The 72,089-nt window shown below is 39.9% G+C and overlaps 1 protein-coding gene across 1 annotated transcript; it reads left to right on the top strand.

Moving 5' to 3' along the window:
* The first annotated feature begins 38,682 nt into the window (after window positions 1–38,682).
* LOC148012821 (putative copper-transporting ATPase HMA5) lies at window positions 38,683–64,576 on the top strand. The gene is made up of 6 exons (XM_087669241.1): window positions 38,683–38,844; window positions 47,343–48,740; window positions 48,845–49,099; window positions 49,278–49,400; window positions 49,548–50,030; window positions 63,855–64,576. Exons 1-6 carry the CDS (start codon window positions 38,755–38,757, stop codon window positions 64,257–64,259), a joined length of 2,754 nt encoding a protein of 917 aa, XP_087525367.1. The 5' UTR covers window positions 38,683–38,754; the 3' UTR covers window positions 64,260–64,576.
* Window positions 64,577–72,089: the final 7,513 nt, after the last annotated feature.

Raw genomic sequence — 72,089 nt, 5'->3', positions numbered from 1 at the left:
TTTACATGGCTGGTTGATGTTGATACAGTGGCTAAAATTTTTGCAACAATTAATGTTGAAAATAGGGTAGAAAAAGATTATTTATGTTGACACTTTAGAGATGTATGAAGTTATTCAAGAGTTTGCTAAGCTTGAATGTTATGGGCTGCAATATGGGTTGCAAAATAGGGCTGAAGCAAGGGTGGATACAAAGTACAAAACAATTTCAAAGAAGGTTAAGCTTGTGGCTTTGCCTTTACCACATGAAAGTGATGGATTCGCTGAAAAGGTGACTCAATAGCCTAGTTTGTGGGATCCACATGAAGTAGGACATAAATTTACAGTTGAAACTTTACAAAAGTTAAAAATTGGTGATATAAGCTTTCTTTTGCCTACAAATTGAGCTTGTTTCTTGGATATGTTGGCAAGGATGGGAAAGCCTTTGCATTTCAGCCAGATGGATATGTTGATTTGACCATAGTTGCACCTATGGTGATCTTTACAATACCTCATGTGCCATGGAATTTAAAGCCTATTCTAGTACCTCAAGTATATTTACCTAAGGTGCTAGAGCTTTTGAACGAGAAGATTAGGATGTGGATTGTGGAGCCCTCTTCAGCTCCATATTCGAATCAGTGGTTTACTGTTCCAAAGAAGAATGGTTCTTTGAGGTTTACTCTATGAGAGACTTATATTTATGATATGATTAGTTCCATCTTGCATTAGAAAGTCGGGATATCACTACCATGAAGACACCACTTGGATTGGTTAGGATGTGTATGCTTCCACAAGGAGCAACCAATTCAGTGGCACATATGATGAATGTTATGCATAAAGTTTTGAGGAAGTATATTCCTTATTTGACCTTACCCTTTCTTGATGATGCGCCAATCAAAGGATGTGATATCTATGAGAAGAATGAAGAGTTGAATGAGCATGGATGTAGAAGATTTGTGGCTGATCGTATTCTTGATTGTGACAGGATTTTGAGCTGTCTTGAAGAAGTGCATTTAACTATGTCAGGAGAAAAGTCAATTTTTGGAGTGGAGGAAGTATTAGTTATTGGGCATATGTGTGGACCATATGGGAGAAAGCCCTCATTAGTAAAGATTGATTCCATAAGCAAGATGCGGGAGACATGTTTGAATGTATTCGAGGTGAGAAGATTTTTGGGTGCATGTGTCTTTTACTTGATATGGATTCTGCATTTTGCTCATGTGGCTGAAAGTTTATATCAACTCTTGAGAAAAGGGAAAAAGTTTTGGTGGGGTAAATAGCATATGAAGGTAGTTCAAAAGTTAAAGAGCTTATTGATTTTAGCCCCAACAATAAAGAGAGAAATTTATGAGAATGGGTAGCCTATTATTCTCACTGTGAATACAAGCCCAATTGGCATTGATTGGGCAGTGGGTCAAGATGATGTTGATGGGAATAGGTATGCCATTTGGTTGGGAGCAAAGGTCCTTAATGAGCGGCAATGTTGGTATTCTCAAGTCAAAAGAGAGCTTTGAGGTGTAGTGACATCCCTTAAGTGTACTAGGGAGTACTTTATGGGAGCTCATGTAGTGGTAGAGATTGATTGTCTACCTCTATTGGACATGACAGTAAATTGTTCAACTCCTGATATTTCCATGTTATGGTGGATTGCATATATAAAGTCACTTAATCATCCTAATTTTTAGCATATTACAGGTAAGAAAACCCCATGACTGATATCTTTCACGAGCAAGGTTTGAAGATGAAGAGGAGATTATGGAAGATGAAGAGAATGATGTGATAGGTGCTGAAAACGACTATATGACAGCAGTGAATGAGTATGTAGTTGTTGTTACGGTATAACTATTGTAATAGGAATTTCAACAATAAGAAAATAACTTACAGCCATGGAGAAGAGATGGAGAATAGAGAGAAATCATCATCAATGTTATGCTTCAGTGAGAACACAATTTTTGGAAGAGTTGTATGAGGATAATTGAAAATAGGCCATGAGGATGCTCCCCTATCCTCCAGTCCATTTACACCTAGCTATCCTTATCCTCTCCAGTATAAGGAGAGTTCCCATGCTTATTTCTCAACACCCCCCCTCAATGCCAGGTGGCATTGGATAAAGCATGATAGGATGCCCCCCCTTAATCCACAATGAGATGCCTTTATAAATCAGGCTACAAAAGAAGGTTATAGGTAGAGAGTGTTACAAGACTCAAAAGAGTCGATCATCCGTGGATTGGGAGGCAAAGTTGGCCTCCAATTCCTTAGGTACTTCTGGAACACTAAGACACTTATTATCGGTGATATGCTCGATCTTTTTGCATTTATTGCACTTCATTTTGTCAGGATATTTCTTCCAACAATTGCTTACAATATGCCCTTTTTTGTGACAGAAGGAGCACTTAGTAGAAGATGTATGGACTAACACTTGCTCACGGAAAGTAAATGCGGAAATCCCTTCAATATGGTTTCTTTTCTCTTCATCCAAGCATGACTAAATGGTACTTGCCAATGTTGGGTTTCGGGATATTAGTTAGGGTAGTCATAAGGGTTGGAAAAACTTTCTTCATAAACTTCAGAAGGATGGCAATGGCATCTTCATCATGAATTGGTGCTTGAACAGAGGACAACTACTCCATACGCCCCTTCATATGTGAAATAAACTTGCTTAGATCTTTTCCATGTTTATACTCCAAGCTAAAAAACTCAATCTTTAGAAAGATCTTGGAGTTCTTCCCTGTAGTGTTGTAGAGCCTTTCAAGTTCATCCCACTTCTCCTTGGCAGTGGAGAGTTGGTTAATATGATGAATTAAAGATTCATCCAAATGAAGCATGATGATGGTCTGAGCCCTTTCATCATCTTCCACATCAAGAGGATTGGATGGGTCAATAACTTTGGTCCCTTTTATGAAGGGCTAGTAGCCTCCTTCCATCATTTTATATTTTACCAAGACTTGCCAAGGATGGAAATATTTTCCATTGAACTTGCAAATTTGAGGCCTTACATCTACATAGGCCAGCAGTGTCTAGTCCTTTACAGATGGCCAAGTACCAACTAAATAGCAAAACTGATAACCTTACAAATGATAACCAACTTTAAAGCTGTAGAGATAAAAAAGGTTGGAAATCATACATATGTAATATCTCAACATAGGATTTTGGATGTCTTGTTCTTCGAAAAACCCTTGATTTAAGCTTTACTGTTTTCATAGGTTTCAATGAGGTGAGTTTTGACTGGACTTCAGGCTCCTCTTGATAATGTGGTCTATTATAGGAGTTTTTGGTGGAGCACAGCTTATCAATCACTGGGGGGGCTTTGAAATCCCTATGGTGGCCACCTCAATCATGCCCTCTACTAGTCGTGGTCTAGTTGTGGTCTAGGCCGCCTGCAAATCTGCATCGATTTCTACGTTTTTAGGAATGTCGTCTTACTGCGTGGCCAATGTGGGGGTTTGTGGTGATGAGTTGTGCCTTGAGCTAGGGAAGAGTTCCTTAGAAGAACCCTTGAGCTGAAACCTCCTCCTTTTTTCTCCCCAAGTCCTCCATTAGAGGTGGGTCTGGCTGTGGATATGGTGGTCAAGAGGTAAGAGGTAGGAAATGAAGGCTTATGTGCACTTAATGATGTAGGGAAGCTGAAGGATTAGAGATGGCTCTGATACCATGTTGCAAATTAGAGTTGGAAGCATTAGAGAGTGTGCACAAGAGGGAGAGAGAAAGCTCAAGTACAAGAATAAGGACTTGCTTAGTCAGTTGTTCAAGGTACAACTAGTACACTCTCCTCAACTGCGAGTGTGTACTTTAGGCTATTTATTTAGCCTCTCGAGGAGTTAGGGTTAGGGTTTCCCCTTGCTGATAGGGCTTCTCAACAACAGGTGATGTAGGAGTTTCATGAAAGCTTATGGAATGGACATAGAGGAGTTTGAGGCACATTTTCCAAGATCAAAGAGAATTATTGGTGGCAAAAATGTGTATAAAGATGTGGAGCATTATGTGGAATCATGCAAAGTCTGTCAAATGTATTCCATGGTAAAGCATAGAGATAGGTTGCAACTGACCTATCCATTGTCTATGCATTACAAATGGGTAGTTGATTTGGTTACCACACCTACAAGTTTATGGAATATGAGATATCTTGTGCTTGCACGAGAAGACTTGACAAATCAAGTGAAAGGTCGAGCTCTTAGTACAAAGACTACTCAAGGAGTTTGCAGGTTCTTATTGGAAGAAGTCTTTTGCAGGTATGGTTGTGTTGGTAAAGTGGTTGCAAATAGAGGAGAATTGGATGCAGATGAAGCTCATGACTTCTTTTCATGATTGGATATCAAGCTGGCTTTAACTTCATCCTATAATCCTGACCCAAATGGCAAAAGTGAAAGAGATCATCAGCCTATCATTAGGGCATTAGCAAAGTCATGTAAGGGCAGGATGAAAGAGTGGCCTAGAATGTTGCCCTTTGCTTTATGGGCTGATAGGACCACCCATAGTGTAGTTATAGGGTATATGCCTGCTAAATTAATGTATGAACAATAGCCAATCACGCCTATTGAGGAGACTATTGCTACTTGGAGTGTTCTACCATGGGAAGAGGGTTTGAATAGAGAAGAGTTGTTGGTCCTACGCATTAGACAGTTAGAAAAAAGGCCTTAAGACATTGAGAAAGCCATGAAAAAGTTTAAGATTGCAAGGATCAAGAACAAGAAGAGGTTTGAAAATAAGCGACACGGGCTTCGACCACAAGCTATACAAGAAGGAGACTAGGTGCTGGTTTATGACAGCAACTTGGAAAATCGGCATAGTGCTAGTCAAAAGATGGCAAAGCAGTGGTTTGGTCCATATATGGTAAGGTTTGTTTTTAACAATGCTACTTATGCATTAAATGAGATGGATGGGATAGCTCTAAGGATTCCAATGGCTAGAAAACATATCAAGCTCTTTAAACATAGGGAATCTTCAGCATATGAGTTGAAGGAGTTGGATACTAAGCATGAACATGAGAATATGGAAGAAGAAGAGATAGAAGATGAAGACATTGACATGGAAGAGGATACGTCTTCTAACATTGCAAATCCGTAAGAAGTTGGCACATGTCGGAGGATGTGCAGGGTAGGAGGGGGTGGATGTCGTGCTGCTACACAGTCATAGTGTGAAAAACTTTAGAGTGCATCGTCACTCAACTTTCTTATTGATCTAGAGTGCATCATCACTTGGCTTTCTTGTTGATCTAGAGAGCCAATGCCATATTAGTCATTAATGTCAGTGTTCGTAGTGTGGATGGTTCAAAAATACTAGATTTTTTGACAAGTTTAGCCAATTTTTGATATTTTAGATATTACCTCTTGTAAAAATCCAAAAAATGTGGACAACTTCTAGAATAAGATGACATGTAAGAAAAAGCAAGTGGTTTTCAGCCATTTTTGGGGGATTTTATACAAAAATAAGGATTGGAAAAATCACCACGACGTGTGATCGTAGTTTTCAGGCAGTGAACAACACTCCAAACTAGGGGAAGAAGAAGGAGTGATCTGGGAGGGGAGAATTCTAGTCAAGTTTCTTGGTATTTTACCCCCTTTTGGAGCCAACAGAAGCATCAAATTGGCGGTTTGAGCAGCAGAGAGGAAGCTATTGTTTTATGTATGTTTTTTTAATCTACAAGAGATTTATCTTCTCAAGATGCAGAAATAAATTGACAGGCTTCACCTCTATGAGTATTCTTCTATATCTTCTATTTCTTTAAATCCCTTCTCTTCCGTCTACTCCTCACCTTGAATCTCCATTCACCCTATTGTCTCTGACCCTTGTGGTAGACTTTCGACCCCAAACACTCCCACAACCGGAGAGAGCTTGGCACTCTTTTTTAAAATGAATTACAATGCACTTTTGGTACTCTTTTTGAAAAAGTATTAAGGTGCACTTATTCTTGTGTGCCTTCCTCTTACATTTAGACTTTTTCCTGTGCTTTGTGTCTTCAAATTTTTCTTATTGTGCCTTTGTTCTCCATCTTCTTTTGCCTTGGGAGTATCTTTTGCTTCTGGATTTTTGGATTTCCCATCTTGGTTTTCTAAAGGTTAACATTACTACTCTCCTAGCTGAGTGTCAGTCCCATGGCACTTGATGGTATGGGCTGAAAATGTTGAGGGTTGGTGTGGGATGGTTCTTGGGGCCTTTGGAGAGGTAGATCATGTTGGAGATTCTTTTGTGAAGTAGGATTTGGAGGTTGACAAATGCCTCTGTAGTTGCTTAATTGCCACGCCACCGCACGTACCTAAAAAGAAAAAGAGTGCACTTCCTAGGGGGTATGTCTACCTTATTGTGCTATGCACTGTGCAAGTGATGATGGAACTAGGATATGGGTCAAATCATAGGCAAGCTTAAGGAGTTGTCCCACACTTGAGAACCCCATTTGTGTAAAGAAAGATGTTGTGAGTCTCTTAGGGAGACAGGTCCATCAAAATGTATTGCCCTTGATGTGCCCTAAGTTGTGAGGTGGGGGAGGGGCTAGGGTGATCCCTAGGTGCAGTGATTGTGAGGCTCATTGAGTACAAGTAGATGGATTTCATTTTTCTTTCCTTTTCTTCTCTACTACTTTCTCTTCTTTTCTTTTCTTTTCTTTTTCTATTGTTTTTTTCTTCTCTTTTCTCTTTTTTCTTCTCTTGTCTTTTCTCTTTTTAAAATTACAAGGGAGTACATTAATTGACATCCCATTCATGGATAGGGGAAGCTATGGGGAGGCTTGAGGGATTTTCTTAGAAAGGATTTGCTTTGCATATAGCCCTTCAAGTTGACTCTTACATTGAGGGGCGTAGATGACAAAATGGGTGGTTGCACCTAATGAACCTACTATCACTTATATCTTCTAATAGGCTCATACAAAATATTAGCAAGAGGGTGGCTCTCATCATGTTGCAGGCCATTGTGCAGCTATCTATCCGTGCATTATTGTAAAAAAAGAGGGGTGGGCTATTAATGTTAAAAAAGAGAGGTAGTAATTGGTGTTTCTCTGTAGGATTTTGTTTTCGTAGTATTTGTAAAAGGCCAAGGTAATTATAGATCGTAATAAAATCAAGATCTAGGAAAGAGGAGAATTCTTTGAGGAAGCCTACTATTGATGGATGGAGGTCCCTTTCAATGAAGATTATGTATTTTTCCAGAGACATGGCATATACATTGTAGATCATAGGAAGTCATACCTACCATGCACCTCTTGGTTGAAATCAACTCCAATCCTCTGTAGGTAGGGCATGTAGGTAGGATCATCCCTCTCATATGGTAGGGTGCTACACAGAAAGCCATCTAGGCATCTAAGTTAGAGTCCTAAATATTTTCAGGCCACTTAGGTTGTGCCTCATACCCTTCGACTTTCCCGAGCACCTCCACCACCTTGTCTTCCTAATACTCCGTAGACTCCTATTGCTACCTTGTGGGGTGTCTTATTCTCTCCTCCAACCATCTCTTTCCTAGCCATGTCGAGAGGTTTATCACTTCCTCCACTACCCTAGAGATAATACTCTATCCAGTATTTGAGGGAAAGTGAAGGCAAATTTGAATGGTCGGCTGCAATTCTCCCACTACTCTCATACTACAAGTTCCTAGCTCTTGTTCATAGGATTGAACTTCTCTCCTTGAGAGATGGCCACATGAGGAACTTACAACAACTTGTCTTGGAGTTTTCTTCGTGCTAGCTCTACCTACTCTCTCCGCATGTGCCTCATCTCCACCATTCTTTTGGGTGGCATGGCTTCTCCCCTTGCTCTTATGGTGGTGCTTATGTTTGCAAAGGGGCGCTTGGTTCATCCAGGTGCTCTTCCTCAACATGGTCATACTCAAAGTCTGGCTCCTCTCTTCAAGCGTTGGCTCTCTTGACTCTTGAGGGAGAGGTTGTGCTTGTTGCTCTGAAACCCTAGCAATTTGAGTTCTTGCATGGTTAATCCTGCTATGATCAAATGGGCTCTTTACTTCTCCACTCCCAAGCTGGTGCTAAATTTGGGTGCCTTGGCATGGAGTCCATGTTTAAGCCCTCTCCTTGCTAGGTCTAATTTCCTATTGACTTCCTCAATTGTCTCTTCCTCTCTTGACCGAGTGGCATTTAGCACTATGTTTAAAAAGGTTTTTTGGCATCCTTCTCTCTATCACTGTAGCTTTGCTTTCCACCATGACACACTCACTCTTTAAATGCGCCAATCAATATAAGGCTCCTTCACTTGGTGCAGGTGTAAGTTATTGCACTTTTCTCACGAGAAACTACACCCAAGCCATGACATTGCTTTCATTAAACTGCCATGTTTGTGGTTTCTTACATTGGGGTGATTGTTGGAGTGGGATTGTGTGCATAAGGGCCTTTCCCTTGCCTTTCGCCACCATTGGTCTTTGTCCCACCTCTTCTATAGTAGCACTTGTGCTTGGAATGTCCTCTTATGTGGGGTTCATCATAGCTAACTCCTAAGATTGGGAGGGTTGCTCCATTGATCTTCTAATGGCCAATGCTATATGCTCCTCCTCCTCTTGTCTTAGTCTTTCTTCCTCTTCCTCTTGTTTCTTCTTGTGCTTCTCTTCAAATTTCCTAGATTCCTCTTCCAACCTTTCCAATTCTTTGTTTTCTTTTGTGGTGGAGTCGATTCTCTTGATAGGGATTTTCAACATGATCCTTCTTCTTTCTCCTTGGCTTTATAGCTCTGAGCCCTACTATTCACTGAATGTCATTTCACTTGAGGCTTCTTGTTGTTTGCTAAGTGGTGCAGTCAGCTTCCTTCTCCTTAGCAGCTTGTTCTGCCTTCTCCTACGAGTCTCTGTTGAATTCTTCCTCCCCCTGATCTTCTATTGAGAATGAAGTGGGAGGGCTCATTGGAGTGGGGAAATGATGCTCTTCTTAGACCAATGATTGTTCGGGGGTCTCCTCTACTACTTCTCTTTCCACCTCCCCCAAGGTTTCCTAGATTATAGCTATCAACACCTCTTAGAACCCTATGGTTGACACCTTGGATGTTGGTTTTTTTCTCTTTGACTTCGTTATTATAGCTGGAGACTCTCCCCCTACTACCCTTGGCACTGTTGCTAGCACCTTTGCTGATACCTGGATTGTTTTTTGGATGTAAGCATGCCAGTTCACCTCGTGCAAGGCTTTCAAGCAAGAGCACTTCTATTCTGTTCATGAGGGCATTATACCTTTGACTTAAGAAGAGGGTGTGGGCCATCTTTGCTTGCAATTTGATGGTGCGTTTGAGGATATCAACCAAGCTGATTCCATAGTTTGTGTAGACTTTCTTCTTATTTATTCCCAACATCTCGTAGACATCTCTCTTCAGTCTCTTCTCTAGCTTGTCCCCACCAGTCCTCCCAATGCCTTCCCTACAATTTCTTGGCTAAGTTCAAATTTTACCTTTCTATTGGAATCTCCCCATCTGATTGTTATTGTACCACTATTCTTCTAGGTATTAAAGGTCTTTAGAAATTCTATGCATTTTCTATGCTCTATGTCATGCCCCACCTTCTCTAGGTACTTGATCAGATTATATTGTTCTATTCTGCATGACTTCCTCTTCTGATGTCACTAACTCCCCTAGATTTGGATGCTATGGTATTTGAGTTGGTTGAAGGTGTGTATCTCTATGGCTAAGCTATATTTTCTATGTTCCCTCTCCGAGAATGGGAGCGGTCCCCTTTGGTGTGTTTGGTGATCGAGGCATTTTAGAGTCACTAGCACATCTCTTAATCGGAGTTGTACTCACAATCCTCACTAGATGAGGTTGTCTAGTAGCCATAGCTTTGAGGCTAACTCCACCTCAAAATATTGATGTGGTGCCAAGCTGGACTAATTTTGCTCACTCATAATCTATCACCTCTAAGAATTCTAGCCAAGTTTGATCACAATCTACCTCAGCAACTCCCTCGTTCATTCTAAACTCATTAAGCTCTCAAGGTTTAGCTACTCTGATTTGCTCAATCACTCTTCCATTCGTGTCATATTCTATGGTCTCCACTCCCTCTTCGCTTCTCTCACTAATGGAACAATAGTCTTTGTACTCATCATCAGAATCCTCATACTCAAACTATGCATTGTTTTTAAGGTTCCTATTCTCAAGATTTTTCTCACTTGTCATGAGAGTCCAACTGTATGACATGTTTAAGTCATACACCTTAGTCCATCGCCACTCCTTACTCTCCATGAGAACTTTGAGGGGCTTTAGGTTTGTAGCTAGGTTTCTATATAGTTCACTTGACAAGTACTCAAAGATTCTATGGAGTTCCAATTTGTTAGTTGGGACATGATAGGTGATTGTTGGTGTTGGTCGGATGATGGAACTCTTGGCCATTATGCATAGGGCATTGTGGATAGGTTAGAAGTTATGGCTTTGTTGGGTTTGCTAGTTGAATCTACAGCTTGCCTATATTCATCCTCGTCATCTAAGAATGGGAGATCAATGGTTGCCATTACATGCATCCAATCGTGTTCATCCTCAGGACAAGAAATACACCTTGTTATAGGTCTATACTTGCTTATGGCCTTTGACTCACCCTTTAGTATGGTAGAAATGGCATCTAGGTCCACTGGTGAGGTTTTCTAAGTGTTCATCTCTACTCAAACTACTTGTGATCTATTGCCCAAGAATATCAGACCATTACGCTAATTCTCTATCACTTGGGCATTCCTCATCCAAGGTCTACCTAGCAAGATATCATAATCCACTCCCTTCATGACTATGAAGTTCATGGGGGATTGAATTCCTGCTATATTTACAGGCCAATCCTTCAAGACTCTGAAGGGTCTAACCTTCATCCCATTTGCTAGAGTGACATTGAATATTGTAGTCTCTATCGGTGGGTTTCCCCTAGCTTGCAGGACTACATGGCTAAGTACACTAATTCTTGCTCATGTGTCTACTATCCCCTTCTGTGCTATATCTCCTAGGGCAATGACAAGTAGGACTGCATGCATCTTAGTGCCTTCCCAATGGCATTCACTTGTGAGAACTTAGACATTGGATTTAGCATTAGGCTTGGTATGTGCATCACATCATCATGATCATGCAAGTCTTGAAGTTCATGTCTATTAGTTTGTTCTACCTATTCTTTCAAATCTTGCCATAGAACAGGGTTTTCCCTAAGTAATTCTCCTAGTGGCAATGCCACAGGAGTTGATATTAGTGTGGTTAGCAAATTTCCAATCATCTTTCCCCCCCCCCCCCCCCTTTACTTCATGGGTTCCTTGCCAATACTCTTGGGTAGGCCATTTATTCACGGCATCCATGTTTTACCTGGCTGTGCATGTGGTTATGTTGCCTCTCTTACTATCAAGTACATGGAAGAGATTGGTAAGCTCATGGTTGCGAGTTCATTGATCTCATCCTCAATGATAGGCTTAGCATCTTGCAAGTGATCTTGCACTTCTTTTATCCATTCTTTGACCTTATCCATAGCCTTTAGTTGCTAGTTTGGGTCAAGGTACTCTCCAACCTTAGTGCTTCCCTTCTTCGTCATCTTAGGAGCAAATGTTTCTGCTTCTGCATCAATAACCTACTTTCCCTTTGTCAAAGTGGTTGCGCTCTCTCTGTTTTGAGTGTTGCTAGGTGACTCAACACAAAAGAGCTTGAGCAACAAAGATGGCACAATTTTTGAACTAATGGAGGGTTTCCACCTAGGGCAATCAGTGAATCAGTGTGTGACTCTGCATCCGGGACACCTCAACTTTCCCTTCTCCCTATTTTATTGCTCCTTTCCAGAGCAATAAGATGAGATATGCCTTGGATGGCCACATGTTCAACATGCTATAGGCTCATGGTTCTGACCTCCTCCTAGGCCTCTACCTCTTCCTCTCACTAAAGCCATGAGCAGAACATGCCTAAAGTCCTTAAAGTCCTTCAATACTACACGATTCGTCTTAGTAATATTTATTGCATAGCATCATGCTCGAATCTCTCGTAGTTGGCAGAAGGCCAAGATCTAGGGTTGAGACACTTAGATGGCAATTGCTTTCCTCCACAATGCACACACTGCATGTGAGATTGCACTAGCCTTCATATATTGACTCTTATAACTTGGGCAACTGTAACTTTAGATGGGGTCTAGTCAATACTTTTTCCTTTATCTTACTTGCTAGGGACTTATCATGCTAAGTGATGCAGTTCTCTTCATATTTCTAAATGTGTTGTTCCCTTACTACATAACCCTAGAGCTTCTCTCTTTGAGCAAGTCATTCACTCAAATGGCCTCCTCAAAGACTCTTGCTAGCACATCCCTTTGCAATCTTGAGTTGCTCGCTAAGGCCTTATAGAGTTCTTCGTTGTGGATCCTGATGATGAACACGGTGGAGACCGCTCTCTCATTGATCGCTCAGCTGCAGGTATCCTCTTATAGAGAGTCCTCATGCAAGTGATGTAGACTTGTATGTCCTCTTTGTCTCTTTGGCTGTCATTCATCAGCTTAACCATGAGATTATTGGAGTATCCTACCTCTCTTGAGAATCTCTTGATGAAGAGATCCTTTAGATTGTTGAAATTATTGTGTTTGGCATTATCTAGACTAGTAAACCAAGTCTGCTATCCCTTGTCTCCTAAGTAAAGACCAAATGACTATGCTCATTTAGCGGGGTCCATGAGGTTGTTAGCCTCGCATACATGCTCAAGCTAGTCAATGAAGCTATAGGGGTTGTTGCTAGCTTGATATTTGTCAAGTTTCTTGGCAACTATGGGTATCTTTTTTGGCTCCTAGCATTTGGGGTGACTCTCAGCCCCACTATAGCAATGATGCTACCAAGGCTTCCCCACTTTGCTTGATGTTGGTATTGTCTATCCCTTTGCTCTTGGCTATAGCTTGCTATGTGTTACAATGCAATCCTTTTGAGCCTCCTCTCCTCCTCAAGGTTGACTATGATATCGGTTGTAGGTCTCCCTAGATGTGTTAACCTTGTCTACTGGTCATATTGTATGATAAGTCATTAGACATCATCCGGGTGTCTTGCTACCTTAAGGTCAATGTCAAGGTCGAGATCATTCTCATTCAAACTGGTACTTACCATGGTAGTTGTCTCTTGACCCATTAGTATTTTGATGAGGCCAACTAGGCTGGCTAGAGATGCATCTCTAATCTTGGCTAGTCCTTCATTCCCTCAGTTTTCTAATGGTTCTATCTTCCCTAGGTCTTTATTTTTGGTGTCTTGGGTCACTCGTCTGGTTTCTGGGGTTGCACTCCTATTGGTGGGTTTGTTTCTTAGCTAAATCCCCTTTAGTGTGTTCCTTGTTAATCAAATCAATCTGCAAATGTGCACACACTTACATGCTTGAGCGGCGTGACTTGATGTGAGTTGTGAGAAATCAAGCTTTCCAATTTTCACATATACTTAAGTGTCTATGATGTAGGGTACAATCTTTGATGAACTCAATCACATCGCATCAATTTCATGCAGTTGTAACTATTTTGCATAGATCGTGATTACTCCTAACTATTGATTTTGAATCCCTCCTAGGTTGTGATAGTTGGTCTGATAATAGGTGATCAGCTTGAGTGGTCAAATTGAGTCTCTACCAAGGGTAAGCGATCAGTATTTGGTAATTCCATTCACTCTTAGACTATTATGTTAAGGCTCGGGTGACAATCAACTCTATGTCTCATCTGCAGGTCTGAGATCCACAACATTTGGAGTGCTGGCCAGCTAGAAATTGGCCTTAGCTAGTCGTAGAATGGTAAAAAAAAGGCCAAATTTTATGTTCTGAACAACTCATCTAAGTCCCAGACTCGCTCGTCCGAGTCCTAGATTCAATTGTTTGAGTGGGCTCTTAAGGAAAATGACAGTCTGAGTGGTTAGAGGCTTGGACTCAAACAAGGGGTGCTTGTCCAAGTGTCTGAGTTAACTGTTGGAGGCCTAAAAGATGGTTTGAGTCCAAGTGGACTCTTGTCCGATTTAGGACATTTGAATGGACTAAAGGTACTCAAGTGTCTGAGGTGAGGAGAATTTGGCCATCTGAGGCTTGTGATCATCATTTGAGCAACAATGCAAGAAAATCACTAAATGACAAAAAAATGGACACACCCAATCCAATGCACTACTTATTAATGTACCAAGGGTTCAAAGTATACCTGGAACACCAAATGTGAGGATACAACAAATTAGTGCTACCTCTTGACCTGTAGCTCTCTATCTCTCTCAATAGCTCTCTCTCTCTTTCAATCTCTCAATGTGCAAATGAGCTCTCTCTTCCCCCTTTCTTACCTTTTGTTCCTCTCTTTTTATTCTCTATCCCTATTCTTTCCCAAGCATTAAAACTTTTTTTCTTTCCTTTCTATATTCCCCTACTTCCTAGTTAGTCCATTCCTCCACTCCCTTTCCTCCTCCTTCCTATTAACATTGCCCTTAACTCATGCCTCTCATTCTTTACAATTTGCATGGAAGAGAGCCAGTCACTCTTTTTCAAAATGAATTACAATGTGTTTAGTGCTCTTTTTGAAAAAGTATTAAGGTGTGCTTATTCTTGTGCACCTTGCTCTTACATTTAGACTTTTTCTTGTGCTTTGTGTCTTCAAAATTTCCTTGTTGCGCCTTTGTCCTTCATCTTCCTCCTTGGCACTATCTTCTGCTTTTGATTTTCTAGATTTCCCATCTTGGTCTTTCGAGGGTTAACAATAGTACTCAACTAGTCATGTCACTATTCAAAATCCCTCTAAGATTTTGTAGTACCAAAAAGCCCTTTGGAAGGTTTTGCAATTCACTCAAGAAAATACATTTTTGTAAACTTGTCAGCATCCTCTATGTAATATTTATCTTTTAGGGCTTTCTTGAAATCAGCCCAAGTTTGTGTAAAATATGTTTGTTTGAGTTTGTAGCTCATGAGTCAGAACCTTGTTAAAATATCATAGAACATTAACCATCTCTAATTTCTTTGCATAGATATGGAGAAATCTGGACATATTCCTTCCATCAAATTTCTTCAACTTTGCAATTTCTTCTTGTAAAGCTTTGGTAATTGCTTCTTATGCTTGATCATCTCATAAGTGTACATAAAATCCATGATATCTCTTGCTTTGATAACCTCTTTAGTTTGGTGTCCTATCTTTCAATTCTAGAGTTGGCCTTTCATGTCAAGTTCAAAAAACTATAGGAAAAAGAAATATGAACAAGTGAAATCAAACTGAATCCTATATTATTTGCAGAGAATCTTTGCTTCAATCTTTGTATAACTTCATTATCGCTTTTAGAATTACAACCCTATGACCAAGACAGTGGCTCAGCCAGATAACACTTCTGAGACAATAGTTCAAATGCAAACAATTCAGTCCAAAATCTTTATTGACTATAATACATCAATCTCAAGGCAAACAATTCATGTAGGACCTTAAGATAGGCCCGGTATAGTCCTCTGACACTCTTGATTCAAAACAACCTACAGAATCATATATTCCATGTAGGACCTTAAAATAGGCCCGGTATAGTCCTCTGACATCAATCTCAACACAAACAATTCATATAGGACCTTAAAATAGGCCCGGTATAGTCCTCTGACACTCTTGATTCAAAACAACCTGTAGAACCATATATTCCATGAGCCAAGCCACTCAAACCTATTGTATTTTCAACATAAAATCCTTGCACTCTTTCACTTATAGATGTACAAAAAGAGAGATACAAATCTATCCACAATACCCTCTTTTTTGGTACTCAATATGCAAGAGATAATGCTTGAATCAAGGCAAAATACTTTGCAAACTCTAATTATACCACTTTAGACTTGCAAATCTCTATGTAACAATGGTATAATATGTGACAAAACATGGAACTTGGACATGGCTATGGAGGCTGAAACACAAAGAACAACCTCATGGAGACATAGACTAGAGCAATGACAAACACACAAGTGAATGAAGTTCCAAGATTAAGTGCTTGAACTCATAACCACAGTCTTGTCTGTATAGATACTAACATTGACTCTTGACTGAAGAACAAAAGTACAATAGCATTGCATTGAAAAGTGAACCAAGTACATGCTTTTATAGCTTTCCAACTTCTCCACTCTCCTCACAGTGCTTATGGGATACAAGTCTCCTCATCCTATAGTATACATAATTTGACCTATTTTCCAACACCCCCCTCAAATGGTGAATTCCTACACCTGCTGGCTTTTGCCCCCCCCCCCCCCCCCCCCCCCCACATGATGACATGGCTTGGGAGACTAGCTCATGGGTAGCCTAGTCAAGTCAAGCTTGAAATTTTACATTTTTGGCAAGGGTTTTTTTCAATACAAATCCTCTAAGGGAAAGAAAACATCCACTATGGGAAAAACAAGATCCACTATGGGAAAGATACAATGAAAATTTCTTTAGAATAATCTATCAAAGTTTTTTATGGTGGTGGAAGCATCTTCTTCTTCTTCTTCTTCATTCATAAACTGACCTTGATGTGATCATCTTGCACCTGTTGTGCTCTCTTCTTGTGGAAACATTCACTGGCTACATGGCCAATCTTACCACAATAAGGACAAATAATTCAGTCCTTGGTGTTGTTGCCGGTGAATCCTCGACCACGTCCTTTTGCTGCATAAGTACCCTTGGTGTACAAGAGGTTATCCCTTGAGCTAGTTTCTTTTACATCCTTGCTTTTAAATTTGCTTTCTCCATCAAATAGTGAGTACTCAATGTCTTTGAGCGAGAAACTGGGAACATTACTTAGTGTTGAAACAAGGTTCTCATATGGTTCATGATTAACACTGGCAAGTAGCATTGCTATTGCCTCATGCTCATCAATGTTCTTTTAAAGAGTTGCTGGGTGAGTTTTAAGGCTCTTAAACTTATTGATGTGTATAGTCATAGATGAATTGTCTTTTACATCCAACTTATAAAATTGCATAAATAATTTTACCTTTGAGTTCTTTGCTTGTGTACCAAGGATCCTATCAAGTTCTTCCCATGCCTTCTTTGCATCCCTGATGCCAGAGATGTGGTGTAATACATCATCTGATAGACCCCAAGCAATAATACCTAGAGCTTTGTTGTTCATCTTCTTCCGTGCCTTTGTTTTAGGTTGGTCTTCTACATCATCTTCCTCTTTAGCATCTTCTTTCTTGTCATATGCATCATTTTCCTCAAAGAGATCCTAGAGGTTTTTCCTCATAAGATGGTACATGGCTTTCTCCTTCGAGGTGTGAAAGCCTTCACCATTAAACTTTGATATTTGGTCCAATTCAGTCATCTTAGAAGGAGGTCTTACCATGAGGACAGTCGGGTAGTGTCTATCCTTTTACAATGAGATTGAGACTTACAAAGAATTGGATCAATAAAATTTCAAATCATTACAAACTAAGAATAGGCTTTGAAGCAATTGAAATGAAATCATAAGATGAGTTATTCTTGAGTAAGCTAGAAACCCTAGGTGCCAAGAAGCACTAGTTGAGTATCAATAAATACTATGTCTTGAAGATCTTGATATTGGACTTGATGTTGTTGGGTAATTTTTTAGCTTCCTTGGGCACTTCCAGATCTGCAATAGACTTTAGAGGTAATGTCAGAGTGAGAAAAGAATAAGGTTACCAAGCTTTCAAGTTTCTGGCTATGGCTTCCTCTGCTAGGGTTTCAGACAACCCTAGTTTTTTTGTCACTGTAGGAAATAGGTGAAGCCATTCGGGCCAAGACTTGGGTGGAAGCTTTGAATGCCCCATATACGCAGGATAAATTGTAGCCTCCATAGGTAGCATGGACTATACGACTATCACCAAGTGTAGATCTGACAGAGATGAAAAATTTGTGCAATGTTGCTTCGAGGAAGGGCCAATGTCAGGGTTTATTGTGCCATGATGAAGCGTCCTGAATTGAGAATGATGTCTCTAGAAGAAAGGTTGCAAGGATATGGTCTCTATTGAGAGATCCAGCTCCTCCACCAAAGTAAGGTGTTACTGGCTATGGCAAACCAAACAGGGAACTAGTGATTTGAGTGGAAGGTGGAGTCATATAGTGGTCTTGAGTTCACTAGAGGTTGTGAGATATTGAGAGAGCAATGAGGAAGGTTAGACCATGCCTACCATGGCTCTGATACCATGTGAGAAAACATGGAACTTGGACATGGCCATGGAGGTTGAAACACAAAGAACAACCTCATGGAGACATAGACTAGCAAACACACAAGTGAATGAAGTTCCAAGATTAAGTGCTCGGACTTATAATCACAGTCTTGTGTGTATAGACACTAACATTGACTCTTGAATGAAGAACAAAAGTACAATAGTATTGCATTGAAAAGTGAACCAAGTACATGCGTTTATAGCTTTCCAGCTTCTCCACTCTCCTTATTGTGCTTATGGGATACAAGTCTCCTCATCCTACATCATACATCATTTGACCTATTTTCCAACATAGTAGTCCCAAATCTCACCTAGTTTTGTAACAAACATGCATCCACACATATATAGAAGTTCCTCAATACTGCTTTTCCCGACATTTCCTATGTTTGACTTCTCACAAAAAGCATGACAAAAGCTAGAGTTTTTGCTATCAATTTTTCCCAGATTGTAAGCACTAAGAGTAGGCCTAAAATTTGCACCACAAATTGTAGGGGCAGTCCTAGACTCAAGGGACACATCATATCTCACTCAAACTTGGGTCATAAATACTAAATTGGCCACTTAGATGTGTGGTAAAGGATACATGACATATTTTTGGTCAATCAACAATGATTTTAAAACTCCTAAAATACACTAGCAGATCAAGCATAACTCTCATTAACACTCACAGACACATGCTAGAGACATACATATGAAATCCTAATAGGAATATAGATCTTATAAGGTTTGAACCCATAGACATAAAGTGTAATGACATCACAACTAAATTAGCTATTACTCCCTCCCTATGGTAAGATACACATCCTCACCAATCCCAAAGGTGTTTTTATGCTTGTTAAATCCTTGCTTTCAATAGCCAATTGGAACTTATCATACCTAGATTAAAGATCACCTAGTGAGTAGATTGTCCTTCCTATAAAGGTGTCAGCAAACTCATGTACAATCATACCAACTCCAACATTCCTGATAATTATCTTATTTAATGGTTGCATATTCTATGTAAACCATAGAGTCTGATTCTTCTTTGGGATAGTAAACCATCTACTTGAATATGGAGTAGAAGATGGTTCCAAAATACCCATTCTTATATTTTTATTATGCAGCTCAACCAATTTTGCCAGGTGAACTATTGAAATTGGAATAGGTCACAAATTCCAAGGCACAATAAAGATGACCATCAATGTAAAAACACTAGAATCTCATGTAATTGAAAATCAAATCATTTATCATGCTCTGATAACGTTTTCTCAAAACACTATTTCTCCACATTGGTAAGAAAATCTTCACAACTAGTTTTCAATTCTTTCAAAGACTCTACAATAAACTTATGCCCAATTTTCTGTGTCCTTGAGATTTGGTTGTCGATATGCTTACTCTATCTTTTCCCTACTATCCAAATGGAATGATAAAGCAACACATTTTACCTTCTTGACCACAATTTTATACTTTGTTTCAACCTTGCCTCAAAATTTTCACTTATATATGTGTAAACTTGCCTTGCAAAATCCTGAATCACCCTATACATGTCAATGGAGCATACTTGAAAACTTCATTTTCAATGTTCAACCTAGAATAAATGATAATGCAAGTTCCCCCATAGTATCAATATAGGACACCTCATAAAAAACTCCTAAGTTGTATTCATCACATTCAAGTAGACCATCCTTTTTCAAATCTTCTTGAGCCTTGTGAACATGTTGCCTTTCATTTCTATGCAAATTTTGAAGTTTTTGAAAACAAATTGAAAACCTTTTGTTGATAATGCCATAAATCTTGCAAGAAAAGCACTTAAAGTTGTTAAATGAGCAAAGAGTCTTTTCTTTTTAGTACCATCATGGTACCCCTTTATAATGGCACTTGCGAAAAACCCATTAGGTCTTGAGATTCTTTGCATTGTTTGGTACCGGGGGGGTAAATGATAATCATGAAGATTGACATATTTCTTTCATGATTTATATACACAATGAGGAACCAAACTACACACTTTTTATCACCACTCCTAATCTTAGCATAAGTTGAATTGTCATTTAGCACCTTAGTTTCTAGTAGTAATATATGGCTATCTAAGAATCACAACTTAAGTAGATACATCTTACACAAAGAAATGTTGTTCATATTGATCTATTAATGCAACATATGGCTCTTCAAGATCACCCACTTGAACTAGAGTCTTTGTACTAGCTTTGGCCCAATAATTTCTTGAGCAATGACGTTTATATATAGCTCTGAATGCTTCTTCTTCATTGAATTGGACTAATCTTATCCCTTAAGAAGTTTGGTTGGAATTTAGTGCACTTTTAATAGCTTCCTCCTTTTGCATTTGCATTTACTACATTTATGTTTTCTATATACCATGCATTTCTTTTGCAAATATTTTGTCTTCTCCCTCTTCAAGAGTGGCATTGTATCGATAACTTTAACAAGATGAAGAAGACTTAGAGTAGGCATAACAGATTGTGAGTGTATACTCCTCATGAGATAAATTAGCTTCTTCCTTGCTAGAATGTAGAATTAGCCAAGATTTATTGTTTTTCCATATCCTCGCTAGCAATGCACTTCTTTCATCCCTCTATCGAATGACTAAGTTTTTGACAATATTATGCCTCGTTTTCTTTCTTGTCTTCTTGTTAGACCTAAGAATTTGGATAGATTAATTCTTTTCCTTTAGCTTTAGCACTCTAAGAAGAAATAGCCCCATATACTCCTTTGCCTTTGTGAGAAGCAACAAATACTTGACTCAACGAAAGCATGGAGCTTTATTGGGTCTAGATTGTCCTTCTTATAACAAGAGTGATATGTTCTCATCAAAAGAATATAAATTCATATTGTTCTTTGATAACAACTACAAAGTAGTGGCAAAACTTTGATATGTATAAGGGAAACCACAACCTACAATAAAGAAATATTAGCATTTGATGTGATCTAATCAATGTTGATAAATTGTTCTTTCGAATTCATTATGCAATGAGATAGGCATCCATAGATTCTCCTTCACTCCTACAATCTTCATCAAGATTTTTGTGTAGATAAGAAACATGAGCTTCATTCTAGATTTGGTTAAGAGAGATCAGATTATCCCATGCTTCCTTTTAAGTCTTGCATGAATGAATATGTAATATAACTTGCCACCTAGAGATCCTATGGAGTAGCCAAAATAGTGGCAAGCTTTTGGTGACAATTTCAATAGAACCTCAAAAAACGGATGTGCTAAAACACCTCAAGAGCATGATGCAGGTGCTTTAAATCTAGTACAGTACCAACAAGGAGGATCAAAGGTCATACACACACACAACTCCACATATAGTATGCAAGAAGATCGTGAAGTAATACTCTATATTGATGAGATATGAGTATAAGAGTAAGAGTACTTAAAGTACTCATCCCAATGCTAAAAACCCCACACATGTGCTAACACGAGGAAAAACCGTGTCCAACCAACATAAAATGTGCCCATTTATGAGATATCATCCACATCTAGACTTGAGACACAAGCTAACATACATAGTCTTACAATGGACAAGAGTGAGATGTGTATAAGACCAAGGGAAAAAGACTTATAGAGAGGACAAAACTAGGGCAGTTCTCAGTGTGTCCACACATCACTACCATAGTATATGCCACATATATTGCCACACTAACTAAATTATTATAGTCCATCCATTTCTAGGAAAAAAATGAGTTTTCCTATATAAAATTCTTGAAAAATGAGAAATAATATGATGAGGAAAGACAAACCATTAGTGTGAGCATTGGTCATACATCTTGATTTCTTTCTTAATAATGTTGGGGGTAAAGGCACCTGTGCCTAGCCGCTCGTGTATTACTATATTGACAGTACCCCCACACCTATACACTACATGTGGAGGGCGGCCATCACTGTCACTTCTATCTTTATTCTTTGAGTGATATTTGAATAAAGGGAAGGTTGGTCACACATTGTGACTGTTGGAGTTCCCACATCCTCTCTCTCTCTCTCTCTCTCTCTCTCTCTCTCTCTCTCTCTCTCTCTCTCTCTCTCTCATAGCTCTTACTTACACTTGCATGCTTCCACTCCAAGCTCACTCGCTTCAACTGGTATCAGAGCCATCTTCCATGAGAACTTGTCGACATTGCTTCATAGCTTCTATTCGAATACCTACAACAATCATTTCAAGGCAACTATGGTTTCTTCACCCCAAGGCATGCATTGAGCTCTACCTTCCACCCCATCACTTGAGGCTTGTTCCAAGGCTTCCCTATGACCTATTGGAGCTTCCCTAGTGCCACATTCAACTTAGCAATGGTAGCAGGAGTAACCAATAGCTCAACGTGTATGTTGGTCTCCATCTCTAATCAATATGCTCCTTATCTTTAGCTCCTAAGCTCTTGAGTACTCTTGGGCATTCACTTGACATTGTATTAAGCCCTCTAGGACTACATCAAGCATCATTTGAAGCTCTCACAATCAACCATTGACTCACAATTTATGATAGTTTGATGTAATATAGTTTAGGACAGCACTTACCTCATTGTATGGAGGTTACTTATGCTTCACAAAATGTCTATTTGATGTTAGATCACTTGGGGATGCCATGTTAATGTTTTGAGATGCTATTGGACTTATTTGAGCACACTTTTGGCTTACTTTTCTCAAAGATTTCATTATTATAATATCAGGACTGAATGCCATTTATTTGAAAAAAACATATGCCTCTTGTCATTTGATGCTTTTGGGGCTTGATATTGATGCTCGATTGTTAGCTTGACACTTGGGGATGCTTGATACATGTGTTGGAATGATTTTGGGCTTTGATTGAGCTTGCATTGGCTCACTTTTAGCAAAGATTTCACTGCTATAATATAGTGGATAGCAAGCTTTTCTCAGGGAACACTAAATGCCTATTGCTCTTGAATGTCATTTGGGTACTTCATATAAATGTATTGATACTTAGCATTGGTCTATGCACTCAAATATACACTTGGATGCTTTTGAGCTTCAATTTTGAGCTTGGAAATATTCATCTTGATTGTGGTTCAAGCCTTGGTTGCTTTAGTGGCTTATGTAGTTTATGGGCTTGAAGAATATATTGGGTTTATGCTTTTGGATGCATGCTCTATAGATCTTGGATGTCTAGATGTCATCATCATGATGTTTTGAGCTTTGCTTGCTCATTTGGCATTTGATTTTTGCTTTACTAGGAGCTATTTGGCTTTATGTATTGAGCCACTTTGACAACTTGGATATACTACAGAGAGCATTTGGTTTATGCAATTGAGATTGAGCTTATTACAGTGAGACAAGGGATTCATTGTGATGTGTACATGCTCTCTTGATATTTATTGGATGCAATTACCCTATCGTGGGCTGATTTGATCTCTTGGCTTGAACCTCGTACTTATGTCTATCATGGTGTTGTCGTTGGTATTTATATGCTTTTAGGTTATGTATTGAGCTTTGCTCAGTAGGTTATGCATCTAACACTTCTCTTCATTTACCCTTGATACCTACCTTGTGCATGATGTCTATGCCTATTGCATGTATGGTTTTTGACATACTACAATTGTGACAGTCTTTAGTGCCAATTGTTCCTGGCTTCTTCCTTCTTAGTTGCTCATAGTTGGTTGTTGGCATATTGTTGCAGTTTATTACAACAACTTATCATTTCAATTTTATGCATTCTATTTGAGGGCAATCACTTGGACTTGACAATCTTTTGCTTACAGGTTGTGGAGAGCTCATTACTTTGGTAGTATCTCTTGTCTCCCGCTTGATTTAACAATGGTTTTGGGGCCAATTTGCAAGGTATTACAATAGATAGTCTTGCTCTTTTGTGCACTTTCTTGGTCTCATTATGGCTAGTTATTCTCATGAAAGTTCTATCTTCAATATTGAGAAACTAGATGGGATCAATTACAGCTACTGAAAGACCCAAATATGGCAGGTTTTAATGCAAAAACTGCAGATTAGACCACTCAAAAATGGGGATGCCAAGCTCAAAAACATTACGGTTGAGGATTGGGATGAATTGGATTGATATGCAAGTTCACAAGATAAATGGGAACTAGAGGTTGGACACCCAGTCACACTGACTAGGGTATATAAGGTGTAAGAGTCCCAGTTTAGGGTATCCAATTATTATCAAGAACAAACTCTTCACCTTCATCTTGAGCTTCCATGGCTTCCTCCTCCTTTCTCCCCTCTTTTCCATCTTTATCTCTCCTCTTCTAGTCTTTCTTTCTCTTCTTCCTTCTCTCTTTCTCTCTCTTCAACTCATTCTCCTCTCTCCTCTAGCTTCATTCATTACAAGTGGTATCAGAGCATCACACTTTGGTCCTTTTCTCCTTTCCTATTTCTCCATCTAATCCCTTTTCAAATCTCAAACCCTAGTTACTTATGTCACAAGTACAACAGGAAGGACCACAATTAGTTGCAGCTTTTTGGAGCAAGCAAGAGGTATGGCTAGAGACTCAGACATAGCTGGAGATAAAATGGCTAACTTAGTAGGTCATCACTCCTTTTTATGCAAACTTTAGGGCTTCTAGGGCAAATTGGAGGTTCAAGAGTTTAGAGGAGGGTAAAAACATAGCTACTTTTTGCTATAGGCTTCTCTCTCTTTCCCAATAAGCTTTTTCCCTCAAGCTCCCATGGTGGACTGCCCCCAAATCTCTTCCATCCTACTACAACCAACCTTCAGCCCCAATGTTCAACTGCCCCACAAGCTTCCTAGAGTGATTTTCCACCTGCCAAGTACCCTTTCCTAGTCTACAGTGCCACGTGGATAGCAAGCAACAGCTCACAAAATACGATGCATTTTGCGCTGAGCTGCCTACTGCCTCCTCCTCAGTCCCTACTCTTGCCAATCTGGACTAGGTGCAAATGGAGTCCCTAGAGCATGAAGTACCTCTCCTCCCTTGGCAAACTTGACCTCCTCTGACCCCCTCCTTGATGGCCTTCCTTCTTGGTGAGGCACCCTTCTATGCATTGTTTGGGATAGCCATTAAAGCTTAGCCCAAGCTCTTAAATCTACCCATAACCTTTGGAAGCTCATCCCTCAATAAATCTTTCAGCCCCTTTTGCCCCTCTTACCCAGATTGAAGACATGGAGATCAGCATACAGGGAATTCTTATGGGCAGCCATGAAAGCTCTCTTTGAAGCTTTCCATTACTGAAGGTTAAGCTTGGGTACAAGCTCGAGAGCCCCCATCATCAGTGGAAGCATTCAAATGCTTGAAGGCTTCATCCATTGAAGTGCTCTAATCAATCGAGCTTGCTTGATGGAGAAATTGGCATCATGATGGGTCATGCTTCAACTATCTTCCCCAAACATTGAAGAGGTATGTCAATCTAATCTTAATCTCTCATCTTAATCCACTTGTTGAGCTTAATTCCTTTTGTTGAAGAGATTACAGCTGCATAGGATTTACTAGTTCAATCCTTCATTGTATGCATGTACCCACTGAAATCAATGCCATTTTTGCTTCCCATTTCATCATGATTAATCCTAAATCAATAATATTTACTAATATTAACTCTTTCCTAACCTTGTGTGCTTTGGACTAATCCCAAGTGAGTAATAAGCCTTTGGGAAAAGGGGTAAGTAGCAGCTAGTGAGTCACTAGATTGCCAAGGTAATCTCTATCCAAGCTCCTTGTTTATCCTTGCATCTCATGAAACGGTCCAATGTTTCCTTTCCTATGTATTTGATATTGATTGCTTACTAAAATGTCTGCCATGTATACTTCAGCTGAGGAAAAAGGCAGATGTTAGGTGAAGTGGTAAGACAAAAGAGAGGTGATCCTCCCTTACCGCTTAAGACCCTAAAGGGGTGCATAACTCAGCTCGAGGGGGAGGGGACTTTGCCTACCTCATAGTGATCTGAAGCCCGATACTTGTATGCAGGTGTAGGTACCCCTCCCATGGACACCACCACTCCCGATGAATAACTCCTTCTAGACATCCTTTCAATGCTTATGATACCCATGTATGACACTTGAGGTGTATGCAATTAGAAGAGATGTATGGCATTAAGCTCCACTTATGCAGTGATGATGACAGAGAAGATGGACATGTAAATATACTTGGGATTATGGTCAGTATGCCCAGGATGCTATTTATGATGATGCTTAGGTCCCTTAGCCTATTAGCCATCCATACAATGCATTTGCATAAAGGGAGAGAGTGTGTTTTTAGTCATAGTCAATTAAGGACAGTCATAAAGATCCAATTATAGAAAATTATATCTTACACCTTGAAGTGAACCCTATAGATCATCTCAAAGAAGGCTTTGTCTCCTCCAATTTGAATAAAAATCTCTCCAATAGGAGCTACGGTCTAAAAGTTATGGCCATTTTTGTGCACTGAGGTCATAGGGGACAGGGTGTATACCACTCTAGGACAAACACAGAAATCCAATTGCAAAATTTTATGATCATTTTTTATCAAAACTAAGTAGCTCATCTCAAAGAGGACTTCTACCCCTTCAATTTGAATTAAAAATCTCATCAATTAGAGTTTCCCACCAAAATTTACACCCCACTTACTGACAAGCGGGTCCTGTGGACTACATCTAAATGGCTAGCCAGAACGGAAAAAGTAAGGCCCATGAAGAGGTCCAAAGGGAGATTAGGGCTCTAGCACCTCAATGAATGATGAGCCTAGCTTGGCACAAGATTACCATGGTGATATGCATGAGGAAGTGCCCAATATGGATCCCTACAGTATGCTCAACCACACTTTATGTTAGCATGAGCTTCATCACATGGAGAGGCATAATTACATGGTTACCAACCACTACCAAATGATGTCAAAATTTGATGAAGCAATTGAGCAAATGGCCCTCTCAAACTCAGGGACTCAGCAGACCCTGGAGCAACTCACCACTCTTGTAGCTCAGCTAACTACCACTTCATCCCAAGAAAAGGTGAATGAATCCAAGTGCGAGTGTCGACAGGCTCCACCACTGGAGCCACTACATGGTCCACATGGCATTCTTGGATCCAAGGGTATTTCCCCCTTCTACCTATGAAGTTGGTGAACCCTCTTATACTCATGACGAGTCTCTATTGAGCTCCCTCATCACCCATGCAGCCAACCCTCTAGTGAGACCCTCCTCCCACCATTGGTAGAAGTTCCCCTACTCTCCCTTAGAGCCCCAATGGAACTTATATGGCTCAACCCCATCATGAACAATATGGTATTAATGGCCAACATGGCAATAATGGGTAGCATGGCTATCATGGGCAGCATGGGATAAATGCCCAACATGGTGTATATGGATAGCAAGGTATGTATGGCCATCATGGTATGTATGGATAGCGAGGCCCTCATGATCTCCGTGAGACAAGATCCTTCTTGCTAAGTACAATGGGAAATCTCCCTCACCATCAGACTTGGAAGAATGGACATCCAAATTAGAGTCCTACTTCAATATCTACCCCCGCATAGATGATCATAAAATTATCTTTGCTCCACTTGGAAGGATTTGTCCACACATGGTGGTGCTATATCAATCGAGAGAATCATTAGTTCATTGACTGAGAAGACTTTAAAATTCATATGGTTCAAGTATTTGTATCCCCCATGAAAAAAGAGCGGTTGGCAAGATGATGGTATACTCTTGACCAACGTAGTCTCACTGTACGAGAGTACACAAATCAATTTATGAACTTGACCATGTATGTGGAGAGCATTAGTGATGATGCCAAATTGCATAAGTGTATGGGTTGGAACCAAGGTTATCGGCGGATGTCATGGCTCAAAAGCCCACCACACTATTTGATGCAATTGAATTGGCTAAAAGATATGCAAGAGAGTACCATAAGAATGAGAGTTTTCAACAAGGTTATGGACAGCCCCACACCCTATTGAGGTCAGTCCCATATGGTGGTGGTTTTAGAGGCAATTCCGTGCCTAATAGCAATTCCAAAATACCCACTTACCCCCCTTCCATGTTGAAAGAAAATATAACACTTTTGGGATAGCACTTGGCTTTAATACTAAGAGTAAATATGTTGAAAATAGACACCCCACTACATTACCCTCCAATGCCTCAAGTGGCCAAAGGTTCATTTCCATGGACGGTGTGAAGGAATGGACGGAAAAAGGCCTATGCTTTAAATGTGGGGATAAGTACACTGTTGACCATGCCTCCAAGTACCCTTATAAAGATAGCCAAGGTCAAAGTTTATAGCATGTATGTAATGGAAGATTGGCATAATGATGAGGATGACTTACCTGTTGACAAATGAGGAGCATGTTGAGGATGTGGACCATGAGCACTTTTATGACATGGAGAATGGGTTTCCCTTTGACCTAGGCAGTCCCATGCACTTGATTTGACATCCCACTTGACTACCACCTTCCTTTGCTCCATATCCTTGGATGCTTGGACCAGTTCTAGGATCCCCAATACCCTGCACATTCAAGGAAGTATTCATGGGAAGCATGCATTTATCATTGTGGATAGTGGTAGTACTCATAGTTTTATTAATAAATCAGCCATTGACCGGTTGAAATGCATCCCTATGGAATTACAACACCCCTTGAAAGTTCAAGTAGCAAATGGCGAGGAAGAAATCAACACGCATGTATGTCCTACAGTCCCCCTATGCTTGGCTAAGAATTATGTAACATTGGTTAACCTCATCACATTAGACATGGGCCCCATTGACGTTATCTTGGGTTGTGATTGGATGAAACAATTGGGGAAACTTGCTATGGCTTTCTCTCAACTTTACATGAAGTTTATGATGCATGAACAACTCATCTGCTTAGAGGGATTTCATGATAATTCTAATTTCTAGCTCATTACAGCAAAGCAACTCAAATGGGAGTTAAGAAGTGCTCACAAATCTTTGTCTTGCACTTGAATAAGGAAAATTCAAATCCACCCTCCAAAGTATCTAAGGATTTAGCCTTACATGCCTTACTTGAGGAGTATAGTGATTTATTTTAGATACCTACAACCCTTTCTCCTAAGAGGCAAGTGGACTACCCACTTGATTTAAAGCCCCATTTCAAGGTAGTGTGAACAAGCCACCTTATAGACTCTCCAAGTGTGAACTGAAGAGGTTGCAAATCAAGTCAAGAAGTTACTTGAGATGGATCTCATTGAATCAAGTTCTTTCCCTTATGCATCCCCGTCCTTTTAGTCAAGAAGAAAGATGGCTCTTTTCGCATATGCATTAACTACAAGTTTTGAACAAAATCACCGTGAAGAACCACTATCCCATCCCACAGATTGATGACCTGTTGGATGAGTTGAAAGTGGCATGCTTTTTTACTAAGATTGATCTATGCTTTGACTACCATCAGATCCTTATGAGGGAGGGTGATGAGATCAAAATAGCTTTAGGACTGATTGTGGGCTTTATCATTTTTTAATGATGCCTTTTAGGTTGAGTAATGCCCTTGCCACATTTTAGAGCCTCATGAATAAAATTCTTCACCCCTTCCAGTTCAATTTTGTGCTCATTTTCTTTGATGACATCCTCATTTATAGCAAGTCACAAGAGGAGCACTTGGCACATGTCAGAAGGGTGTTTGATATCTTGAGAGAGCATCGACTCTTTGCTAAGGAAAGTAAGTGCATCTTTATGCAGACATCCGTGGAGTACTTGGGACATATTGTTAGAAAAAATGGCATACGGATTGACCCCAAGAAGGTGCAATGTGTTAAGGATTGGCCCACTCCATCTATCACTACTTCGTTACATAGTTTCCTTGGTCTCTCTTCATTTTGGAGATGCTTCATGAAGAATTATGCCACCATTGCAACACCTTTGACTAATTGGTTAAAAAAATAATTATTCTTTTGGGAAGCCACTGTTGATCGTAACTTTAAATAGTTGAAGGAAATGCTTATTTCATCCCCCATTCTCGTGTGCCTTGATTTCTCCAAGGAGTTTGCCATTTCGTGTGATACCAATGGTAGGGGTATTGGTGTGGTCTTGCTACGAGATCATGGTGTGACTACTTTTGAGAGCTATAAGCTTGAGGACAAGGAGATACAAAGAAGTGTGTATGACCAGGAGATATTGGCCATTCTCCATGCTATTAAGAAATGACACCACTATTTGTATGGCAACTGCTTTCAAGTAAAGAGTGACTATAGAATCCTCTAGTACTTCTTGACTTAGTCTAGTTTGACCCCTAAGCAAAGGAGATGGGTGGCAACATTGCAAAACTATGATTTTGACATTTCTCACACTCCAGGCAAAGATAACATCATGGCTGATTCACTCTCTCAGATGTGGGTATGCAGAGTATCCTCCATTTCAAAGTTGCATAGTGGTTGGATTGAGGACCTTCAAGAAGCTTATTTGTTGGATGAGGACTTCAGTCATATATTCCGGAAATTGCAGCATGGGGTAATGACTGAAAATTCTAAATATCAACTTAAGCATGGCCTTATTTGGTCCCATGGCAAGATTGTCATCCCCCACACTTCTCCTTTCACAGGGAAGATCATGGAAGAGATGCATTCTTGACCCACTGCGGTGGTCACTTGGGTGCTTTCAAAACATATGATATGATTGCCAAGAGTGTCACGAAAAAGGCTTATGGAGGGATGCCAAGGATTTTGTGACCAAATGTGTTCCATGCCAAAATAAGGACAGCTGCTTAGGTCCGTTGGCCTCTTGCAACCCCTTCCTATTCCTGAAGGGAAATGGACACATATCACCATGGACTTCATCATGGGCCTCCCCATTATAAAGAAAGGATGGAACAATATATAAGTGGTAGTTGATCGCCTCACCAAAGGCTGCCCACTTTATCCCTATTAAGGCACAATACATTGCTTCTCAGGTGGTCATTCAATTTATGAAGTATGTCTTCAAGTTGCATGGATTATCACAAGTCATACTGCATGATTGAGATGCCAAGTTTATGAGCAACTTTTGGCATGCAGTTTTCAAATCTATGGGCATCAATATTGCTCCACCACTAGATAGCACTCCCAGATAGATGGGCAAATTGAAAGAGTAAATAAATGGCTTGAGACATACTTACAATACTTTTGATATGATGTACAACATAGTTGGGATATGTGGCTTCACTTGGCTGAATTTGCATATAACAACTCCACCCACTATAGTATTGGGGTTTCTCCTTTTGAGGCATTATATTGATATAAGGTTCCCCTTCCTATAGTCTTATTCAATGATAAGATTAACCCTCAAAGCAAAGCTGAGTTGGATCACATACAGGCCCTGCTTCAGCAATGCAAGGTGAAACTTCAAAAGGCATAAACTCACATGAAACTCTATGTTGATGAGAAAAGAAAGCATTTGGAATTCCAAGAGGGGGAGTTGGTCCTCTTGAAAGTGCCTAAGTCCCATTGCTCCATTCTCAAAAAAGGCAACAGTAACAAGCTGGCCCACTATTTCTATGGTCTCTACTAGATCCTCAAGAGAGTTGGTGATTTGGCCTATCGATTAGAGCTCCCCCCTACCACCAAGATTCACCATGTGTTTTATGTCAGCTAACTAAAACCCTTCATTGGCACCTTAGTGGACTATGTGGAAGAACTTCTCTCGATAGATGAAGCCTGTATCATTCAATGTATCCCTAAGGCAATCATTGGGCAATGAGATAAACACTTAAGATCTAGATCCATCAAGGATTACCTCATCAAATGGCAAGGCCTACCCTTGGAAGAAGCCTCTTGGCACCCAACCATTATTGTCAATTAATTTCATCACCTCCAAGATGCCTAATGGGCTGAAGACTAGCAAGTTATGTCTCCTTTTGACCACACCTTGCTTGCAGACTACGCATTGTTTTGGAAAAGTTTTGTACTTGCCCAAATCTTTATAATATGCTTCATATATGGACTAAAATTACACGCCATAAGCTTTGTTTTGACATGCTGTATGTCCCATTTGGAGTAGCCTATCAAAAGTTATGGCAATTTTACCTTAGTAGGCATGCAATAGACAACATGCTACCCATAGTCTTTACCCACCCATTTTTTCATTGTAATGTGGCTCAAAGTAGTACTCTACACCCCACTCCTTAGCCCATCTATCAATCCCCTCCAGTTGTCTTTTGTTTTTCAGGGTAAATACTTTCAAGGTAGGGATGGATTGTAACAAGCGGGATACATGGGAACTAGGGGGTGGACACCCAGTCACACTGACCAGGGTATATAAGGTGTAAGAGTCCCAGTTTAGGGCATCTAGTTATTATCAAGAACATACTCTTCACCTTCATCTTGAGCTTCCATGGTTTCCTTCTCCTTTCTCCCCTCTTTTCTTTCTCTCTCCTCTTCTAGTCTTTCTTTTTCTTCTTCCTTCTCTCTTCCTATCTCTTCAGCTCATTCTCCTCTCTCCTCGTAGCTTCATTCATTACATTATCACTCTCTAAGCAAGTTCACTATAATGTCGTAATTGAAAATTAGATTATATATGAGCTTTGGATATAGATTAATAATATTTATGACAAGCAGAGTCTTGCATCTCAAATGTATTATTTGAAACAATTGATGGACCTTTGCATGAAGGAAGGGACTTCTATGTCTACACACTTGAATGAGTTTCACTCAATCATTAGCCATTTAGCTTCACAGGAGATTGAGTTCAAGGATACTTTGCATCCTTTATTTCTACTTGATACTCTATTTAAGTCATGGGACACTTTCCATATGCCTCTTTGTGCTAAGGATGGGTTGAAATTGTAAGATGTTGAGAGTGCCCCTTGACAGAAGAGATGAATAGAAAGAATGTGGATACTTCTCATACGTCACATGCATGGACTATGAGAGACGGGCAAGATGAAAATGGTTGTGGTAGAGACTCTAATAGGTCTCAGTCTAGGACACGTGGACAATCTTGCAGTAAGTCTTAAGTCTAGTCTTACTTGTCATTATTGTGGAAAAGCATGTCATATTCAACCACAATGCCATAAAATGTGCAAATATAAGTGCAAGGAAAATGGAAAGGGTAAATTGCAAGACAAGAATGATGATCACAACATTGTGCCTAGTAAGTCTAGTGTCAAGATTAAGGAGATTAATGTAGTGTAGCCTAATATAGATGATGATCTTATCTTGGCAGTTGCTTCTTTGGATGCATCACAATTGAGTGATGCTTTGTCAAGATATACACAGTGTTGGTTGATAGATCTAGGGCCGTTCTTTCACATGACCCCACATAGAGAGTGGTTTACTTCCTATCGCAATATGACCGGATCTATCTGTTTGGGTAATGACTTAGCATTGGAGATTGTTGGTATTGGTGCTGTCCAACTACGTTTTGGTTTAGGCAGCATGTTCACTCTTCATGATGTACGTTATATACCGACTCTCATGAAGAGTCTTATCTCTATTGGCACCTTGGATGATGCAGGTTATGTTGTCTCTTTTGGTGATCCCTCATGGGAGATTACCCATGGGAATCTTGTCATTGTATGTGGTGCTAAGTCTAGTAGCTCTATTCTTTGTTGTATCTAGGTCAGTTGATTATGTTTTGGATGTGGTTGCAGTTCCATGTATCTCTTTGGTAGTGTCGCCTTGGGTACATGTCTTTGAAAAGAATGAAAATACTTACCAGTTTGGAGTAACTTCCACCCCTAAACTATAAGTTTTTTGAGTCTTGTGATTATTGTTTATATGGCAGGCACACATACAGTACACATAAGACGCCTGGTATTAAGCACATGGGTGAGCCTTTGGCAGTCCATTCGGATGTATGCAGTCCATGCCTTGTCAGTTGCTAGTAGGTGGTGCAAAGTACTTTGTCACATTCATTGATGATTACTCACATAAGGTTTGGGCTTACCCTATTAGCCAGAAATTGGATGTCTTATCTATGTGGGTGTGAATGAATTGGAGGGCAAGGGAAAACCCTAACCTTAGTCATCTAGAGGCTATTTAAACAACCTGAAGGTCACTCTCAAGTAGAGGAGAGTGTACTAGTTGTACTTGTGAACAACTCATTAAGCAAGATCTTCTTCTTGTACTTAAGTTCTCTCTCTCCCTCTTGTGTACACTCCCTTGCTCTCACTTTGATATTTCATCATTATCTATCTTTCAATGTTGGCTTGCTCTTCTTGAGAACTAGTCTAGGTATAGGTTGAAATGCCAAAGGTTAGATAATAGGGGTGAGTATGTCTCAAAAGCTTTTGAGTAGTTTTGCGATAAGCAGGGTATTAAGCATCAGCTGACTGCCCCCTACACCCCTCCCTAGAATGGTATTGCCAAACACATGAACATGACGACTTAGGAGAGAATCCGCAGTATACTTAGCCAAGAAGGCTTACCCTAACACTTTTGGGTTGAGGCAGTTACTACTACTACACACTAGATTAACAGTTCCCCTTTTGCAATGCTATTGATTGCCAAGTTGTAGAGGAGGTATGGACTAGAAAACCTCCATCCTATGCTCATTTGCGCGTCTTTGGTTTATGAGGCATTCTGCCATATTTCCAAGGACAAGGGCAATATGATGGATCCTAAGTCCGTGAAATACATCTTTTTTGGTTATGGGGATGCAAGTGAGATGGGATATCGCCTATGGGATTTGCAGGCTCACAAGGTTATCCATAGCCATGATGTCATTTTCCATGAGGAAAAGATGCATAAGCAGCTTAAGCAAGTGGTTGAGGTATGCAAGGTGATCTTTTAAGAAGAGCCTCCTGCTCTCGTATAGCCAGCTAGAGAACCTGTTGTAGCAGCTAATGCTCCAATGGCCCACACCCCGCCTATTATGTAGGATCAACCTGCTTTGAGATACTCTACTAGAGCGCTTTACGCCCTCCATGGATTATGTTATGGTGACTGATGCAAGTGATCCTCTCTGTTATGATGAGGCCATGCAAAGAGATGAGTCACTCATGGGATAGGGCTATGTAGTTGGAGTTTGACTCCTTACAAGCTAACCATATGTGTGGGATTTGATTCCTTTGCCTAGTGGCAAGAAGGCATTGCCATGCAAGTGTGTATACAAGCTCAAAAGTATCCATGGATGTCCCAAGCCTGCTGATAAGGCTAGATTGGTAGCAAAGGGTTTCAAGTAGGAATATGGTGTTGAATTTGATGAAGTCTTTTCTCCTGTGGTCAAAAGAACGACCCTACGCTTGGTACTAGCATTGGTTGCTCATCTAGATCTGGACCTTTATCAAATGGATATAAAGATGGAATTTTTACATGGGGACTTGCATGATGAGATCTATATGTAGAAGCCTAAGGGCTTTGAAGAAAAAGGTAGGGAACACATAGTGTGCAAGTTGAGAAAGAGTCTTTATGGCCTTATGTAGGCACCTAGGGAATGGTACCACAAGTTTGATGCTTTTATGCATTCACGGGGATATAGTTGTAGTGCTATGAATTCGTGTTTATATAGAAGAAGACTCGTGATGACAATCTTATGATTTTGGTACTTTATGTGGATAATATGCTAATTGCTGGGAGAGCTCATGACCCACCTTGAAAACTTAGCTCAATGAGAGCTTTGAGATGAAGGATGTGGGACAGGCCTAGCATATTCTTGGGATGCACATCACATGTGATTACTCTAAGGGCCTTCTTTATCTGTCACACATAGGGAGTATATCTAGAAAGTCATTGAGTAGTTTCATATGCAAGATGATAAGCCTATTAGCTGTCCTCTACCTTCTCATGTGAAGGTTAGTCAAGTTGAATGTCTGCAGAGTCCGATAAGCAGACGGCCGAGATAGCCAAGATCCCTTATGCCTTTGTTGTGGGCACTTTCATGTATGCCATGATAGCCACTTGTCTTGACATAGCATTTGCAGTCGGAGCTGTGGTAGGCTATATGGCTACACCTAGTATACGTCATTGGGATGTTGTCAAGGGTATCATGAGATACCTGAAGAGCACAATCGTTATATGCATCTTTATGGTGGCCAGGATACAAGAGTCATGGGATACACTAACTTTGATTATGTAGGACATGCCGATAGTAGGAAGTCCACATCTGGCTATGTCTTCACATTTGTTGGCAATGATGTTTCTTAGATGTCCAGAGTATAGAAATGCACAACCCTCTCTACTATCGAGGCCGAGCATGTTGCAACCATTGAGACTTGTAAGGAGGCTCTTTGGTTAGACCATTTGTGGTAGACCTTAGTATTACTGATGTGGTCCCTACACTACATTCAGATTCTATGAGTGCTATCCAGTTAGCCAAGAATCTGGTCTTCCATGCAAAGACAAAATACATTGAGGTGTGTTACTACTTCATTAGAGAGGTCATTGAGGACAGATTTGTTGACCTTGTCAGGATCTGAACTAACTAAAATCGTGCAGATCTACTTGTGAAAAGTCTCTTAGCTGTGCGTTTTGCCTTCCTTAGGAATTTGATGGGCATTGGATGAGATGACAATTTTCCTCATCTTGTTGTACTTACATATATTTGTACTTTGTTACTTTTTTTTTCCTTGTTTTCTCCTCACTAGGGGCACATTCACCCTTAAGTGGAAGGTTGTTGGGGGTAAAGTTGCTTATGTCTAGTTGCCCATGTATTACTACACTGTCACTTCGTTCTTTATTTTTTCAGTGATATTTGAATAAAGGGAAGGCTAGTCACACATTGTGACCATTGGAGTTTCCACATCTTATGTCTCTCTCTCTCTTGCTCTTGCTTCTTCCACCATAGCTCTTACTTCTACTCGTGTGCTGCCTTTCCGAGCTGACTCCCTTCAAATAAGCCATTCATCTAAAAGCTCCTAAAGAAGTCATTTAGAAAAAACACTCAAGACCAATTATATTGTTAGTGCATCGTCTTACTATGATAAGAGCAATGACTTGTGCTAAGAGGGACCATGCATTTATGAATGATATCCATATGCAAGTCATGTTATGGTGGACCCAAGTAAGAAATCATCACAAAGAGGTCCATGCTCTAATGAAACTCTACTACTTTCCAAAAGTTCCATATTGTGCAGATGTGAAAGTCATGCACACCCTCCACACATGTTTGCCCATTGATTCCATAAACTCTTGATTGATTCAACGTTCATGCAAAACTTTTCTGGTAACAAGTACATAAACTTTTAGCTCAAAATGTTAAGGGGATTTTTGAATCAACTTACATCTATTTACCATTTTTATAACAAAACTTTTAAAAACTTCAAAATTTTAAACCTTCTTTCAAAATTGAAAGTTTTCTTTTGAAAAATTATTCCAAATCTTTTTACATTAAAACCTCGATTTTTTGGTGAAATAATACTCTATATTGATGAGATGTGAGTATATGAGTAAGAGTACTAAGAGTGGTTACACACCAAATGACGGACGCCCACTTTGTAAGCTTTAACCAATCAAAACACTTATTTAAGGGTTGGGTGTCCGTTATCCTTTACACACTGGAGAGGACATGACCTGTTGTTTACCTGCTAAACAGGTGAACTCCCCGCCCACGTGTGGATGGGGAATCTCCCCTACCTACTTTGTAAAGTGGTGGATAAGGGTGCACTTTTTGCATTTACAACCAATAAAATTTTTATAAGTTTATTATTTTGTATTTTTAAATAAACTATGTCAATTTGGTGTGTAAAGGTATGACGCCCATGTTCGCGCCCAAATTCAAAAAGTGCATGCCTACACTCTGGGTAGGGCTTGGTCGTTTATCACTTGGTGTGTAACCAACCTAAAAGTAGTTGTTTGAAGGCTAAAAATCCCACACACACGTGCTAACACAAGGAAACACCCATGTCCCGACCAAGGTAAAAAGTGCCCATTTAAGAGACCTCATCCACATGTAGACTTTGAGAGATAGGCTAACATATATAGTCTTATAATGGACTAGGGTGAGGTATCAACAAGCATGAGGAAAAAATACTTATAAGGAGGAAAAAACCATGGCGGTCCTAAATGTGTCTACACATCACTACCACAATATATACTACATGTGTTGCCATATAAACCAAGCTATTATACTCCATCCATTTCTTGGAAAAAAAGAAGTTCCCTTATGTACTATTGTTGAAAAATGGCAAAGAACACAAGGGAAAGGAACAACTCATAAGTGTGGGCAATGGTCATAAATCTTGATTTCTTTCCTAATAAGCCATTCATCTAAAAGCTCCTAAAGGAAAGTAATTAGGAAAATTACTCAAGATCAATTATATTCTTAGTAGATGGTCTTCCCTCGATAAGAGCAATGACTTGTGCTAAGAGGGACCTGATTGATTGTCCACACACAAGTTGTGTTATGGTGGATCTAAGGGAGCAATCATCATGACGAGGAGAGAAAAAGGCTCAAACAACCAAGTGGTCCATGCTCTGATGAAACTCTACATCTTTCCAAAAGTTCCATATTGTGCAAAGGCCAAAGTCATGCACACCCTCCACACACATTTGCTCATTAATTCGATAAATTCATGATTGATTCAATGCTCATGCAAAACATTTTTGGTAGCAAGTACCAAACCTTTAATTCAAAAATTTGATGGGATTTTGAATCAGATTGCATGTATGTATCATTTTTATAACCAAAATTTTAAAAACTTAAAACTTCTTAAAAATTTTCTATTGAAAAATTTTACCGGTTATTTTACATTAAAGCTCGATTTTCTAGTGAGCACCGACTTTAGGGTTCATGTCCTTATTAAGTCTTTGCTAATTTGTGAGATTAAGGAAGACCCACCAAAAAAATAAAAATAAAAAAAAAAATCGGGCGATACGTTCGCGATTCAAAATTTCGAATCGAACTCCTTTATCGCCATTGCCATAACGCCTGTGTATTTCATCGATCACACCTCTGCCTCAGCATCCGAGTTTTCCCTGCGCAGGCTCAGAAAATCTTCCACATGGCAGGACATATCATTGATGTGGCGATAGACAGTCTCTCGCCATTTACCGAGCCGCTTCTTGCAGATGCGCGGAAGGCGTCTATCGATGTAAGTACCTTGTCTCTCCTTGATTGCAATTATCGATTGAATGATAGCGTCAGAGCTACATCGTCTCACCAGTAGGAGGCGAAGATCGGTCAGCAGAGAAAACGTTTTTGAAGAATCCCTGCAAAACCTTCTAAACAAATTTGTAGGTTTTTTCGGAAGGCTCAGAATGGCAATGGCATCATCTTCATCAATTATAAAACCAGATTTTTGTTCCCAATACGCGCAATTGGCTTGAGCTGAGACCTTGGCTTTTGGGGAACACTGATTTGAACAGCAATTAAGGCTGAAACTGCAGTTATCTTCCTTCCTTCAATGAGCATGATTGAGAGTGCAGGATCCATTTACAGTCTTTTGCTGGAATGAGAAGTACCAACTATTTGCTCTAATGAAGACTCAATTTGCAGTCTTTCTACTGGAATGAGAAATGTTAGTGATATGCAGTAATGAATTCATTTATGAAAAAGGCCAGCTCTCTTTACGTCCATGACCAATGCTTGTTTGTACTGGTAGGAAAATTGTGGTAATGGTCCCCTAAGTAGAAGTCTAGTGTTTTGGGTTTGGACTCATAACCTTGAGGTTTTGGCAAATTGCCCCAACACCATGGATAGGAAACGGCCTTCCAAGAAGTCCATCTTGGGCTCATAGGGAGTAGGATGGTCCTTGATAAACCAAGGGGTTTATAGCCAGAGCCTCCATGGCACCCTTGTCACTTCCTAGCCTACTAACTTGCTCCCTATAGAGAGAGCTCTCCATCTAGGGCTGATCCTAGCCTCCAACATGGTCAAACTAGCCCCTTGGTCAAGGGCTTGTACTACTAACCTCAAGGGAGGTTTAGTGTGTAACTAGAAACTTGCCCATGAGGGCAACAATGATACAATTTCAATATTTAGCCATTCACTTGGGTTTTGTGTATCTTGCTTGAGATGTTCTATAATTAATAACTGCTTCTGCAGACTGAGTACTATTCATGTAAAATTGAGGCATCTGTGTCAGAAATTGTAGACATTGTGCGCATTTGAATTGGGAATTTCGCCACAATTATTGAAATTTTGCTCATCTGAGTGAAATTTCTCAACATTGGATCCATAAAATTTGGGGCTTTCCCAGATTTGGGGATTGTGATGCAGGACAAGCAAATTTGTCTCAAAAATTGCAGAAATTTGTAATATTTTGTCCCCAACATTTGGGGCTTTTCATGTACATACGCAAATTGGGCTGAAATTTATCAAATTTCTTGACATTGATGCACATTGGACCTCGTGCAATTAGGGGTTTTTGCAGTTTGGGAAAAATTTGTGTAGCATTTGGTCATTTTATGTACATGTAGGTTGAATTCCATGCAATTTGGACATCAACACTTGGTAAAATTTGGGGTTTTGCTGAAATTGCTCTATTTTGGTAAAATTGGCCTGTCCTATGCATGACAGAGGAAATGCAGATGTGTGTTTGATGCTTTGAGCACAAAATTTTGGGGCTTTTGACCGTTCGTGTTAAATTTTATGCCCGTGGGTACATGTACAACAGAAATTGCAGCTGAAATTTTGGGATTTCTCATGTAATGTGATGCATATGCCCTTGGAACAACTGTAAATAGTTGGATAATGCTGTAGCACATGGTTTGGTGCTTCTGAAAATTTAATTGCAGATCTGAAATCTGTGCTTTTGCGTGGTCATTTATTGTTGATTGGTACTTGTTTGTACCTTGGTCACTTGGGTGACAGTTTGGGCATGCATTTGCTGGTTTTTTTGTCACATTTGGGCTAAAAAATCATGGCTGGCAGCAATGATTTTGGGCTGAAAATCATGGCTGGCAGCAATGACAGCAGTAATCTGATACACATAAGGAAGCTTGAAGGCGCACATAATTTTGTAGTTTGGCAAAAGCAGTGCTACAATATCCTGTTACAAAAGATGCAGACAAAGCCGATCAAAACCAAAGGGGCAAAGCTCGCGGACATGGATCAGGACGATTGGGATGAGTTGAATGAGCTTGCACGCTCAACCATAGAGCTATCGATTTTTGATGCCTTGCTCTTCAACATTGAAGGTTTGGATTTTGCATATGCTATATGGACTGGACTAGAAGAACTGTATGCACAAAAGAGTGCTACAAGCAAAGTGTATTGGGTGAAAAAGCTTATGGATTTGCGTATGAAAGAGGGTACAACAATGTCTACTCACTTGAGTGAGTTTAACTTCATTTTCAGCCAGTTGGTTGCCTTGAAGTTCATGATTGATGAGGAATTTAAGGCTACTTTCTTGCTTTGCACTCTACTAGAGAGTTGGGATACATTCAGGACTGTTATGAGCAATTCTAATGTAATCCTTTTGTATGCTGATGTAGAGAGTGCTCTACTTATGAAAGAGATGAATCGGCAGAATAATGCATCCAGCAAGTCTTTCAGTGCTTTGCATACTAGGGGCAGATCACAGCAAAAGGGCAAATATGATGGCAAGGCACGCAGTAAATCACGTGGCAAAGATGTTGAATGCCATCATTGTGGCAAGAAGGGTCACTTTAAACGTGACTGCTACAAATGGAAGAAAGAGAAAAGAAAAGGCAAGAAGACAGATGATAGCAAGGAAGAGAAGAAGGACAGTCAACCTAAGAAAAGTAGTGTAAAAATTGAAGAGATGAATGTAGTCACTCATGATAGTGACAGTGGGAGTGACGTACTCTTTGTCTCTTTAAACTTTTGTGCACACGCTTTACTTGCAGACACAGATGATGACATGTATACCTAGATTCTTGATTCAGGTGCTTCCTTCCATGTCTCCTCTCATTGTGAGTGGTTTCCACCTATACAGGTGGTTGACATGGTGTTGTCCGTCTTGAGGACAACTATGTATATGAGATTGCAGGTATTGACAGTGTGTAGTTACAGTTTCATCATGGCTCTGTCTTTACACTTCAGCATGCATGGCATGTACCTTAGCTCAAGAAGAGCTTGATTAGCACAAGGCAGCTAGATAATGGTTTTCATACCATCTTTGGTGATGGAAAATGGAAGATCTGTAAGGAATCTAGGGTTATTGCCAAAGGTTGCAAGAGTGATACTTTGTATTCACTTCATGTATCTAGTGTGTGTGACCATTTTGTTGTTGTGACTGAACAATCAAGCATTTCTTTGTGGTATGGCCGGTTGGGACACATGAGTCAAACATGAATGAAAGTGCTTTCTCGTTTGGGTTACTTGCCTTGTCTTCATTATGCTGATTTTGAGCATTGTGATCATTGTATTTATGGCAAACATGCACAAATGTCTCACAAAAAGTCTCTTTCTTTTAAATTTTCTCCTCTAGAGTTAGTACATTCAAATGTATGTCAAATGCCAGGATTATCTTTAGGGGGAAAGAAATATTTTGTCACCTTTGTCGATGATGCTACATGGAAGGTATAGGTTTATCCCATTCGTAGCAAGGATGAAGTCCTTGATAAGTTTAAAAAATTCTTGGCATTGGTTGAAAATCAGACAAATAAGACACTTAAGTGTCTTTGCTCTGACAATGGTGGGGAATATGTCCAAGGTCTTTCAGGCATTTTGTGACAGCAAAGGGATAAAGAGGGAGCTCACTGTCCCTCATAATCTGCCCCAAAATGGAGTTGCAGAGCGTAAAAATCAAACCATACAGGATAAGGTCCGTACGACACTGTCTCATGCTGCATTACCCCATGGTTTTTGGGCAGAGGCTATTATGACAGCCGTTCACTTAATCAATCGGTCACCAAACAGGTCCTTGGGGGAGGAGCTTCCCAAGAAGCGTGGTCGGGCAAGCCACCTTCATATGCTTATCTAAAAGTATTTGGCTGTGAGGTTTTGTGCACATTCATAAAGAAAAACGCAGCAAACTTGAGCCAAGGTCGTGTAAATGCATTTTCCTAGGATATGGCGACGAGGGTGAAATGGGGTATAGATTGTGAGATCCCGAGAAAAGGAATGTAGTACGCAGCAATGACGTTATCTTCCGGGAATCTTGTTCTCCATTTTGATAGTCAGAGTGCTATCATGCTAGCACGGAATCTTGTCTTTCATGCAAAGACAAAGCACATACAAGTGAAGTACCACTTCATTAGAGATGTACTTGACAGCAAATGCATTGAGCTTGTCAAAGTGCATACAGATGATAACCCTGCAGACCTTCTCACGAAGGGTCTTCCAGCAGAGCGGTTTGCTCATTGTCGACAGATGAAGGGAGTTGGATAGATATATGTATTTCAGCTTTGTACATACCTAGACTTAGCTGATTCTTTTCTTTTGTTAAGGCACATTGCCTTTAGGTGGGAGGTTGTTGGGAATTAAGGTCTCGTGCCTTTTAAATGTGCTCGGGTGTGAACACACCCTTAGCATTTGTACTTACACATATATATCTATCTAAAAACCTAAAGGTTCACACTCGTCATTGTACCTGAAAACGTGCTCACTCTCTACTCTGTTCTCTCTCACTCTTTGTCTCTCACTGCGCGTAGTCGACAGTTTGTCTCGATCTCCGTGCCTAACCGGTCCCTACAAATAACTCAAAACAAAACTATGGTAATCAATGCCAATACCCATGTTAGCGTGTTAAATAAATCCATGATAAATGATGATTACAAAAGCCCCAAGACATTTAGGGTTTTGCATTTGTGAAAGTTTAAAATAGGCGTTTCATAGTTTATGAAACACCTAGGTATAAAACAAGTTTCCTAACCTCATGAAACAGGTTTCTTGGCAACTATGCTATTGCTTCACTCATTCCATTGTCTACTGCTCCATTCAATTGTACACATCTTTCTTTTCACCAATTCTAGGGGTTCTATTCCTTTAAGCACAAACCCCATCTTTCTTTTCACCGATTCTGGGGGTCCTATTCCTTTAAGCACAAACCCCATGGGTAGTATTCTTATCCCTGTATGGCATGGTGGAGATGCAATTGTGATGGGAGTTCCACTCCTAAACCAAGTAGCCTACAGGCTGCACATAAGTACATCCATCCTGCACATATTAAGTCCTAATGGGCCATCCTATTCCTTTCAAGAAAATCCTCCTTTCATAGGTCAAACCCTTGGAGTGCACATGAGGTTAAACTCTACCCCTCTGCCAAAGAACATGTTTAATTGTAAGACTCATTTTAACATGTTAAAATACATGACATGGTCTAACCATATGCAGCTATGCCGGATTCTTAAGATTATGGACTTTGTTCTAGGATAGGAACAAGCCACTAAAATTAAGGCATACATTAATCTAAAATTAACATGCATCAGTAGAAAATCTCTAATAAATACAGCATGTTGTGGGCATCCTACCCTATCCTTGATTATTCCTACCAGCCAGCTTTATCTTCTTGCTGCTCACCCATTGGAGGTCATCAACAGTCTGAAAAAAGTTTGCCCCTGACTTTGCCCAGCCTTCTACTGCTCCGCCTAGCTTCCTGTTACTGTTTCCAGCCCTTTTGAGGTCCATCCAGCCATTGTCACCATTCAGCTTGCCTTGCCCAGCTGATTGGAATGGTTGGCAGCCATTTTGCATCATCATCATCTCAAGCTTTGCCTGCTGCTGCCATTTGTGCTGCTGTCATTTGTATTTTTTTGGAGCTGCTGAAGCCTGCGTTTTCTGCTGCATGTGGACAGCTCATTGACATCATCATTCTCCTACTGCTGTAGTTTGTAGAGCTGCCATCTCAGGCAGCGAATCTCTACTTTTTCTGTCCATTATATCTTGCTGTCCAGAGGACTGTGTTTCACTCCCTCCATCACTTATCTCAGCATCATTGTCATAGATGACCTCCTGTGGTTGCATATCAGGATCCATTGTGACTATGACACTCTCAGAGCTGTTCTCAGCGTCTTTGATACCACTCTCAGCTCAACTAATCCCTGGTCTTTGAGGCCCCCAATTGTATTATACATCTTCGTATTCATCCATTTTCATCAAGCATTCTATAGGCTCTATTTCTTGTGTTGTATATTGTTGCGTTTCTTAGATGCCTTAGCCTTCATCATCACTCCAAGCTTCATGTATTTTCTTACCAAAGATGAACATGCAGAGATTTTTGAGGCCAATACATGAGAGAGTCGTAAAAGGGTTTAAGACATGCTTGAGATCTACCTTGTCATACTCCTACCCCTTTGGTGTATCCTACCACTGACCAAGTCTACATCTGAGATCTAGAACTCAACCCAAAGAGGACACATGGACATGGGATGCCACATGCAGTCTATCCAGTCCCACAAGAATTGGTGCAAGGTACACATGTTGTTAACTTTGTCTGGCATGCAGGCCATGGACATAACATTCATGATAACCTTGATCCATATTAGGATGTGGATGTAAGCAAAGGTGGGTCTAGAGGAAGAAGATTAGATAATGTCTTTTTCATTTGCTAATTTTGGAGATATTGCTTTTGGTGCATCTAATCATTCACAAATCCCACTCATCCCATCCATTTCTCACATTTCATCCACTGCATATACACTGTCACCCATTACACAATACATCATTGGGGGGTTATCCATTACATATGTATCCCATCGGAACCTTGCCTAGCTGGGTGGTGGAGGTGCCATAGTGGTGGGGGTTTATCCTCATTAGGGACCTACATGCAAGGTTACCCATCTTGTGCATATCAAGCCTGACCATCACTTAGATGGCTATACATTTCGTCCAAATGTCTATGCCCCTAGCACCTTGGTGTTGCATGTAGTATCAGGCCAAACATCTAACTACTAAACACAACCCACACATAAAACATCTCACTCATCCTTGCATTTATCAGCCACATCTTAGAATGCATTTAGTGACAAGACTTGCTTCAACAGGTTGAATTTCACCACTTGGTCAAATCTTATGCTGCATGTTTTGGATTCATAGGGTTTGTGAGACCTTGTTTATAGGCTAGAACCCCTACCTGATTCTTGTTGGTCCTCTTATGAGTTTGTTTGCTGTAGAAATGTCACGGACATAGTCAAGCCTTATCTACCTTCTCGCATCGGCTTGCTCTAGTTGAGAATTACTCTTGGTATAGGCTGAAATGCCTAAGGTCTGATTATGGGGGTGAATATGCCTTAAGGCATTTTAATAGTTTCAACTCTTTTTGAAGTTCTGTTGTCCTCTAAAATCTAGACTTGAGGCTTTGATACCGTATAAGAATGCCAGTAACAGCATGTGGCGTGAATGAAGGGCTAAAGTACACGGACATGAGGCTGGCTGCTGTACAGATAGCAAAAGCTGAGATACCGCTTCATTGTGCTTGAATCTGCTAGTGAGCACAGCAAACACAGGATATTGGGCCATGCATTATATTGCCATAATCCAAAGAATGAACAAGAATGTGGGTGCTAGGGATCCATATGCATAGGCAATACATGTATGTGATACAAAAAGATTACGAAGTTACAACTATCTTCAGTGTGGTGGAATGCTGCTAGTAAGTGCGCCAATGAGAAGGTATTGGGTCAAAGTTACAACTCTCTTCAGTGTGGTAGAATGCTGCTAGTAAGTGCACCAAAGATAAGGTATTAGTCAAAAGTTAGAATCCTCTTCAGTGTGGTGGAATGCTGCTAGTAAGTGCACCAAAGAGGAGCTATTGGACCTTGCATAATAGTGCCATGGTCCAAAGAATGAACAAGAATGTGGGTGTTAGGGATGCATATGGATATGCAATACACGTATGTGAGGCAAGAAAAATTGGGTAGGCCCAAATGTGCCTTTAAATTCACTATGCTCCTATCTAAAAGTCCTTGGCTTAAGTTGGATTTCCACCCACATGTCGTGCAGTGTAGGGGTTCAAGTCCTGCCAGTGGATAAAACACTTGAAACTCAACTTTGGGGCAGCCTGGATAAGCTGGTCACTTTTTTGCTCTCGTGGACAACTTCCTGAATACCCATGCATTCAACACCTTAGCACAGGCTCATGTACTCCGATATTGTCTGGACTACTGTAAATCCTCCCTTTTCCTTCCCACAGGCCATTCCAGCAGCTCATATACAAAGGTCTAATCTAAACCCATGAAGTGTAGCATTAGCTTAACATGACCAGAGAAATTAAAAAATCTGCTGCTTGCAGCTCCTGAACACCACTTTGCTTCCAGTGCCAGAAATGTGGAATGTGAAATGGTGTTAACTGCATTACTGTTATGCTCTTCTAAATCTCAGTCTGGATACGTCCTAGGCCAAGAGAAATAAGGAGATCACTTTATACAGACCTTGGATCGTCAGAACCTTTTCCTCAATTTGACAGAAGGGCTTTTCACTATTGAAATTTTGCCCTTTTACTGCTTCAACCTTGTTGTGGTTCTTCTATTATAATAAAAGACCCACCGTACCTTGTAACTTTAGGTTGATAATTGGTGAGATTGAATGCAGCATGAGAGTTCCAAGTTTATTGGACTGGTTTTTTGTTGGTGGTTTCCTGTTTTCAAGCTCATTTAGTTGACATTCCTCAGAACCATACATATTGCTTCATCAATAAGCTGTTTTAATTAAAAGGCCTAAACAGAATGCTTTATGCATGAACAGGAAGTTAAAATTTGTGACAGCATCAAGGATGCTGGCTTTGAAGCTCAAGACATTCAACATAGGCTCAATGAGGAAAGCATAAGAACATGCAGACTGCGCATCAAGGGCATGACTTGCACATCATGCTCAACTTCTATTGAATCTAGTCTAAGTTTGTTACCTGGTGTGAAAAGAGCTGTTGTAGCCTTAGCAACAGAGGAAGCTCAACTTGATTATAATCCTAACTTGGTTAGTTACAAGCTGCTCATGAAGGCTATTGAAGATACAGGCTTCGAGGCTGTTCTCATAAGTGTAGGTGAAGAGAATGATAAGTTGACTTTGAAGGTCGAGGGTGCCCATTCCATTGAAGGCATAAACTTGATTAAGACTTCCTTGGAAGCCCTGCCAGGGGTAAAATCTGTAGAAATGGAATTACATGTTGAGACAGTGATGGTGTCATATGATCCTGATCAGACAGGACCTCGGTGTTTTATAGAGGTCATTGAATCCACGGGATTTCCCCTTTATAATTTTAAAGCAAGTGTTTGCAATCCTCCGGGAATTGGTGGGCCTGATAGGAGTGGAGAGATTGCACATTACAAGGTTTCTTTCCTTTGGAGTTGCATCTTTACCATCCCTGTATTTCTTCTCTCAATGGTGTTGATGTACGTTCCTGGAATCAAAGAATGTCTGGATACCAAAATTGTCAACATGCTAACGATTGGCCAAGTGTTACGCTGGGTCTTATCTACTGTTGTACAAGTAGTTTTTGGAAGACAATTTTATGTGGGTTCTTATAAAGCCCTCCGCCAAGCTGCAGCCAATATGGATGTGTTAGTGGCCCTAGGCACAAATGCAGCTTACTTTTACTCTGTATATATTGTCTTGCGTTCTGCAACCTCTACAAACTTTGTGGGAGCAGATTTTTTTGAGACAAATGCCATGCTGATATCCTTCATACTTCTGGGGAAATACTTGGAAGTTTTAGCCAAGGGGAAAACTTCAGAAGCTATCGCCAAGCTTATGGAGCTTGCTCCAGATATTGCTGTCTTGCTTGTTACAGATGTAGATGGCAATATCATTTCTGAAAGGGAGATCAGCACACAGCTTGTTCAGCGAAATGATCTCCTGAAGGTTGTTCCAGGATCCAAAGTACCAACAGATGGCTTAGTGGTTTGGGGCCAAAGCCATGTGAATGAAAGCATGATAACAGGTGAAGCCCTGCCTGTGCTGAAGCAGCAAGATGATAAGGTGATTGGTGGAACTATAAATGGAAGTGGTATACTACATGTCAAGGCGACTCGTGTGGGCCCAGAGACTGCATTGTTTCAAATAGTGCGCTTGGTTGAGGCTGCGCAAATGGCAAAGGCTCCAGTGCAAAAATTGGCTGATGGAATCTCACATTATTTTGTGCCCTTTGTATATCCCTTGCTGTACCTTCTCACTGGTCTAGTTGTGAATGTTGTTCCTTTGTAGGAAAGACTCATTGTTGTGTTTACTGTCTGTTTGGTTGGTTTGTGAAGGTTGTTTCGATTGCAGCCATCACCTGGTTAGGATGGTTTATTGCTGGAAAGCTGGAATCTTACTCAAAGACATGGCTTCCTCAGTCTATGGATACATTCGAACTTGCCCTTCAATTTGGTATCTCTGTACTGGTTATTGCATGTCCTTGCGCCTTGGGCTTGGCCACCCCTACTGCAGTCATGGTGGCAACAGGAAAAGGAGCTTCACAAGGTGTTTTAATCAAAGGAGGGCATGCATTGGAAAATGCTCATAAGGTCAATGCTATTATTTTAAAGAGTCTGTATGAACTTTTGAAGTCTTAATATCCCTACGAATGTGAAGTTTTGGACATGCTTATCTGTTTACATCTGTCCATGAGAAGCATAATTCATACTATTTGGCAAAATTGATTTTTTACTGTCTGCTTATCTGTCTACTCTCTGCTCATTAAAGGTTCAGTGCATAATATTTGATAAGACGGGAACCCTTACTGCTGGAAAACCAGTTGTTGTACAAACAAAACTTTTCAAAAACATGGCCCTTCAGCTCTTTTATGAAATGGTTGCTGCTGTTGAGGTTGGTGCTCACTTCTAAATTGACTGTACACTGAATAGCAGTCAAACCTACTCTTTTGGCAGTTGTGATCTATTACTTCCATGTTTTGATTACCATTACAGGCAATGAAGGATTTGAACTTACTTGCTGTAGAAACTCTTTCTGCAGGCAAACAGTGAACATCCATTTGCTAGGGCAATTGTTGAATACACAGTTTCCTTCAGAAAAAATTCCTCAACAATGAATTGGCTATTTGAAGTGAAAAACTTCATGGCTATCCCAGGCCAAGGTGTGTTTGCCGAAGTACAGGGCAAGAGAGTTTTGGTGGGAAATGTGCATTTAATGGGTGCATATGGATATCATCTTTCACGTGAAGTGCTTAAGCACTTGCATGATATGGAGTTGGAGGCACGGACATGCATCCTAGTAGCTATTGAAAAGGAAGTGGTTGGAGCAATAGCTGTGTCAGATCCTCTTAAACCTGAAGCTGCAGCTGCTATATCTATTTTGAAGTCCATGGGTGTGCAAAGTATTATGGTAACAGGGGATAACTGGGGTACTGCATATGCAATAGCAAGAGAGGTAGGTATTGAAACTGTTTTTGCAGAAACTCAACCTCAAGGAAAAGCAGAAAAGGTGAAGGAGCTTCAGGTATAGACTGTGCTTTACTATGACCATATTTTATGCTTAAAATTTTAGATTCTAGAAGTTAATAAACCTTCTAAAAGCTAATTATCAGTGTATGGATAAACAAAGAAAATAAATAAAAGCAATAGTAATGCCATGACTGTATGCAAGCTCTTCACTCTCCTGCCATCCTACAAGATCCACCATAGGATTATGGTGGAGGGATCTCAGCTCTTTTAGGATACAGTTTTTTGACGTACAAGTTCCACCATATGATTCTGGTGGAGGATCTCAGTTCCTTTATGATAGAGTTCATTGACATACCACTCTCACTAGGATTGTCCAATGGTGAAAAATAATAGAATGGATCCTCAATCACTTTCTAGAGGTTGGTTTTGGTGGCGTCTCCTAGCTTTTTTATTGTGAGAGTGCGCAATGGTAGAGAATCACAAACACAGAGAGAAAGAGAGAGAGGCAGCAAGAGATGAGGGAAAGAAATATGCACTGACTGAAGAAGAATGCTGAATACAAAGGAGAAGACTGATCAGTCCCTGCATGCAGCCCAAGGCGTCAGTTAGGGCGCTGGATCAAGCTGAATAATGATGACAGCAATACTGACAGTGACAGAGACCGTGACAAAGACGGAGATGGAGAGTATGCAGCCTGTTGTTCACGCTGGAGAAGACTGCAGCCACTTGACGGAGCACCTATGAGGCAGAAAGGAGAAGTGAACTGCCCAGCCCCCATGTCAGCTCTAAATAGCTAAAAACCATCAATTCTGGCCAACCAGTTGTTTGGCGCCACAAAAAATCTGGCTGACCTGCATTAATTGCAGTCGGCAGCAGCTCAAAAAAACGCACAAGTGTGGACGTGGCACTCTCTGGGCAGTCGCAAGGTGCTAAGGGCTGGAAACTGATTGGTAAAGACTGCACAGACTCTAAACTGCTTGACAAACCTATGAAAAACACAGTCATAGTTCCTATGTGTTTGTCAAACTTTGATGGAACTCACAACTAGGATCTTATAGACTGACAAACTAAAATAGGCATGCTAACACCCCCTCTCAAATCCTAGGAGAGTCTGAAGACCCAACAATCATATATGATGAAGCATAGAAGCCTTGGGCAAAGGCTTCGTGACGAGATCTATTGCATTGTCCACTATAGTACAGTAGACCGCCGTTAACTTGGAATCCACAATCTGCTCCCATACATAATGGTATTGAACCTCTATATGCTTCATGCAAGCATGAAACACAGGGTTCTTGGTCAAAGCTAAAGCACTTTGGTTATCCACCCGTAGCTGAGGACCTTTCTGGGAAAGCCAATCTCCGCCAACATCCGACAGAGCCAAACTACCTTCATAGTTGTGGAACAAAGGGCGCAGTACTCAGCCTCCTCTAGAAGAAAGTGCCACAATATAGGTTGCTTCTTACTACTCCACAAGATAGCTTTTCATTCAAGGAAGAAAGCATAACCTGTAGTGGATCGTCTTGAAGTCACATGACTTGCCCAAACTGAGTCACTTCATCCAAAGAGAGTGGCCCCCTCTCTGTACATGATCCCTTAGGATCGAGTCCCTTGTAAATAGTACAGAATGCACAAAGCGGCTCTCCAATGAGCTTGAGTGGGAGTCTTCATAAAAGAAAACAACAATGTCACTACAAAAGAAATATTTGGCCGTGTGTAAATAAGCTAGATCAACTAGCCAACAAGGCATTTGTACCGGTTAGTATCTAGAAGGGGATCATTTGTCACCAATAGCTTGGTTTCTAGGTCCATGGGGCAAGAAATAGGTCGACACTCAGCCATGCCAATGTTGGGTGTAAAGCTCCTTCAAGTGTAAACTCTCGTATGTATAAACTTATGGGTGTGAACACACACACCCTTTACTTGTACTCTAACATATAAATATATTTTTATTCTTTGTGTACCGTGCAACACACATTGGTACACTCTTACACGATTCTCTAAGAGCTCTACTCTACTCTTATCTCTGCTCACTTTGAGCTTGCATTTTGTACAGCATTAAATTGCAACAAATTGGTATTAGAGCCACAACGGTTCACGTAGGCCATAGGCATTAGTCACCAGTTGCAAGCTTGACAGGCAAGAGTAGGTGACCAAGCAGACCAAGGTGATTCTTGCTGTCAACAAGCAAGAGCGTGACTAGTAGGTGAGCAAATAGGCGACGTAGCAATCATCGCAACCAGTGTGTGTGGCGGATTGCTCGCGATCCACTCTAGGCGAGGCGGGCTCCAAGCGATGTGACACAAGCTTCAAACCAGTGGGTGACCGTTTCTGGTCACGCGTCGCGCGGGGCTGCACGGATTGATGTTCGTCAGACAGGTAGGTCAACAGTCCCTATTTTCTTTCAAAAATAAGAAATTTCATTTCATATTATTTCCCCTCTTCTGGATGTTCTTGTGAGCAAGCACAGAATACAAATCTGTGCACGTTTGCTCCTTAAAATTTGGGTCTTTTCCCATATTTGGTGCCGAACACAAGATTCAGTGATTCCTGATTCACAAATTGCAAACATTGAGTGCGCGGGACTTGGAAATTTTGGGAATTTTCATATGTAATTGAAATTTTTGCTTGACTGAACCAATTTCTTGGAAATTTGTGCACTCCTGGATCCCGAAATTTGGGGCTTTTGCAGAATTCGTGAAATTTCTGCAACATTTGCCCGCACTTGATGCTCGGGATGATGTAATGATGCAATCGGTTTAGATTTGTCAATAAAATTTTGGGGGTTTTGCCGAAATTTGAAAATTTGGACAAAAATAATGTCTAAAATGTACATCGGAGACACTGTTGATGCATTCTTGGTGCTGTAACCAATGAGATTCATTCCCACTTATGAAATATTGAAGAAATTGCAAAGCAAATTGTAGAGAATCTTGGCTTCTTTTGTGTATCAGAAGTACCTGGTCACACACACAGCAGTACATATGTTGGGTAGCTTCCATTGAGTTGATGTATTGCTGAACAATCATTTTGCAGCAGTCTTAGTGATCATTTGCAGATCTGGGATTATTGCAAATGTACTTTTGGCGATACTACTGAAGTGGGAGTCACCTAGCAGTCATGTATGCTTTGAGTATATGCTGAAATTTCAGTTATATTACTGAATGTCATCAATTCCAGTACATGTACTTGGACTAAACCTTGCTCTCATTGCCTAAAAATTTGGGCTGCTATTGACCAAACACTCAGCTCATTGTTTGCTGTTATAAATTGCAGTATTTTTTAGAGTCAAGTTAGAAAAGAGAGGTAATGCACGAAATAAAGGCAAAAGCTGGAGTAAAAGCAAGGACAAACAACAGGATGTCACTTGCTATCAATGTGGACGTAAAAGGCATAAAAAACCCGATTTTCGCTACTACAAGAAAGAGCAAGAAAGAAAGAAAGAGCAAGGAAAGAAAAAAAAGGATGACAAGAAAGATGATGACAACTCTCCCTCAAAAGAAGTTGCAAAAGCAAATGTTGCATCTAGTGTGGTTATTGAAGAACTCTCTAACACTGGAGAGATACTTGTTGCAGCCTCATGTTACGATGGGCTGTCTCAATCATGGATAGTGGATAGTGGTGTCTCTTTTCATGTCACTCCCTCTTTGGAGTCATTTTTTGAATACACTTCTAGTTGTCTAGGCAAGGTTTACTTGGGCAACAATTATGTATGTGAAATAGAGGGTGTAGATACCATTCACTTGGCCCTTGAAAAAGATCAAGAGTTGATTTTGCATGATGTCAGATATGTACCTGGCATAAAGAAAAGTCTACTATCAGTTGGGTAGCTTGATGCAAGTGTTGTGAGTGGCTATCGGGAAGCGTGAAGGGCTTCGGCAGTAGAAGAGTGCTGGTGAGTGAGAGTGAGAGAGAGAGTAAGATATGATTTGGTGTGTACCAACGATGTGTTGCTACGCAAAGAATAAAATGTATTTATACTTAGGGTACGTAAGGGTGCATTCATGTACAACATAATAATACACGTGTATGATACACGGAGGTGAATAAAGGATCTTTACATCCCAACAACCTCCCACTTAAATGTCCGAAGTGAACCTTTAACCAATTCCCACTAGTCGTATGCAATGCTCATGCTGAGCCTTGCTTAGACTTTCAGTAAGAACATCTGCAAGATTGTCTTGTGTTTTGATCTTCGTCAATGTGCTTAGATCATTTTTCAAAATCTTTCTGATAAAGTGATATTGCACATCTATATGCTTTGTGTGTGAATGACACATGGCATTCTTAGCTAGATACACAGCACTCTGGCTATCACATCCCAACATTGGAGTACTCATAAACAAGTCGAGATCCTCTGCAAGCTTGCTCAACCATATAGCTTTCTTAGAAGCTTCAGTAGCTGATATGTATTCAGCTTCAATAGTACTCAGTGCTACGATGTTCTGCAACTTGGAGCACCAAGAAACGGCCCCACCAACAACTATAAAGATATACTCGCTAGTGGACTTGCGAGTGTCCAAGTCACCTGCCATGTTTGCATCATAATAACCCTGTAGGCTAAGTGCACCCTGCCCATAGCAAATACACATTCTTTGTGTACCCTTTAGATATCGAAGAATACACTTGATAGCCTCCCAATGTGGTTTGCCAGGATTTAACATAAACCTATTGACAACTCCCACTGCATCAGCAATGTCTGGACGAGTAGTGACCATAGCATACATAAGAGAGCCACAAGTTGATGCATAAGGGACTCCCTTCATAGCATTGGCTTCCATGCCATCTTTTGGGCTGTTGGCTTTACTAAGCTTAAGATATGGTGATAAGGGCACCCCAAGAGGCTTAGCTTCAGCCATGTTAAATCTGTTCAGTACCTGTTCAATGTATTTCTCTTGAGATAAGAACAACAATTTTTGCATTCTATCCCTATGAATCCTCATGCCCAATATATGCTCTGCATTCCCCAAATCTTTCATGGAGAAATTTGATTTCAGTTGATCTTTGAGAGCATCCAAGCTAGTCTTTCTTTTCCTAGCTAGCAACATATCATCCACATACAAAACAAGTATGACAGGGTTGCCATTTGTATCTTTTTTCATATACAAACAATGATCTGCATGGCTACGTGTAAACCCATGAGAGAGCATAAAAGTGTTAAACTTTTTGTACCACTGTTGTGGTGCTTGCTTCAGCCCATACAAGTTGAGTTTTATTTTACACACCAACTGCTCTTTTCCACGAACTACAAAGCCCTCGGGCTGTTTCATGTAGATCTCCTCATTAATGTCACCATGCAAAAAACTTGTTTTCACATCCATTTGGTACAGCTCTAAATCCAATACAGCAGTGAGAGCAAAAAGCACATGTAGAGTGGTCATCTTCACAACAGGTGAGAAGACCTCTTGGAAGTCAATCCCTTCCTTCTGTGCATAACCCTTGGCAACCGGTCTTGCCTTGTACTTGGGTTTCCCATCAACTGTCTTTACTTTGTAAACCCATTTGTTTGGAAGAGGCTTTCTTCCTTTGGGCAACAACACAAGATCCCAAGTATCATTAGCATACAGAGATTTAATCTCTTCCTGCATAGCTAGCTCCCACTTATTGTTGAATTCGCATGACTTGGCCTCTTTATATGTAAGCGGCTCACCCTCATTTGTAAGCATCACGTAGTGTAAAGAGGGGTCATATCTATGTGACTGCCTTCTTAAGCGTGCAGACCTACGTATCCAGTGATCTACATTCTCAGGAATTGGGTCTACATCTGGAGGTATGTTATTTTCAGCATTTATTGGCTACTATAAGCTATTTTCAGCATGCTGTTCGTGCTGTACAGCACCTTGAGTTTCATTTCTAGCACCTGCATTTTCATAATCAGCAAGTCTATCTTGCTGTCTATGACCTTCTTGTGGTTCTATTTGCTATCCATCATCATCTGGCTAAAAAATAACAGACTGATCATCAGTTTCAGCCTCTGGTACAGCATCATGAGGCTCATCATTCGAAGTAATAGATGGCTGCAAATTCTGAAATTTGACATTTTCCATGTCTTCATCAAAGGCTAGTACTTTTAGCAACTTTGCCTCATTAAACACAACATTACGGCTGCGAACAATTTTCTTGGACTATGGTAACTACACTCTATAGCCAAATTCACCCTCATCACCATAGCCCATGAAAATGCCTTTTGGTGGATTTCGGGTCAAGTTTGCTCTTGAGCTCATCTCTAACATGCACAAAAGCATCACAACTGAATATCCGTAAATGGTCATATGAGGCCGACTTGCCAGACCAAACCTCCTCAGTAATGTCATTACTTAAGGATCTGTTTGGAAAGTGGTTGCAAGTGTGAACCATGGTTTTAAGTGCCTCTCCCCAAAATTCATGAGGGAGATTAGCAGTGGACAGCATGCATCGCACTCTTTCACACAAAGTCCTATTATATCTTTCAGCCACCCCATTTGAAGGACTGTAAGGAGCTGTAAGCTCCCTCTTAATTCCATGCAAGTCACAAAAAGACTTAAACTCAGTAGATGTGAACTCACCCCCATTATCAGTTCTCAAGCATTTCAGCTTTTTACATGTCTGAGTGGTCACAAATGCATGAAAAGTTTTAAAAACAGCAAACACTTCTCTTCTTTTTCAACAGATAAATCCAAATCTTCCTTGAACAATCATCAATAAAAGAGAGAAAATATGTAGGACCACCCAACATTTCACGGGCATACTACATACATCAAAATACACTAAGTCCAAGACATTGGACTTACGAGAGACACCAGAGTAAAATGATTTTTCATTTGCTTTTTAAACTGACAGTCATTACAAAAATCAAGTTTAGAGCCTTTTCCATCAACCCTCTTTAAAGAGGTAAGGACATCGAGTCCTTTCTAGCTCATATGGACTAATCTTTTGTGCCACAACTCCAAATGACAACCAATTTCAGCAAATGCAAGAAACTTGCCATTCAAAGCTTTACAATGTAGACAATACAAAGTGCCCTTCTTGGTTCCTTTTGCAATCAACATGGGACCCTTTTTCAATTTCCACAAACCACCACCAAACAATGTAATGTAACCATGCAAGTCAAGCTGACCAACAGATAGTAAACTCTTCTTGATGCTAGGCACATATCTGACATCTTTCAACTTAAGCTCTTGCCCATTATCCAAGGGCAAGTGTACCATGCCCATCCCATCAATGTTGCAAGCATGGTTATTTCCAAGTTATATTTTTCCATAACTGTCTGTATTGAATATAGCAAAACACTCCAAGCAAGGAGTTACATGGAAAGAGATACCTGAGTCTACAATCCAAGTTTGAGTGACATCATCATCAACTGGCAAAAGTGTATCAATCATATCGGCCTTGGTAATCTGCATATCCTGCATGTGACATACAAGGGCATCATAATCTACTGCACATAGTACATCAGCCTTTGCATCCGAGAGCTCCTCTATGACTTTTCCTTGTCTTTGGTTGTTTCAGATACATCTATCTTATCTTCTTTCTTCTTTTTGTCCTTGCATTCTTCTTTCCCTCTTATTCCTTCTTGTAGTACTTGCAATTAGGCTTCTTGTGACCCTTCCGACCACACTGATAGCAAGTAACATCACTCTTTTCCTTTCCTTTGCTCTTGCTTTTGCTTCTCTGTCCAGCATTTGCATTTTTCTTTTCAACCTTGCCTCTAACATTGTAAGTTGAGTTACTGCCTTCTCCACTAGACTTACGTCTAATTTCTTCACTCAAGATTGAACCCCTCACACCATCATATGAGAGATTGGGGTTATTACTAAGATAAACCACCAGGGTCTCCTAGGAATCAGACAGTGTCATGATTAGAAAGATCGCCCTCAACTAATTATCAAAATCCAAATTAGCATCCTTGAGCTGATTTAAAATACCAGTAAATATACTCAAGTGCTCAGCTATAGGCTTGGACTCATCTAGTTGCATATTCACCAACTTGCACATTAAATGCACATGATTAACATGTGTAGTGATCTCATAGGTAGTTTTCAACTCCTCCCATATTGCATAACTAGTATCTAAGCCCTTAATGTCTGTCAAAATGTCATCAGTGACACCCATCTTTACATAAGCCACAGCCTTTTCGTTACCTCTGGCCCAATCTGCGTCAGACATTTGTGCAGGTTTATCTTCTTGCAAAGCATCCTCACAATCCTTTAAGAACATATGCCTTGCATACGGTCTTTCCAAAGGTCAAAGCCCCGACCATCAAACCGTTTAATTTCCATCAAACTCTTAATGTCAGAACTGGAAGAAATTGACCAAAACCAGCACAAAATCCCACATTTCCAAGTCCAATAGTGCATAAATGTCAGCCAATCTGACCTAGCTGAGCAAAATATCATCAATACATGAAAGTCTACAATTTTTCCGGATCCAATGTCAAGAAATTTTACTTGAATGAGTAAAGTTCTGACAAATTTGGCAAAATCCTCAATTTAATTGAGGTCAACACGCACAATGTCTGCAATTTTTGACACAAATGTCACTATCAAGCATAAACAACTTCAAATTTGGAAAAAGCTTCAAATTTTCAGGTTCAAATTTGCACAAATTTGAAGCCTGCACTTCCATGTTTGAATCCCCATCAAAGCCAAGGGGATAAAATGAGATTGAAAATTTCCTTCCTTTTTTTTTTGTTGGGGGGGGGGGGGGGGAAAGGGGGCGCATTGACCTTGTCCCATCACGTATAACAGCCCGTCTGCCGCATGTGCTTGTTGGCACCTGTCTCAATGAAGATTGCACTGTGTGCAATGATTGCCGGCTTGTACTGTCACTCTGATACCAGTTGTTGTGAGTGGCTATCGGGAAGCATGAAGGGCTTGGGCAGCAGAAGAGTGCTGGTGAGGGAGAGCGAGAGAGAGTACGATATGACTTGGGTGTACCAACGTGTTGGTACATAAAGAATAAAATGTATTTATACTTAGGACACGTAAGGGTGCATTTACATATACAACATAATAATACACGTGTACGATATACGGAGGTGAATAAAGGACCTTTACATCCCAATAAAAAGAGGGTATTTTACTACCTTTGGTGGTGGATCTTGGAAGGTCCACAAGGGCTCTATGCTGATTGCTAAAGGCAACAAAAAAGGAACTTTGTATTATTTGCATTGTAAAGCATTACGTGTCAAATTTTTGGCTATGGCTGAAGTTCATTCACAGATGGAACTTTGGCACAAAAGACTTGGTTATATGAGCCAGAAAGGCCTTCAAGTTCTCTCCTCTTCACATAGATTTGATGTAAAAGGCTTTGGACTTGATTTTTGTAATGATTGCATATATGAAAAATATGTGAAGTCTCCTTATTACTAGAGTGTTGTTAAGAAGTCCAATGCCCTTGACTTAGTACATTCAAATGTGTGCACTATGCCTGTTAATTCACATAGGGGTGCACGATACTTTGTCACTTTTATTGATGATTTCAATAGAAAGTCATGGGTGTATGTACTAAAGAGCAAAAAGGAAATGTTTGATGCTTTTAAAAGGTTTCATGCCTTTGTTACCACACAGAAAGGACTTAAGTTAAAAGCTATAAGAACGGATAATGGGGGGGAATATATCTCTAATGAGTTTAAAAGATTTTGTGAGATGTGTGGCATTAAGAGGGAGTTGACAGCCCCTTACAACCCTGTATCAAATGGCGTGGTTGAAAGATATAATTGCACACTTTGCGAGAGAGTCAGATGCATGTTGTCCATAGCTAATCCCCCGTAACAGTTCTGGGGAGAGGCTCTTAAAACTGCTTCATGTGTGCATTCACTCTCCCAATCGTGCGTTGAAAAATGGCATTCCTAACGAGGTTTGGTTTGGCAAACCTACTTCATATGACCATTTACGTGTCTTGGTTGTGATGCTTTTGTGCATATTCCTCTAAATCAGAGGACTAAACTAGACATGAAATCCATCAAGGGCATCTTCATGGGATATGGAGATGAGGGAGAGATGGGATATAGAGTTTGGCTTCCTCAAGATAGGAAGATAGTACACAATCAAGACATAGTATTTAATGAGGCAAAGTTGCTGAAAAATACTACAGATGGTGACCTTGACAAAAAGAAGGTTAAGTCAGCATGAACAACCAGCCATTCAGCAACCATTAGCTGAAGATTTTGTCCCTTTTGATGCTGAAAATGAGCAGCAACCTATTGTACTATAGCTAGAAGATAATGGACAGCAAATTGATGCACATGATGGAATAGGACAGCAAGAAGAGCATGCTGAAAACAGGTTACAGCAGCAAGAAATTATTGAAAATCAGCCACTAGGTGATGGTGTGGTGTGCACATACTTGAGGATGTAAGCCCATTGCCTATCAACATGGATCATTGGGTAAGAAGGTCTACACGGGTCGGAAGGCAGTCACTTTTTTGGGTTTTTCGAGTGGAGTACGGGTTACAATGGAGAACGGCGACAAGTTTATGCTCATTGTTCAGCCATTGAATTGACCTTGAGAATCAAAAGTTAAAGGAAAGTTAGGAGAAGGAAAACTTACATAAGGGTTGCAGATTTTTTCGTATAAGCACCCCTTCTTGTGTTTACATAAAGATACTTGTCCTCTTTGCAATTTAGACTATTGTGGATTGATTGCACTATTCCTTCTTCTTCCTGAGTATCACCAAAACTTGCAAAAAAGTGAAGTAGGGACTTAAAAAGTTGAAGAATAAATAGACATATGTGGCACTGGAGTGAATGGAGAGAGAAAATAGAGGTTTGTACTCTCTGCTAGTTTCTCTAATGAAATGGCTTAGAGACAATGAACTCTAAAGAAGATAATGAATGAATGTTGAATATGTACAATGATCAATACAAGAAACACACTATGCAAAGGTGAACTATTGATCCCAAACTCTCATGTCTCTAGAACCGGGGTAGAGAATATGAGCTAGAGAGTGTGTTGTACTTTGATAGATCTCGAAACATATCAAACAACCTTTGAACCTTTGGGTATGTATGGCAGCAACAAATGCAGTAATGTGGAGCTAGATCAGTGCCAAACTAGTAGCAAACGTATCAGACAACCTTTGAACCTCTGGGTATGTATGGCAGCAACAAATGCAGTAATGTGGAGCTAGATCAGTGCCAAACTAGTAGCAAACTGTGTATTCAATAATCAATAAGAAAGAACTGCAGAGTTATCTAGAATTCTGTCTGGGAGATGAAGGTGACAGCTACTGCAGCAAAACGCAGCTGTCCTGAGGATGCTCTACGGACCGTTTGGGCAATAAACACAGAAGTAAATGGTGATGTCAGCAGCAAGTGAAGCAGCTGATGATGAAATCAGGCAGCAAGTGATGGGCAGTTTTGCAGCCTGTAGATAATGTTTGACAATGTAGACTGGTTGGAAACAATCAACTACCAACAGCAATAGGAGGGCTGGAAGCACGCACTAGCTGGTGGACAGCAACTTGAATTGAGATACCCTTTGGAAGATGAGGTGTGGACAACAAAGATAGGGCACCAACAATCTACAAAACAAGATGGGGCTGATTGGTGGGCAGGCTATCTATTTATAGATGGATGGGTCCTTCCAAATTAGGGTTTGGCTTATGGGGCACACTCTCTCTAGGTGCATGTTTCTTTTTTAATGAGAGTTTGGTCATTTGAGTTTTCTGGCTGTAATTAAGAGCTAATAAGTTTATAATGTATTTTTAGCTCAACAATCATGTGGTTTTGGAAAAGGAAAAAGATGTCAAAATCCCATGACCTAAGAAAAGCATCTCTCCTCTTCCTCATAGCCTTTGAACTACCCTATATCCTTGCCCATCTCTCGTGGAGAGTATGCACAATCTCAACCAAATCCGGTGGCAAGTTTTTGTAGTAGATATGTCCAAAGAATCGATAGCCTGGTTACATTTGGCTGTCCATCCATATATACCAAAGCAGTGATCCTAGCTATGCACTCCCATCTATGACAATGCCCCCAAGTCGACACTATCTGTGAAAGATCTAGCATGATAAACCCGCTCACAAGCTACCTCGAAACAAGGTAGTCATGACACACCTATACATACTCATATCCACACCTTGGTCCTTTGTTTGTGACCCAAGCAATTGTCCCCCATGTAGCAATCATAGAGTCTGCAATCCCATGAAATGCCATCCTAAGGGCTATCCTCTTAGCCTCCTGAGCCCTTGGGCAATCCCATATGTGGTGCCTCTATGTCTCCTATGCTTCCCACATCTAGAGCAAGGGGCAATGTCTCTACCATAGCCAAGCCATGTATCAACTGCTAAATTGTTGTGTGCTAGTAATTGAAAAAAGAGTGAAATCTTTATTGGTCTAAAGCTGTCCTCCAATCTTCTCCAAAGATCTGCAAGGAAAGGTTGTGATATACTTTAGGTAGTTCAATGCTGAGCAGCTGTTGCCGGCATCATTTTAATCCTACTCATTTGTATCCTTCTCCCTAGCCTAGTAGTCTAGCCAAAGGTCACATCTTGAGGCATCTCTAGAAATGGGTCTCACCGTACCCACTCCCCAAGGTCCCACTGAAGTCTCTTTGGTGGCCTCATGTATGCTCAATGTCTCCATCCATCTATCATGCAAGTCTTGAGAATCTGGGTCTAAATGCCAAGTCCTGTCACAATGAGCCACGAGTCTAATTCTCTGTCGGGGGCATCTTGTGAACTCAAACCTATCCAAATCCTCTCATTTAAGTATGCCATCAATCTCTACTAAGAAAGTAAACACACTCTCTCCATTGGTGGCTATCATTGTAAGAAGGATCTCTCCTCTAATGAAGAACCCCATTCATGCTTGCATGATCTCCATGTCAATCCTCCACTAAGGAGATACCACCTCCTTGATACTCTCCATTACTCTCCTACAAGAAGTTCCTCTCATGCTAGTGTCGGCCTATAATGGAAGGTATGATGACTCAATCCCTTATGATTATATCTGGAAGTGTTTGTGGCAAAATAGCATTCCACAACATAGATATCCTTGGGTCTCTTAATCCTTGGTCTAAGTAACATATAACTAGCATCCTCGTTTCTATCTTGTCCTAGATTAGCAAAAGAAACATCATATAAAGTTTTCTCTGCATTCAAGAGCTCCTAAATTGTCCTACTATAATAAGAGATCCAACATAGGGTAATGAATCGTGATGATCTCAATGCATCTACAAGAGTATCTCCTGGAGGTGAGTCTATTTGAGATTGCCTGGTGGTGATGGAAAATGATAGCTTGGATCGAGTAAGATTCCATTTCCTGGTGCTTTGGATCTCTATAATTCTGTCAGTGTTAGTTACCCTTGATGGTCATCTACTTTTACTTCACATACTGTTCGCACAACTCTTGCATGCTAGCTAGACAGTCAACTATACATTTCATCATTCTCTAATACTTATAACACACATGCACGCAGAGCTACTTACAAAAGTTAATCATTGGTCTAAGCAACATTTATCTAGCATCCTCGTTTCTCTTGTCCTAAATGATTAGTAAAAGAAACATCATATAGAGTAAAGTTTTCTATGCGTTCAGGAGCTCCTAAATTGTCCTGCTATCATAAGAGTTCCAACACAGGGTTATGAATCATGATGATTTCAAAGCATCTACAATAGTATCTCCTGGATGTGAGTCTACTTGAGATTGCCTGATGTTGATGGAAAAAGATAGCTTGGATTGAGGAATATTCTATTTCCTGGTTCTATGGATCTCTAGGATTGTCAGTGTTAGTTACCCTTGATGTTCATCTACTTTTACTTCACATACTCTTTGCACAATGCTTGCATGCTAGCTAGACAGTCAACTATACATTTAATTGTTCTCTAATACTTCTAACACACACACACACACAGTTACTTACAAAAGAAATGTTGGTATTGCTCTTGGCAAACAGGCAACAGGTAGAATAGTCGCCATGGTAGGAGATGGAAGTAACGATTCGCCCGCTCTTGTAGCCGCTGACGTGGGATTAGCCATAGGGGCTGGTACAGATATAGCTATTGAGGCAGCTGATATAGTGTTGACCAGAAACAATCTGTTGGATGTTGTCACAGCAATACACCTATCCAGAGAGACATTCTTCCGTATCAAACTGAACTATCTATGGGCATTCGGTTATAATGTGCTGGGCATCCCTATTGCAGCTGGATTGCTGTTCCCCTTCACTGGGTTTCGCCTCCCGCCCTGGCTGGCTGGAGCTGCCATGGCAGCCTCGTCAGTTAGCGTGGTCTGCTCTTCCCTGCTTCTCAAGTACTACAAGAAGCTCCCGGAGGTGGAAGCTGCATCTTCACTCTACTGAAGCCCAATGGCGACACATGCAATAAGTCAATTCATCGTTGACCTCCCGACCTCCAACCAATCAAAAATAAGGACAAGCTGAACATTTTTTGTAACATACACAATTCTTGGAAAGATTTTTAAAATCCAATAGTATGTATTAGACATTTTTATAACTAAATGTTTTGTAAAGCTAAAGCTTCTCAAGCGTTCTTCTTTCAATTTTGAAAGTTTGCTTTTGAGAAATTTACAACCCATTTTACATTAATCCTCGGGTTTTTGTGAACATGCGACAGGCGTCCAATTTCGCAAGTTTTCCCATTCAAATTATATATAAAATTCTAGTTTTATAACAAAAATACTTGAAATACACAACCTTATTTCAAGACATGAAAATTTTTTGAAGGACATTTTAGAATCAATTGGTAAAACTATGGTAAGATGCCATTTTTTGTGAACATTGTTTAATTGCCTTAAGGGCACCTTTTGAATTTTTGAATCATTGACTTGCCTTAAGGGAACCTTTTGAACTTTTTTTCTAGCTTGCTAGGACATAAAATGCAAGTAAAGGACCAATAAAATGACCCTCCCAAGAAGAAAAACATGCCTTGCCCCAATTTACTGACGATTTCATATAAAAGATGCATCACTTTTAATTATTTAAATCTATGATTTAAACTCATATATATTAAGTATGCAGTCTCATATATGTCAAACAATTGACCTATGTAAGCTTTTGAATATTTCGGATGTTGTGAAACCTCAATGTATCCTTGAGAGTCAAATTAAGGGTGGTTTGAACAATTTTAACCTCCATTATGAAATCAACTAGAAACATATGTTATTAGGAGACAAAGGTAACATGAATGATGTCTCTTTGAAGATTTGGTATGGTTTAAGTGCACCGATTGCGCAAGCCATTTGGTTTGTCATCAGAAATGAAGATGTATATAGAAGAATTAAACCTACCAAGGGTGTGGTTGCTACCCAAATAAGATAGATTTTTGTCATTGCTTACGCTTTGATTAAGAAAATGCATGTAAAGGATGAGGCTTTGAAGCTATTTCGAAGGCTATTCAAGAAGCTTGTTTAAGCTTGACTGATATTGCACTTTACCCATAGTGAGAGATGTAAATATTATTTTGATAATATAACATTTTCGCATTACCAAAAAAAGGGTATCTGCGGAGAGTCACTCTGTTGGTTTCTCAATACCACTCTTTTATGAACCCTTCATTTATAACTAGGTCTACTTAAATAAAAATATCAAAGTGCCTCAATATTTTTATTTCATTTTGATATGATGTTTGTTGCTTAGCTATTAAAAAAACTTTATAAAACTTGCTTAGCTTTAAAAAACTTGATGGGGCATTGTGAAGTGTTGTTGGCCCCTATACCCTCTAAAAGTAGCAAATTTTCAATTTAAACTTAGATTCTATGTGAAGTACTAGTTTTATAACTAAAATACTTGAATGTAAATCCTAATTTTAAGACATGGAAAATAATGTTTTAGAATCAATTAGCGAAAGTACACTAAGATTTGATTTTAGTGTTTTTGGCTCGCCTTAAAGGTAGAATATCAATGCAAGGAAGTGAGCCAGGAGAGAGAAAGAAGAGAGAAATGACTAGAAAAGAGAGAGAAGAGGAGTGCAAAGAAGAGAGAAAGACAAGTCATGGAAGCTGAGAGAGAGAAGATGTAGATGAAGAGACTTTTGTATTATTCTAAATGGTGAAAAATAAAAGTCTCTTATACCTTATATACCAGCTAGTGTAGCTAGTATTTTCCCACATTATCATTTCCAATTTCTTACATTCTATCCTCACCCAAATGCTTTTGTTCCCAAAAATAAAATTGGAACTTATTACAGAGTATGGGATACATCAAAATAGTGTACTACTCTTTTTCAACCATTGCAATGGATGAATCAATGAAAATTTCAAGAATATTGAAAGAATAAAAGAGATATGATCAAGTATATTGAATGCCCAATAGTGGAGAATGAGAAAATCCATCAATTGATCATAAATCTGTGGCCGAATGAAGGCTGTAGACATGGAACAACATGTTGTCTACTAGTACCCCATTGTAGTAAGTTAGACATAGCTTTTGGTAGAAAGCTCCGATCGAGGCATGCTAGGCATAAAATCGAAGCTCTTTCCAAATGCTTTCACGCATGTAAGTCGTGTGTTGTCTATAAAACAAAGTAAAATCTAGTTTAAAACAGAGAGCTGTTTGCAGTCTCTAATTGTGCTGGAACAGGGCCATAAATAACTAGTTTTCAACCAAGATTGCTTCCTTAGGATAAGGGAATCAATACTAGTCTCCAAGAAGCTTCTTGCAAAGGTAATCCTCTCCATTTGATCAAATATTATTTGATCATTCTTGATCTAAGCTTCTTATTCCATCGGGGCCAATGACCTCCTCATGCACAATTTGAATGATGCCCTCCTCATCCATAGGTGGGAGCTCCTCAACATAATCCATAGTATATTGAATGAAAGGCTTTAACTAACTCACATGGAAGACATTGTGAATTCGATTGGATGAGGAAAGTGCCAATCAATATGCCAAGCTACCCACTCTCTTCAAAATCCTGTAAGGACCATAAAATCTATGAGCTAGTTTGGTACTAGAACCATCTTTGAGAGTAGTATAACAAGACTTGGGCACTTTCAAGAGCACTAAATCCCCTTCTTGGAACTCTAGATTCCACCTTCTCTCATCAACATAAAGCTTCATTTAATCCTGGACCTTCTTTAAATTCACTTTAGATTGTTGAAGGAGAGCCTACATGCAATCCAGCACTTCCTTGCTTTGAGGGTTTATCTTGTCATTGAAAATAATTGTGGGAAGGGGTACCTTATAGCCATACAAAGCCTCAAAAACTGAAATTTCTATGTTGGAATGAGTGGAAGTGTTATAGGAAAACTCTGCCAAATGCAACCATGAATCATAGGCATTCTATACATCATGACAAAAGTATCTCAAGCAAGTCTCCAGCCACGTATTAACCCTCTTTGCCTATCCATTTATTTGAGGATGGTAGCCTATAGAAGGAGCTAATTTGGTGCCCATGGAGCTAAATACCGCTTACTAAAAGTTGCTCATAAACTTGGCATCTTTGTAATGTACACTAACCTGTTATAGTCCATGTAACTTGAAGACATGCTCCACAAATTGATTGGCCACTTGAGAAGCTATATATAGAACTTTTGTGGGGATAAAATGGGCTGCCTTGGTGAGTCTATCCACCATTGCGTAAATGCTATTCCATCCTTTCTTAGTGACAAGTAAGCCAATGGTAAAATCCATAGTTATATGCGTCCATTTACCTTTAGGGACATGTAATGGCTATAATAAACCACTTGGCTCCTATGTGATATCCTTGTTTTGCTGGCATGGTATACAACTAGAAACAAAAGTCTTAGTATCCTTCCAAAGGCCATTCCAATAGAAACTCTTAGCAATCCTGTCATAGGTCTTAGAGACACCAACATGATTGACGAGGAATGCATCTCTAGGATAATTTTTTGTGTGAATGGGAAAGTATGCGGAATGACAGTCTTGCCATGATGTGGGATGATAGTCTTGGGAGTATTTATCCATAATGCCTTGCTATAATTTTTGAAATACAGGGCTGAAGTCATGATCTAAAAGGTAAGCCTATTGTAGTCCATGTAACTTGAAGACATGCTCCATGAATTGACTAGCTACTTGAGAAACTATATATTGAACTCTTGTGGGGATAAAATTGACTACCTTGGTGAGTCTATCCACCATCACATAAATGCTATTCAACCCTTTCTTAGTGACAAGTAAGCTAGTGATAAAATCCATAGTATTAGGGATAGATAATGGCTATAATAAACCACTTTGCTCCAATGTGATGTCCTTGTTTTGTTGGCATGGTACACAACTAGAAACAAAAGGCTTGGCATCCTTCCAAAGGCCCTTCCAATGGAAACTTGTAGCAATCCTGTCATAGGTCTTAAAGACACCAAAATGACTGGTGAGGAATCCATCTCCATGATAATTTTTTGTGTGAATAGGAAAGTATGTAGAATGGCCATCTTGCCATGATACCATATGAGACCATTTGTTAACTAAAATTGGGAGTTCCCATCCATAATGCCTTGTTGTAATTTCTGAAATATAGGATTGAAATAATGATATAAAAGGTAAGCCTCCAAGATCTCCTCTATTAAATCACTATGAAGTTTTGAAATGGTTGTGAAACCTTGCATGCCCATATCCTAAATAAGGAATCAACAACTCGATTATCTTTGCCCATGGTATGTGTGATATGTCATAATTTTGTAATGTACCTACCTATCTACGTTGCTTTGAAGTGAGGTTGATTCAGATAGGAAATATTTGAGAACCTTATGATCACTTTTCATCTTGCGGATCTTGAGTTGGCTACCATACAAATAATAATGCCATTTCTTGATTGTGTGAAGAATGGCCAACATTTCTTAGTCATAAACATTCATTGCCATCTCCTTATCATTTAGCTTGTGGCTCTCAAAGGCTCTTAACCCATGCTCTTGCAATAAAATTGCTCCAATGCCTTGACCACTAGTATCATACTAGATAGTTAACTCTTTAGAAAAGTTAGGATAAACAAGGATAGGGGATAAGATAAGCAAATCTTTCAGTTGATTAAAACTCTAATAAGCTATAACATCCTAGAAGAAAACTTCTTTCTTTAGCCTATTTGTGAGAGGAGCTATAATAGTGGCATAATGGCAAACAAATCTCTATGGAATGAAGAGAGACAAAAAATTCCACAAAGAGAAATAGTAGTAGTGGGTGTAGGCCAATCTTTAATACATTGTATCTTTTTGGGGTTAGCCAAAATTCCCTTTTCACTAACAATGTGTCCTAGATATTATACCTCAGTCTCCATGAATATACTTAGTCTCTTTAGCAAATAACCTATGCTGTCTCAAAATATCAAACACCTTCCTCACATGTGCCAAATGGTCATGTGATGTCTTACTATAGATGAGTATATTATCAAAGAATATTAGCAAATGTAAAATCTTGTTCACGAGACTCTGAAAGGTAGCTGGGGTGTTTGTTAATCCAAAGGGCATCACTAAAAAATGATAAAGGCCACAATCAGTCTTGAAAGTAGTCTTAACTTCATCACCCCATCTCATGTGAATCTAATGATGTTCAGGTCGTAAACCTATCTTGGTGAAATACTTTGCTCCTTTCAACTCATCAAATAACTCATCCACCCTAGGGATGGAATACATGTTCTTCATCATAATCTTATTAAGATCCTTGTAATTGATACACATATGAAATGATGCATATTTCTTCTTTACCAAAAGGATTGAGGATGCATAAGGTGAGGAACTAGGCTCTGTAAATTCCATCTCCAATAGTTCTATAATCTTCTTGGAAACTTATTATCTTTCACACTTGGAAAGCCTGTAGGGTGGTTTGTTAATTGGCTTTGAATGAGGCTCCAAATCAATTAGATGATCAACTTGTCTTTCAGGAGGTAGTCATGTAGGTATTTGAAATAGATCTTTGTACTCTTCTAAAAGAGCTTTTGTTGATGATTCTTTGGGCTGATCTGGCGCTTCTTTGTTGAAATGCAAGATAAAGATTTAGGATTCTTTTCTTGAACTCATTTTTAGCCTACTTTGTTGTAATAATCTAAAAATCAATTTTGTTATGGATTCCATCCGAGCGTATAAGTTGTCCATCACTGACAAACTCTAGGTATAACTGAGAAAAGTCCATAACAATTTTGCCTAGTTGCATCATCCAATCACAACCTAATACAGTGTCAATGGGGCCCATATCCAAAGCAATTAATTCCATTTGTTACCCATAATTTCAGCCAACTAAATATACACCTTAGGACACATTTGGTTGTTGATTTCTTCATCTCCATTTGCCACTTGGACTTTGATAGGCTACTTTAAATCAATAGGAAAATGCCTCAATCGATCTATGGCTAATTTATTTACGAAGCTATCGATACTACCATTGTCAACCAAAATGGAAACATTTTTCCCATTAATGGGATACAAAGTGTGTTTGGGCTTCTTGATTCTATCCATGCTTTCATTGAAATGGAACAAACAGTGGCATCAAATGTCTCACCATCAATCCATCCTAGATCAAAAGGAATACCACCACCAGGGTCAAAGGGAAAAACATCAATTGGATCATAGAGCTGTTGTTCTTGCCCAACATCCTCATCAATATCCTCATTTTCAATGGTAGCCATAAGTACATTTGCATCATCAATGTTCTTTGTTGAATCTTCAAGAACTAACACACTATGAAGCTTGGATTTTGCATTCTTATATGCACACTTTGTGGCATGATCAAATGTATACTTCTCACCGCATTTAAAATACAATTTTTTTTATTTTCTTTCCTTGTACAGGTCCATAGGAATAGACTTTGGATTGACATTGGTTGAAGTATTTCTAGGGTTGTTGTTCGCTTGTTTATGATCCATTCCTAGACTATTTGCACAAGCCTAAAAGTACCTTACTGCCTTGAATAATTGAAACGTGGATATGTAGGTACTTTAGGGCTACTAAATGACACATTACTTCCACTATATCTTGTCCTTGACTGACCTTGTCTCAAGTATTTCTTTGTTGCCGAAAATATGATTGTAAAGGAGCCTCTCATCTATACTTCTTGGAATATTTTTCAGCCAACTCAATAGCCTTAAACAAACTTGTAGGAAGCTGTGCCAGTACATCAATTAAATAGTAGCAAAGTGGATCTTATGGTCACTAGTTCTACTGAATATGTCAAGATAATCCTCCAATTTAGAAAGCCACTCCTCAAGGTCTGATGGAGAAGATGATTGGCAATTATACTTAGATGGTATGATCTTACCTCTTAAATCTTTGTCACCATGATTTGTCTATCCAACACCATAAGGTTAATCATTATCGATACCACCATATTTACCATTATTAGAGTAGTTTCTAGCAAGGGCGAGCTAAGTTCTAGCACCTCGAATAGATGATTTAGTGGCAAAGAAACTACCTCCACCTGCATAACCACCCTTGGTTGCATCACCTAAATGATCATTGTGTTTATTTGTGGAACGAGGAATCTTTCCTAGAATACATGAAAGATTAGGATTTCAAATTTGTGGCTTATTTTTCCTTATTTGTGATTCCATCCATTTGGTAATTTGGGCAATAAATTTTGTCAAATAGAGGACCGATTTTGCTCTTTCTTTGGTTTCTCCTTTTCCTTCTCTAACATTTGAAAACCCATGCATTTGGAGATTTGGGCGGTAAGCTTATCAATAGAGGGTTGAGTTTGATTACTAAACTTATTCATAGCATCTAGTAACTCATGACGTTTATCCGAATGTCAAGTTTCATGCTAATATAAAGTAGTATTAAATGTATTATAGGTGCCCATGCCATAAGAATCCTCATGGATGTCTCCAGCTTTAGGATCCTTGGAGTCTTTGATTTGCTGTTGTAAATACTTATTGTTCTTACCCTTGTTTCTTGCTATTTCAAAGTGTAGTCCTGTAGTATCTACAATCACTTAATATACTATAACTTTTGCTAGAGAGCTTTGATTGACAAAATTTTTAATTCAAATCGAAGCTTACTGTGCTCTCTTTGAACAGAGCACACCCAAAATTACCCTCAATGCACTAGTTGACTGAAGCAACCTGGAATAAATGTATACAAAGCCTAGAATAACATGTAATACTTGTAAATGACTGAAGATTGAGCCTAATATATGAAATTCTCAAGTGCCATGTTACCCTTACCATCACCTATACCTTGCTTTTAAAGGTTACATAGACACGTTAGCAGCCTAGAATCTATGTAGAAT

This window comes from Lygodium microphyllum, chromosome 27, assembly GCF_053477565.2.
Source record: "Lygodium microphyllum isolate KBCC chromosome 27, Lygodium_microphyllum_v1.1.10, whole genome shotgun sequence".
NCBI lineage: Eukaryota > Viridiplantae > Streptophyta > Polypodiopsida > Schizaeales > Lygodiaceae > Lygodium > Lygodium microphyllum.
This window is presented reverse-complemented; position numbering and strand designations above follow the sequence as displayed.

Excerpts from the sequence above, each read along its gene's own strand:
- LOC148012821 (XM_087669241.1), top strand. The coding sequence starts at position 38,755 with ATGGCAGGACATATCATTGATGTGGCGATAGACAGTCTCTCGCCATTT. Across the intron at positions 49,100-49,277 it reads CATTGGAAAATGCTCATAAG|GTTCAGTGCATAATATTTGA; the intron begins GTCAATGCTATT and ends TGCTCATTAAAG. Across the intron at positions 49,401-49,547 it reads AAATGGTTGCTGCTGTTGAG|GCAAACAGTGAACATCCATT; the intron begins GTTGGTGCTCAC and ends CTCTTTCTGCAG.